The sequence below is a fragment of the Hordeum vulgare genome, chromosome 6H (genome assembly GCF_904849725.1).
Source record: "Hordeum vulgare subsp. vulgare chromosome 6H, MorexV3_pseudomolecules_assembly, whole genome shotgun sequence".
NCBI classification, from domain to species: domain Eukaryota; kingdom Viridiplantae; phylum Streptophyta; class Magnoliopsida; order Poales; family Poaceae; genus Hordeum; species Hordeum vulgare.
Genome location: NC_058523.1, coordinates 24950654 through 25021751, shown reverse-complemented (window position 1 = coordinate 25021751; position 71098 = coordinate 24950654). Strand labels below are relative to the sequence as shown.

At 46.0% G+C, this 71098-nt stretch overlaps 5 protein-coding genes across 5 annotated transcripts; 3 read left to right on the top strand and 2 right to left on the bottom strand.

The window, feature by feature from the left end:
- Positions 1–7036: 7036 nt before the first annotated feature.
- Positions 7037–12037, bottom strand: LOC123403784 (RNA N6-adenosine-methyltransferase mettl16). The gene is made up of 8 exons (XM_045097696.1): positions 11755–12037; positions 10577–10782; positions 10072–10462; positions 9779–9986; positions 9232–9339; positions 8998–9120; positions 8845–8908; positions 7037–7792 (listed from the first exon to the last, which is right to left on the bottom strand). The coding sequence occupies exons 1-8, from the start codon at positions 11991–11993 to the stop codon at positions 7722–7724; spliced, it is 1410 nt and encodes a 469-aa protein (XP_044953631.1). The 5' UTR covers positions 11994–12037; the 3' UTR covers positions 7037–7721.
- Positions 12038–37712: 25675 nt separating this feature from the next.
- LOC123402863 lies at positions 37713–40946 on the top strand. Its single transcript, XM_045096826.1, has 5 exons — positions 37713–37901; positions 38381–38791; positions 38872–39192; positions 39648–40070; positions 40143–40946. The coding sequence occupies exons 1-5, from the start codon at positions 37728–37730 to the stop codon at positions 40779–40781; spliced, it is 1968 nt and encodes a 655-aa protein (XP_044952761.1). The 5' UTR covers positions 37713–37727; the 3' UTR covers positions 40782–40946.
- A 2000-nt stretch (positions 40947–42946) lies between these two features.
- On the top strand, positions 42947–46490 carry LOC123402862 (receptor like protein 22-like). Its single transcript, XM_045096825.1, has 2 exons — positions 42947–44116; positions 44324–46490. Exons 1-2 carry the CDS (start codon positions 43327–43329, stop codon positions 46189–46191), a joined length of 2658 nt encoding a protein of 885 aa, XP_044952760.1. The 5' UTR covers positions 42947–43326; the 3' UTR covers positions 46192–46490.
- A 438-nt stretch (positions 46491–46928) lies between these two features.
- On the bottom strand, positions 46929–50423 carry LOC123402861 (beta-fructofuranosidase, insoluble isoenzyme 4-like). The gene is made up of 7 exons (XM_045096823.1): positions 49984–50423; positions 49550–49558; positions 48599–49455; positions 48326–48484; positions 47951–48192; positions 47702–47795; positions 46929–47610 (listed from the first exon to the last, which is right to left on the bottom strand). Exons 1-7 carry the CDS (start codon positions 50291–50293, stop codon positions 47377–47379), a joined length of 1905 nt encoding a protein of 634 aa, XP_044952758.1. The 5' UTR covers positions 50294–50423; the 3' UTR covers positions 46929–47376.
- Positions 50424–61505: 11082 nt separating this feature from the next.
- LOC123402860 (peptidyl-prolyl cis-trans isomerase) lies at positions 61506–62385 on the top strand. Its single transcript, XM_045096822.1, has one exon. The coding sequence runs from the start codon at positions 61618–61620 to the stop codon at positions 62131–62133; it is 516 nt and encodes a 171-aa protein (XP_044952757.1). The 5' UTR covers positions 61506–61617; the 3' UTR covers positions 62134–62385.
- The last annotated feature ends 8713 nt before the right edge of the window (positions 62386–71098 follow it).

Sequence of the window (71098 nt, the reverse complement as noted above, 5' to 3'; positions counted from 1 at the left end):
GTTTATCTTGCTTAGCATAAGTTGTTGGTGCACATAGGTGAGCCTAGTTGTTTGAGGTTTTGTGCTTGACATATTAAACGTTAGTTTTATTCCGCATTTGTTCAAGCCTAAACCTTAATTATTTTAAAGCGCCTATTCACCCCCCCCTCTAGGCGACATCCACGTCCTTTCAGCAGACCGATGTTGATTTGCTTGATCTCATAAATACAAGTCTGAATGATGTTATTCATGTGAGCTTCCTGTCTCTGAACATTACCTGAAGAAATATGCTAGCTTGTGGCTCTTTCCTTTCGTATATTTCAATCATGTGAGCTTCCTTTCTCTGAACATTACCTGAAGAAATCGACAACTTGTTTGAAGAATTAGACAACTTGTCTGAAGAATTAGACTTTAGTTAACTCTGTTTAACTTCAGTTAACAGTGGCAATGAAGCTTAACTGTTGTAAACTTGAGTTAACTCTGTTTCACTGTGTGTTATTCCGGTTTTGACGGAATTCACCATAATAGTGGTTTCTCTTTGTCAAATTTGAGAACCGGCCAAAATCTGGGTTCACTTTAGCTAACACAGTAAACCTGAACACTTTGCGTTTCAGAAAAAACCTGAACACTTCCATTTCGATTGGTCTTTCTGTCCTGACCCGACGGAGTGCATTGAGCAACCGGGTTTTGTCGAATCGTTTCACTAGCTGTTTGATCTGCTGCCTATGCCCCTGCTTTCAGTTTGATTTAGACACAATTTTGGTGTTGATGTTTTGTTTCTTCAAGCAGGGTGACTAGTAAACAAAAAACTGATTACTTTCAGTTAAAACCAAATGAGTGAGCTTCCTTGCTACTGATTATTTAGCTTAAGCTTACATTTGACAAGTGATCATTTTTACAAATTATTATACTACAGTAGTTCTCTGAACATACCTGAAGAAACCAACACCTTGTCTGAAGAATTCTACAGCTACAATCGCCATGAACCGTATCCAGTCACTTTAATCTGGTATCTGCAATACATCTTCCCTCGACATCTCCACGTCATTATTAGGAATTGATGTCTCCCATCGAACGTTGCGGTACGGCCTGGAGACTCGGATTGCGTCGAGTGTGCGACACGAGGGCACAGAAAAAGGGGTCATAACAACAGACCCTGTTTCTGTCTAAGTCTGAATATTGACCCCTGTTCTGACCCTGTTTCTTTCTAAATTACTGTGATTAGAAGTGCTCCATTTGCCTCTCAGTTTTGAACAGGGGAAATATATCACAGTAATTTATTCTTGGTTTAACTTACTTTGCTTCATGGAAATGGAATATTGCTTTTCATTTTTTCCTACATATGTGCTCTGTTTCCTATCTAAGTCTGAATATTGCTTTTCATTTTTTCCTACATATGTGCTTTGTTTCCTGTCTGAATATTGCTTTTCATTTTTTCAGTTACCTCAGGCGAAGAAAGTCTTTTGTTCTCAGTAGAGTTTGAGCATAATGGCATATTCATTGGTGAAGGAATGAATAGATCCTACCTTTACAGCACGATTGCAACCTTTGATTACTGTCATGCAGACACATGGTCACTCTCAATGGTGAAGTACTGTTTGGACATGTTGGATTACTCGCATGGTTTTCCTGATTTGCAAGTATACTAGTGCTTGCCAGACAAGGACATTGTTGATGGTCTTGTTTGTGTAAATAGTGAAGAGGTTATTGCTGCTATGGTCAATGCAAGTAAGGAAGCTAAGACTCTGCTGGTGATAGTTGATGAGGAGAACAAGATCAGAAGATTTTATGAAGATGTGAACAAAGATGGCCCCCCTCTGCCAGATGTAATTATTTCAAGAGGAGCTGAAGGGGGAGAGGAAGAGGGCAGAAGTGAAGAAGAGAATGGAGAGGGCAGAAGTGAAGAAGAGCATGGAGAGGGAAGAGCAGATGCAGATGTAGAGCAAGGAGAGGAGAGAGATGAAGATGAACATGTAGAGCAAGGAGAGGAGAGAGAGGAAGAGGAGCATGTAGAGGAAACTGATTCTGATTTTGATGAGAGTGACTATGATGTGGAAGACATGGATGATGATATATTCACTGAGAATATAGATGCAGCACTTGGTGATAACAATGAGCAGGAAGGATATATACCAGAGGATGACCTTTTGGATGATGATGATCTCAACCTTTCTAAAGCAGAACTTGAGAAGCTCAACTACAGATTTAGGGCCTACAATCCAGAAGTTGACATGAACAATCCAGTGTTCAGGGTAGGGCTTGTGTTTGGTGAGATGAAGGAGTTGAGGATGGCACTTGATGCCTACACTGTGAGGAACAGAGTTAAAATTTCCAAAGTAAGAAATGAGAGTGAGAGGCTTAATGCTATTTGTTCTCAGGGATGCCCTTGTGTACTTAAAGCTTCAAAAGACAATAGGACTGGAAGCATTGTAATAAAGCAGTACAATGGCAATCACACATGTCAGAAACACTTTGATTCTAAGTGTCTGACAGTTAAGATGCTTACACAGAAATTCATTGATGAGTTTAGAGACAACCAAAAAATGGATCTCACTACATTTGGGAATAAAGTGCAGAGAGAGTTCAAGTTGATGCCCAACAAAATGAAACTAGGAAGAGCTAGAAAGGCAGCACTTGATATCATCCATGGAGATGAATCAGAACAATATAAGCAGCTATGGGACTATGGACAAGAATTGAGAAGGTGCAACCCTGGGAGCAAATTTATTGTGAGAACTACCAAGGTCAAGGAGACAGATGATGTTGTGCCAAAAGACCATTTGTCATCACTGTACTGGTCCTATGATGCTTGCAAGAGAGGCTTTCTAAATGGATGTAGGCCTATAATATTTGTTGATGGTTGCCACTTGAAGAGTAGATACAAAGGCCAGCTACTAACAGCAGTGGGCATAGACCCAAATGATTGCATATTTCCTATTGCCATGGGATTAGTAGAAGTGGAATCTACTTATACATGGGAATGGTTCTTGACAACACTTAAGAATGATCTCAACATTATCAACACATGCCCATATACTATCATGAGTGACAAGCAGAAGGTAATGGTACCTCTTGTAATGTTGTGCTCTCTACAAATTTCATATGTCTTGTGTTTTTATGTGTGACTTTCTGCCAATTTTCAGGGTTTAATAAATGCAGTTGGGAAAGTTTTTCCAGATGCAGAGCATAGATTTTGTGTGAGGCACTTATACCAGAACTTTCACAAGCTTTTCAAAGGGGAAACACTAAAAAACCTGCTCTGGGCCATTGCAAGGTCAACAAACTTACCTTGAATGCACATGCTATAGCAGTTTGTAGGACTGAGAGGATTGACCCTAAAGAGCTGGTGCACAAATGTTACACCATTGACACCTATTTGAAAGCCTATGGTCACAAAATCATGCCTCTTAGAGATAGGGCCCACTGTGAGAAGCTCAATGGTATTGACATCCACCCCCTGTGTTTACTAAGGTCATGGGAAGACCAGCCACAAAAGGAGGAAAACTCCAGAAGAGAAGAAGAAGAAAGATGGCACAATTTATCTCAATAAGAATGGGGTGACTATGCACTGCTCAGTTTGTGGAAAAGGTGACCATAACAAAAGGGGTCATGGTAAATACATTGAAAGGCAAATGTAGGAGCCAGAAGTTGAAGTGGATGATGAATTTGCATGTCCAGAAATTCTTCAGGTTAATGCACTTAATGCACTTAAATCCTTTTTGAATGCACTTAATTCCTTTTTGAATGCACTTAATTCCTTTTTTGGACTGACCTAATTATCATGTGCAGGATATACTGACCCAGAACAACAACCATAGGCTGGACCCAGTCAATGATAGGAGCAGCATGGTGTACACAATGGGAGAAGAGGTATTAACACTGTATTTTACTTAGTTTACCTGTATTTCACACTGAATGTTATACTGAATGTTGGGTACATAATCTAGGAGAGGGCTCATGTGACAAGGATGGTACCACCTGGACCTCTACCAGAGGAATCAACTTTTGTAATTGATGCCAGGGATTTGATCCCCCAAAGAAGAACAAATACAACTGCAACTATTAGAGGAAGAACTACAATGGCAAGCAGAGGCAAAAGAAGAGCAGCACAGGAAGTGAAACCAAATGCAGGTGAGCCAGAAACAAGTGCAATGAAACTTCACTAAACTTTACAAAAATTAGAAACAATAGTTAGTCCATTTGCTGAATTTACTACACTTCGCAAATGAAGAGGAGGCAGGAACAAGTGCCAATGCAGGAAGAGCAAAGAAAAAAACAAGAGGAGGTGGAAGAGCAAGAGCAAGAGGAGCTGCAGGTGGAAGGACTGGAGAAAGAGCAAGACCAAGAGCTGGAGCAGAAGCTGAAACTGGAGTTGGAGCAACTGCTGGAACTGGAGCTGGAGCACAAGCAGCAGCTGGAGCTGGAGTAGCTGCTGGAACTGGAGCTGGAGCAGCTGCTGGAAGAGGAGCTGAAGGAGGGAGAAGAGTGGAAGATTATCCTCTGTGGCAGCTAATGTTTGGACCAATTCCAAACTTGAATGAAGAGATTCCACTGACCCAGAATGCCCCTAGGACTCCAGACAATTAGTTCATCACTGCTTTGTTCAATTAGTTCATCTCTGAACTGCAAAAATGTCCCAGTTCATACATGAACTAGAAGCTTGCAGGAGGAATTAGTATTTTGTACTGGTAATGGCACTTGTGGCTACAGACTGCAGTCTTTAACTGTCCAGATTGCTTTTGCCAAAAACTACTATTTGCAGGCTGGTTACGTATTGCAGTTCCTCTATATGGAAAGACTAACTTGCTGGCATTTGGTGTTGTGCATCAGTCTAGATGCTAATTAGGGGAGCTTACTACTACAGTTTTGTTCATGTTACAGACTGCTATCTATATCCTGCTGCTATCTATGTATTTGTGTTGCTGCTATCTATATCCTGCTGAGTTATGTATTTGTGTTGCTGCTTCTATATCCTCCTGTGTGGAGATTTCATTCACCTGTAGATGCCAACTTGCTTCAGTGAAAAGAACTTAGGTGCTGAAACTGCTTCAATCCCCAGATCAGTTGGGATAATTCAGAGATACTTCAGGGGTTATCAGCAAAAATGGCCTTCACACATCAGGACGATCCAGGTATGCGTGGCAGCCCATGTGGCAACTTTAAGTGCGTTTTTGCCCTTAATGAATCCGCATCATAGTTACTGTACCATTTTTCTGGGTTTTTTTTTGTTTTTGTATGAATCCGTTAACAAGCCGAAAGTTTATGTACTGCAGCTGTAATTATCTCTTGTTTTTCCATGGCCATTTTCAAAGGGGCGTGCTGCGTGTTGATTGGTCTTTTTCAAAGATTGGCCCAAAGCGATACTACCGCTTAGGGCAAAGTGGAGATAGAAAGTTGCACGCCAGGATTACTGTAAGCGGTACTGGCCACGACAGTAATAAGTGGAAGTACCGCCCGAGCCCTACTACCGTGCAAGTGTCACGAATTAAATCGAGGCAACACAAAGTTGCACAAACAAGAACCCCCAAGCAATGGTAACGCCCAGCGGTACTACCGTGGTCACGAGCGGTACTACCGCTTGTGTGACAACAAACTACCCACAGAAAACGCAGGACAAGCGCCATGATGCGGAAAGGGGAATATGGGTGCATATGAGGTTGTGTACGTGTTGATTTCACCCATATACCTTTTCAATGCGGACACCCTTTTGATAGTACGGTTGTCCTAAGACTCAAAACCACCGATAAAGAAATCGACACAGACAAAGACAACCATCTTCACTCTATATCACCGAGGGGTACAAAACGTCTCGTGCCAAGATATAGAACATAAAAGCTTAATACACACGATTAGTCTGTCATCAATCCTCAAAACCACTAAGGGAGAAATATGCCCTAAGAACGGCTAACATGGAAATTAGGGGCGACAACGGGTCACCCAGACGGACCCCTCGTTTGCTGTGGAACTTTTTTTATGTTCTTTTGTTTGCACGTGATTGTTTGCACTTTGATCTTTATGGATTTGCAATCAATTATATAGCAAACGTTCTAAACTTGCCATGCCACCGATTTTTCACTTTTGCCATCAATTATATAGCAAACATTCTAAATTTGTCATGCAATAATTTTTTTCACCGTTGCCATCAATTTTAGAGATCGTTTCTTTTCATATGGCCATGTAAATGTTATAGATCGTTTGCCATGAATTAGAGATTGTTTTGCCAGGTCAATGAACTGTGTTAGTTATACCACGGCAATTTAATTAATTGTGTTTGTATTATATACCATACTAGCTTCTCAAAACTACAAATAGGAGATACCTAAAGATGAATGTGCTACATATATTTCACATAGGTTCTGTGTGGTATTATACCATGCAGTTTTCGAATAGCTTGCAACAACAATTTGATTTTTTTTTCAATTGAATGAACCACGAGCAATGATTTAAACCTATATGGTTTTCCAACACAATAGTACAAAGCAGGTGCTCGCATACACGCAAATATGCATCTGTATTATTTTTTCTCTTTTAGAAAAAACTAAAGGGTTCTGGATGACAGAAATCTCCTCAGTTTCTTTGTGTTAGTGGGGCACTACTGAATTTTGCCATGTCAGTTTCTTTTCTTAACAGCGATGACTACTTGTAGTTGTAGATATCGGTTGAAGGGAATTGGTGGTGACAGCTTTGAAATCCTTTGTTTGCCAAAAAGGTAGCATGAGGCCATGGGAAAATACGACAGGCAGCCAGAAGAGTCATCATGGTGCAAGACGGCTTTGACTGGCAAAAGAATGGTCATGAAACATTCATTGCAGAGTTCAACTTGGCTACGTGCCCGTCGGCAGATCTTTTGTGTTGCGTTCGATAAACGAAACGAAAGAAAAAATACAGGTGTACTCTGCAGGAAAGCTTTCTCCATGTAGGCCTGCCTACCCGGCAGTTTCAGACGTGCTGCAATAAAGCTATTGCCGTCGATTTTGGTGTTATAGATATATATAGCAAATCAATTTACGGTTGGATGGTTGGTATCCCTAGCTCATCATGATACAAGTCCTGATGCTTGCATTAGGAATGAGTGTATATATGTATATATAAACGATTGCGTCTGTATTGTGTTGAAAAAAGATACGACTAGATACAGAGAAAACAAAGAGCGGCCGAAAGATATAATATAGCATCAGCCGATGACCAGAAAACGCCTGTCAAAATCGGCTGGCGGGCTGATAACACAAGCAGGCGTATCCGGAACACGTCGACCGCAAATGGCAGCTCCCTCCCTGCACGGTGCAGCTCAAAACCACCGGAGCCAGACGCGGCGCATCTCCAAAAGCATGACACACACACACACACACACGCCCACGCCAACAAAAGAAGAGGTTCGTTTTCTCGTGTGTGCAGAATCCGGAAAAGAGCAAAGGCAAAGGTTCTCGAACGGGCGCCCGTTCGCCGGAGTCGCTTTCGAGATTCGGACGACGAGCAACGGGGCGCGCCGTGACAGCAACGGAGCATGCTGGTAGGCAGGCATCGGCGCGAGAGACGGAATCGGAATCGGGGCGGTAGTGCAGGCCGCCTTCGGTCACCGCTTTGCCCGTTGCTACCACCGTTGCTGTCAGTCTCGTGATGCCCACGCTTCGCATATCTTGGCGTTGAAAAAGAGTTCAGGCGAGCAGAGCTTACAATAATAGCCTGATCCGCCTGTTCATGATCAAGGCCCCCCCTGATGGTGGATGGACTTGAGTCTTGAGCTACCGGTCCTTGCTGACCAACTCCGTCTTCAGCGTCTCCTCCAGCTGGGAGAACAGCGATGTGAAGGTGCCTGCAGAGAGAATACCTGCGGGTTCAGTGTCGTCGACGATTTTCGCCGCAATAAAATCAGTTGGGACCTTTGTTCATCGCCCGCGATCCAGAGGAGCCATCGGTGCGATATGCATGACAGTTTTATCATACGAAAGTTATGTCTGCTCGCGCTCGCAGCCTGGGCCACTGCTAGATTTGGATTCCGGAGATCATGGTTGGTGCATGAATGAGAAAAATGAAATGAAGATGCGGGACGAAGCAACATGCCGGCTTCGTGCAACCTGAGTATGAGAAGTGGCATTCTTATTCACCTCTGAGATCAGATCATCTACATGTTCTTGTAAGCCTGAACATTGTCACTTGTCAGTGGCAACGGCAACGGCGGTCAATAAAGAAAGAAGCGCCTTGGAAACCGCCACGCCATGCGTATGATCCGGGTCTACAGGCTCTGCCTCCTGCAGACCAGCCGCCCAACCTCTCACAATGGTCACTAGCACGTCCAATTGTCATCTATCATGTCTCCATCGCGCCTTTAGCCACTACCAGCTGTCCAGAGCCCGCTAGGCATCAGTACCACTGCTACTGGATAGACAACCACTGCCAGGACCGTGCTATCACTACAGGAACCAACATAACTTTGCAAAGTAGCACATGCTAATGCTACAGCATTTTCCATGTCAGACTCTCACTCTGGTAGTTTGTTTGTTTTTGGCTTCGTGGGGTGTTCCGTGTTTGCCCAGAAACTCCACACTAGACGGTAAATATCTTGGATTTTGTGGTTAACTCGTATCCGGAATTCTCTCTCCGTTGTACTCCCTCTATACCACAATACTTGTTGTTGGAGAGAACTAGTCTACTTCTTTCCAACAACAAGTTCGGAACAGAGGAAGTAATAAATAAAATAGAATCTAGGCTCGCACTTATGGGCAAAGTGGTCAAAACTGAAACGTAAAAACTAGGAGTACAAGGGTAAAGAAAATATAAGCATGCCATGTATTGAAGCAAACCAAAAAGGTGTCTGCAAGTTTGTGCGGGAAAAGTGATATCTTTCACATAAAGAACAAAGGGTACCTGACAATGACTTGTTCAATAATGAACCTTTGATTAACAGTGTGCCAGGCATCTGTTCAAACACCTATGCACAAGTAAATTTATAAAAGAATTGTCAGGCAAAGTAGATATAGGTAGCACATGAGTAGCATATGATATATGCTATCAACATACCGAAATACGGAAGGATGCTCCTGTAACTGTGCTATGCAGCTTTGTAGGGTCGTCTTCAACAGAACCAGGAAGGTTATCACCATCCAGTCTTGCAGCCTGAGTCTGCTCATCTGACAATGTAACCTAAACACATATTTCATACAACGATTAGCAAGAGATTGACATACTAAGACTTCACTTAAGTAAGAAATCGACATATCAGTGTGGGTCTCTGTCGATTAATAGGATTCTTACATCGATAGAAAATGACACAGAATCGGTTTTACATGATAGATTAGATGCACAGAAAAAGGCCTCAGCAGACTTCAACACCTGAAACGCACCATTTCCACGTCGGAGACCCTGAAATTCATTATGCAGAGAGCATACGTTAAAGCACACAAGCTAAAGAGAAACATAGTACTAGCAGACTACGGATAACAAGAACTAAAACATACTGTAGGTTACTCTGTAAAGAATAGGAAAGGAGACGGATAGATTTCTATGCCAGGCTAGCCAGGATTTTTAATTCAACCTTACTGCAAGGTCAACAAGGATGAATAAATGATACAAATAATGATGAGTTATAACATTTAAGGCACGCTAATAAAATGCTATCTATGATGCAGGGATCATACTAATAAGGAGAACTAGAGAAGATAGTTGTCTCAAAGATGAAGTATCTCATTAAAGAGCAGTAACCTTTATGACAGAGACTAGTAAAACCAATGTTATAGCAAACTGCAATTAGGAGCTATAAGTGACAAAAGTGCATGATCAAGGAAGGTGACATGATGCCGACCTGAAGCATGAAAGAATGGTGGACTTTTCCTGGTGTACTGGATCTTATAGCATTTTTTCTTGGAGCAATGAACGACCATGCAAGGCCCCATCTAGCTGTTTGTCCTTGCACGAACTCAGTAGTTTTCACAACTGAGGCCCCAGCTTCACGAACTTTGGACACTAATAGTTTGAGATTTGCTTTTCTGCCAACCATCGACGTAAACCACCTATAAAATTTCAGATAAATCATGAACAACAGAAGAAAAAAAATGACACAATACTATGACCGCTGTAACATCAGATATGAATCACCTGAAAGAGTTCTTAAAGGAAACACTGCCTTCAATTATATGTGTTATGAAGGCTTGCTCGCCACCAGGGCAAGCCATCTCTTCAGCAGTTCCAGCACAAGAAGTTTTTGGGTTAAGGCCAGCTTCCTCCATACTCTCAAAGAAAGGTGGATTGCACATACAGAAGTCAAAACTCTCACTATCCTTCACAACACCCACAAAAATAGGTGCTATTGATCTCACCACACCGTCCACTGGCTCTGAAATGTTCTCCATGACAGCTTCCTCAGCAACTGTTTCAGGCTTTGAAGAACAGGGTGCTTCATTTGCGTTTCTGATTTCAATTAGGCCAGCTAAATGCGGGTTGCTCTCCACATTCCTCTTAGCCCATTCAAGAGCAACATCAGTCACATCTACAAACAAAAATAAACTGAGCATGGATCCATCTAATTTAGCTAAGTAGGTCACCAAGAGATTCCTAGTTTATGCTTCACGAAACTTCTAGTGCACAGAATAAAAAAGCATACCAGATCCAACAAAGCTCCAGCCCAGTAACGATGCTCCAAGGAGAGGGTAGATGCAATTGGCACCCGTGCCTATGTCAAAACCCCTCACTGTCTCACTTGAGTTGGATATTCGTGGTATGAGATCGGAAGAGAGAAGATCCTCAATCCAATGGATGTAGTTGGATCTGTTAGGAACAGTAGGGCAAAGCTGTCCATCCGGAATCCACCTGACAGTGGTAACAATATATATCATGCTCACATTAAAATGTGATATTGACTACTAACCTTAGTGTGTGATAATTAGAGAATAACACATGAGTTCCTTCAAAAATAAAACATACGAGGACATAGTGTTCACGGAATATAAGCTCCAATATTTTTTGAAAATCAAGTGACTCTTATTGTTAGCACAAGTGGGAGCTGCCAGTTTTGCTAAACAGTGATTCCATTTGAACTTTGGTTATAAAAATTGCATACAGGAAACAATTTAAACATGAAAACAGCATTTTTTTTATATTGAAATGTCTTAACAGAAATGGTAAGTGGATCGATTTGGCACAGCACCACGAAAATACAACCTGTTGTATAGCGAGACCAAAGTGGGAATAAAGACATCTAGTTATGGCATATAATGTGCACACTGAGCGCCATTCTTTAGATGGACTACTCTCTGCAGAAATTCCCAGTGGAAGTGCTCAGTAAAAGCTGAACAATAATACAATGAGCAGCATATACTTCCTTTCAAGATCTTTTTCTGCGGATTTTTGTTCTAACAAAAGGGCTTCGTTACTTATTCACTACTACTACTGTGCAAGTAGCGTAGCAAGATAAATCAAATCCTTTATCTCTTGTAGACTGAGAAATGTTGTCTTAACATACAGCGCTAGCATGTATACAAAATTCTGAAGCCTCCCCGGCTCTGAAGTCATTTCAGAACTTCCATTCCAAGAGTGGCATGAGCAACTCATAAAAGGACAAGTGTGTCAGATTACAGGCGAGTTTGATGCCACAGTTAGCTGAATTCAGGGGCGGCCTTGCAATTCTCCACCAGCACGACAGCAAAGAGATAAGCAGCTCAGCCGAACAGGGACAGTCGGGAACGGAGCAGCGCAGAATGCATCTTAGGGTTGAGGGGAAGGGGGAGCGGGAGGAAGAGGAGGAGGAGGTGAGCAGGGCAGGGCAGAGCGGGTCGCACGCACCAGTTGACGCCGTGGTCGTGGAGGAGGAGGACGCGCGTGAGCTCCCGCGTGGCGGCGAAGTCGGTGAAGTCGACGGACGCGCGGCCCCCGCCGGACACGGCGACGAAGGGGGCGAAGGACGGGTAGAGCGCCGCCAGAGCCGCGAAGTCCGGCGCCGAGGCGGCGTACCGGTTGCGCGGGTGCATCACCGGCGGCGCGTCCGAGCCGTCCCGCCGGCGCCGCTTCCTCCCGCCTCCCATCTTGCGGTGCTCCGTAGGCGGGTGCAGCGGGGGAGCTAGGGGCCGGGCGGATGGAGCGCGGGGAAGCGAGGGGCGGCGGGCGGCCGGCGGCGAGAGGCGAGGCACGACTCCGGATTTACGCCGTCAGCTCGCCGCGTGGGCCTGTCTTGGGCCTTCGGGTGTCTCTTTCCTCCCGAGGGGAGCCTCGCTCGCTCCGTATAGAAAATATAAAACTTTTCTCAAAAGAAAAACTACTGGAAAAACGACTGCAGGACAACGACCGAAAAAAAATACAGTAGGTCTTTTAAAAATCCGAATATTTAGAATTGTGTAAAAATAATTTCAATTTCATTAAATGTTAAAGCTTTTAGAAAAGTTTGTACTTAATTTATTCAAACATCTAAGAACGTCCAATAATTCTAGAAAATGTTTATGGAACTAGAAATTTGTTAATGAATTAAAAAAATATTATGAAATTTTCATGCGTTAGGGGAAAATTGAAATATAAAATGTGGAAGCGGAACAAAAAAGAAGAAAAGGGGAGAGAATCAATGGAAAAGAACGAAAGCAAAGGTATAAAAAAATTGGCGGCAACTCTAAAATGACCTGCCCACCACCATGCCCAATGTGTGATCGGATCTGGCCAAACGGGCCATGTAACCGGCCCGGCCCGACAGACCGCTTGCCTAGTACGACACGGGCCCGGCCCGGCACGGGCTAATCGTGCTCGGGTCCGGCACGAAGCACGTCTCGAGCCGTGTCTGGACCTAGAGGCTGGGTACGCGGGCCGGCACGGCATGGCTCGTTTACCGCTTTTTTTATTTTATATATATAAGATTAAAAAAAGCCTAATAGGTCAAAATCAACCTAAAAAAACAGCCCAACATGTTAAAATCAGCCCAAATAATAGCCGAACAGGCCAAAATCGGCCCAAATAACAGCCTAGAATACTAAAATCCTAACACGGCAGCGGGCATGACGTGCCGATGGGCCGATGATCTTTTATCTCATGGTAGCCTGCTCCGGTCCCCTTACGAAACTTTCGTTATTGGGTTAGCCATACACTTCACATGTTTCTAGCGATTCACGTGGCATCATCAAATGATACAAGTCTTGGATAAGAATCTACAACGCACTAGAACGCCCTTGTTGACGATTCTTTACTGCGACAACATCTAGGATTCCTCTAATAATGCGATATCTCACACCGGGTAAATCCTTAACCCTTCCTCCTCTTACTAATACTACAGAATGTTCTTGTAAATTATGGCCAATACCAGGTATATAAGCAGTGATTTCAAATCCAGAGGTTAATCGTACTCTGGCAACTTTACGTAAGGCACGTCCCGTATAGCCCATCTGCCGTGCTTGGGTCTGGACCCCGGGCACGTGGGCCGGCACGGCACGACCCATTTAATAAACATGCCAGGCACGATTTTGGCAGGCCGTGTCAATACTGGATTATAAAAAACTCATGGGGAACGGAATGGGGAGAAGGCGACTATGGGAGACTAGTGCGAGGAACAGCTAATCCGTTGGGAACCTGCGGCATTCACAGAATACCAGGTATATATCCAATTGGGCATTTGTATCCTGCTCTTAGTAGGTTTGAAAGCTATTTGATGAAGCTAGTCGATATATGCCCCCCCTTACGTGCTCTGATCGTGTGGAACACAGCCAATGATCTTCACGGTATGTAAACCAGACTTTTCTATAGCTTAGGCCCTGTTTGGAACCACCCAGATTATATAATCTGGATTTTATAATCTATTATGTTTCCAAACAGTTTATATTGTAGATTTTAAAAACTAGATTACCAGATTATTAAAAACTCATAATCTACTCTACCTCGGCTAAAATCAGATTATGGATTACTAATGACCTATACCCTTGTAAATTTGGAGATAATTACCTACTGTCACCACCATCGTCCTATTTTTATAAACAGGGCAGACATGTCATTGTACAATGTAAAACTTGAATTACAGTTTATATAATCTGGCCTTCAAACATGTCCACCTGAATTATTTTTATAAACCAGATTATATAATCTATCTTCATAATACAGATTATTATAATCTATTGTGGTTCCAAACAGGGCCTTAATCAGATAACCTTTTATATGTTTTCTTCATGGTTGTTGGGGCATAGTTTATGCCTAAGTAATTTTGGTGATTGATGACAGTACCGTACAGGACTAACCGTGTGTGTTAAGGTTTCAGATAACACACGTCAACGGCACAAGACGACACGTCTCCTCTCTCATGGAACGGAAGCACGGCGCTCTCTACGATTCTCTTCATTTGAGTCATAGGAAAGCCGTACTATTAAGAGGGGATCCGTAGTGGAAAGGTTTGGGTGGAATCTATCTTTGCACACGCACACTTCACATTCTGCCTTTCCTTTATCTTTGGAGCGGCCCTCGCCACTTTGTTTCTCGCATATTTGCAAAATGGTCCCCAGCGGTAGTACCGTTGGTTCTAGCGGTAGTACCGCTAGACTGCTAGCGGTAGTACCGCTGCAGCTAGCGGTAGTACCGCCCGTGGCCAGCGGTAGTAACGCTCCAGGTGCTTTGTTCCACCTGCCTAGCGGTAGTTCGTGGACGGACCTTTTTGCGAAGACTTTCTTGGCGGTAGTAGTGCTTTTGCACTACCAAGGGGCCAGCGGTAGTACCGCTGGAGTCCCAGCGGTAGTACCGCTGCATCCAGCAGTAGTACCGCCAGGCGGCGGTAGTACCGCCCCTGTTCAGTGATAGTACCGCTGGAGTGCCAGCGGTAGTACCGCTGCAGGCAGCGGTAGTACCGCTGGAGCTCGGGCAGAGAGTGGGAAAACGGTCTGTTTCCCCCCCCCCCCACTATATAAAGGGTTCTTCTAGCTGAGGAACCCTATCTTTTACCTCTCTAAGCTCCATTGTTGCTCCCCAAGCTCAAAAGTGCCCGATCTCTCTCCCTAGCCAATCAAACTTGTTGATTCTTTAGTGATTGGTTGAGAAGGCCTAGATCCACACTTCCACCAAGAGAAAAGTTGATTCCCCCACCAATCCCTTGCGGATCTTGTTACTCTTGGGTGTTTGAGCATCCTAGACGGTTGAGGTCACCTCGAAGCCATATTCCATTGTGGTGAAGCTTCGTGGTTTAGTTGGGAGCCTCCAAGCTTTGTGTGGAGTTGCCCCAACCTTGTTTGTAAAGGTTCGGTCGCCGCCTTCAAGGGCACCTATAGTGGAATCACGGTACCTTGCATCGTGCGAGGGCGTGAGGAGAATACGGTGGCCTTAGTGGCTTTTTGGGGAGCATTGTGCCTCCACACCGCTCCAACGGAGACGTACTTCCTGTCAAAGGGAAGGAACTTCGGTAACACATCCTCGTCTACATCGGTTCCACTTGTGGTTATCTCTATCCTTTACTTTGTATTTGCTTATGCTTGTGACTATATCTTACTTGTCTTAATAGCTCTCATTGTTAGCTTTTATAGGGTTCACCTTATTGTCATATTATTTGTGAACCCGTATAGTGTTTACCTTAACTTGCTAAGATTAATTAAAAAGTGGTCGTTGTCTATTCACCCCCCCCCCCTCTAGCCAACCATATCGATCCTTTCAATTGGTATCAGAGCAACGTCTCTTTATTAAGGGTTTAACCACCCGAAGAGTATGGAAGGCGGAGAGGAAGTTAACCATGGGCAACCCGAGGACATGGACTTGACTTCGGTCACAAGGGACGACTTGAATACGGCTATGGCAGCCCTCAAGACGTCCTTGACGAGCGAAGTCAAGACCATGCTTAAAGAGTTAATTGAGGGCCTTAAAGGTTCATCCGAACCGGCTTTAGTGGTTAAACCCACCATCCCCGAATCGGAGGCCAACTCCTCTAAGGAAGCGGCTAAAGATATGCGACCTGCTTTATCTCACGAAAAGGATGGGACTGGAACATATGCCTCAGTTCCACCCCCATGGTCTATGGAGGATCCGTTCCCGCACCTCGTCTTAATCATGTTGGTCCTCCTCCTAAGCTTGTGAAAGGTGACTTTGCTAACTGGGTATTTTCTATTAAGTCTCATTTGAATCACAGCTCAACAAACTTGTGGAGAATTATCGAGCAAGGATATTATCCTCATGACCCAAGCAACCTCACTCCAAGAGAAGATGCAGACAACCAATATAATCACTCTGCATTGTTTATTCTTCAGTTTGCTGTGCCACCTGAAGATCTTCCCCACTTACGTCCCTTCACATTGGCCAAGGACTGTCGGGAGCATATTATGGTGTTGTACAAGGGAAGCTCAAGCATTCAACGATCCAACTATGAAGTGATACTTGATAAGGCCGATGAGTTTGTGATGAAGGAAGACGAGGACCCTCCTGATCTTTATCGAAGGGTGACTGCTATTGCTGTGGCACTAAAAGATCATGGGAGTAAGGATGTGGATGATACATGGGTCAAGCGCAAGTTCCTCAAAGCCATCATGCCTTTCAACAAAGCCATGTCATCTGTCATTCGTCAGCGGCCAGACTTCCACTCCTTGTCTTCCAGTGAGGTGTTGGATGAGTTCATTGCAATGTCAATCATGAACGAAACAGCCGACAATGCGCTTGCTCGTGTTCGATCAAAGACAACTTCACCCAACCTTGCATTGAAAGAAAGAGCAATGTTTGAAGAAGAAGAAGAAGAAGAAGAAGAAGAAGAAGAAGAAGATGAGGAAGAGGAGAGCTGCCCTGAAGACACAAAGTATGCCTATCATGAGCACATGGCTCTTGCATCAAGGCAATTATGGGGCAATAAAAAGAACTCAAGACCCACCTTCACCAAGAACAACTCGAGTGGATTCAAACCCAAACAACGAGTAAGGACATGTTATAACTGTGGCAACGTGAGTCACTTCGTGGCAGAATGTCCCTATGAGAAAAGGGAAGACAACGGAGGCAAGCTCATTCGCAAAGACAAAACCAAATCATTTCCAATCAAGAACAACTTTGTGAAGAAACCTCACCCAAAAGGGATGGTGCCCCTGGAAGAGTATCCTTCTGATGATGATGGTGATGATGATGATACAGTGGCAACGGCAACTGTTGCTATTGCCACTACCTCTCCCCAGAAGGTGTCTCTCTTCAACGCCCCCAACGAGAACCACATCACCAAGTGCCTCATGGCAAAAGGTATCAATCAGGTAACTCCCATCATTAAGACCAACATTGCTTCTGCTCCTTCATTGTTAAATTGTGTTGAAGATAGTGATGTTGGGGAACTTAATGAGCATGATCTTGATAAGTTTCTGTGCACTATTAAGGGAGAACCCAAGAAGCATTTTGTTGCTCTCTTGGAACAACTGGGTGAGGCCACTGACCTCATTGAGTCTCATGAGGAGACCATCTCCGAGCTCCAAGGACATAGTCATGACTATGCCGATGAAATTGCCGAATTATCTAGTGCTCTAGAGGAAGAGCACACTCTTCGGTTGGCTCTTGAGGAGTCATATAACGATGACTGCGCTAAAATGCAAAAGAAACTAGATCATGATGTTGTTCTTACTCGCATGCTTAAATCTGAAAAGTATTCTCTTGAGGTTGGCCGTGACAGACTCAAAGAGGAGTTTGGTATACTTGACAAGGCTTACAAAGCCTTGAAAGGTGCTCATTTCTCTCTAAAAGAGTCTCATGATCAACTCCAAGCAAAGCTTACCAAGGAGATCTCTACTTGTCCTCCCTTTGTGTTAATTGATAATACTTGTGCAACTAACCCCTGTTGTGAGCATGTTCATCTTGTGGAGGAAAATGCCAAGTTAAAGGAGAAACTTGAGAAGGGCCTTGTGGCATGCAGACAAGGCGAGAAGAGTCTGAACGATCTCTTGAGCACTCAAAAGGGTGTTGTAGGAAAGGAAGGACTTGGACTTACCTCCAAGTCAAAAGGTAAAAGGAAGAACAAGAACAAACGATCTCTCACCCTCATGGACATCTTTGTCAAAGAGGGTGAGGGGACTCAGAAGGTGAACAGGAACAAGGTGGACTATGGGAACCCCAAGAAGGGCAAAACCGTTCCTACTAACACAGCCGGCAAACTCAATTCTTCTTATGTTTTATGTTGTGCTAGTGATGGGCATGTTTATGCCAGATTTGTTGGTTCCTACGATGAAGATATTGAATGGGCTATCTGGTTTCCTAAGACCCTTGTCTCTAACATGAAAGAACCCATTAAAAAATGGGTACCTAAAACCAAGCCTTGATCTATTGCAGGAGTTTGCTTCCGGTGGGGTGTCATGGTTGCTCGATAGTGGAGCAACAAATCATATGACCGGAAGCAAGGACTTAGTGGTGGATGTGCATCCTTCTCCATCTATGCCCACCCATGTCCAATTCGCCGATGCATCCTCGTCAAAGGTATTGGGATTTGGTAAGGTGGTCGTCTCTCAAGATTTATCTATTGAGAAGGTCATGCTTGTTGAGTCACTTGCCTACAATTTACTTTCGGTTCGTCAACTTGCAATTATGGGTTTTTCCACATTCTTTAATATTGACACTGTGGTCCTCCTAAGGAGCAAGACTCTTAAAGTAGCCTATGTTGGACATGTCGAAAATGGTCTTTATGCGGTGAACTTCTCAAAGCGACCCACTAAGACTGCGACATGTTTAATGGCTAAAGTTGACGTGGGATGGCTTTGGCATCGCCGTTTAGCTCATGTCAATATGAGATCTTTGCAAAGTCTTCTGACAGGGGACCATGTTCGTGGACTAACAAATGTGAGCTTTGCTAAAGATCGTGTTTGCATTGAAGGAAAGATTCATGAAACTGCTCATCGTCCAACGACTCTTATCTACACTAAGAGGCCATTGGAACTTCTCCATATGGATCTGTTTGGTCCTCCAACATTTGATAGTCTTGAAGGCAGAAAATATTGCTTAGTGATTGTTGACGACTGCTCAAGATATACCTGGGTATATTTCTTTAAAAGGAAGAGTGAAACTCAACAAACGGTCATCAACTTTGCTAATGAAGCGCAACGTCAACATGAAGCAAAGATCTTGATGATTAGGAGTGACAACGGCACCGAGTTCAAGAACTACACCCTAGATGAGTTTCTAGATGATGAGGGAATAAAGCACCAATATTCTGCACCATATACCCCTCAGCAAAACGGCGTGGCAGAAAGGAAGAACCGGACCTTGATAGACGCTGCAAGGACAATGATGGCAGAATTCAAATCTCCATATAACTTCTGGGCAGAGGCCATCAACACAGCATGTCATGCATCCAATCGGCTCTACATCCGCAAAGGCTTGAACAAGACTCCGTATGAGATTCTAACTGGAAACAAGCCCAATCTCAAGTACTTTCGGGTATTCGGTTATAAGTGTTTCATTCTCAAAAAAGGAGCACGGTTAGCTAAATTTGATTCTAGAGCACATGAGGGTATCTTTGTTGGTTATGCTACAAACTCTCATGCTTACCGTGTCCTCAACAAGTCCACCGGACTAATTGAGGAGACGTGTAACGTAGAGTTTGATGAAAATAATGGCTCCCAAGTGGAGCAAAGTGGTCTTTGTGATATAGGTGATGAAATTCCTACCGAAGCTATAAGAAGAATGGGGATTGGTCAAATACTCCCCATTGAGGAACCCCTTGTGGCCGAAGGAGAAGGACAATGCTCTACTCAAGTGGAGCCATCACCCCCACAAGCCCCACACGCTTCCGATGAACAAAGAGAAGACTCTCAACAAGTTGATCAAGCTCACGGTCAAGATCATTTGCCTAACAATGGTGATGTGCCCCATGATGTTCAAGCACTACCCCAAGACTCCGAACCTACTCATGATCAAGATCAAGTGCAACCCCGAGATCCAAACCAAGTAGAAGCACAAGATCAAGATCAAGAGCAACCACTAATACAAGATCAAACTAGTGAACCTGCTCAAGTCGAAGGACAAGATGATCAGGAGACTGTCTCACAATTCCCGTCTGGAGCTCCAACAACCGGCTCAAGACGCAATGGCAAGCAAAAGAAACAAGTCGATGCTCCCCCGTTATCTAATGAAGGACTCTTGGAGCGTCGAGCAGCCAAGAATGCGAACAAGCTAAGAGTCAAGTCACATCTTATGAAGAATGTACTTGGCAGTTTAAAAAGGGGAGTATCCACCCGTCAACAGCTTTTGAATTATTGTGAGCATCACGCGTTTGTCTCGTATTGTGAACCTCAACAGGTACAGAAAGCGCTCGATGATGAGGATTGGCTTATGGCCATGCACGAAGAACTTAACAACTTCGAGCGCAACCAAGTCTGGGATTTACTGCCTCGGCCAATGGAGGAACATAATGTCATCGGGACCAAATGGATATTCAAGAACAAGCAAGATGCCAATGAAATTGTGATTCGAAACAAGGCAAGATTGGTGGCTCAAGGCTACTCCCAAGTCGAGGGTATCGACTACGGTGAAACCTTTGCCCCTGTTGCTCGTCTAGAATCTATTCGCATGTTACTTGCATTTGTTTCTCATCATAACTTCAAATTACAACAAATGGATGTGAAAAGTGCATTTCTTAATGGTCCTTTGAATGAGTTGGTCTATGTCAAACAACCCCCGGGATTCGAACATCCCAAGCTCCCCAATCATGTGTACAAACTTAATAAGGCACTCTATGGCCTTAAACAAGCCCCACGCGTGTGGTATGAGTATCTTACTGAGTTGTTACAAGATCGTGGGTTTGAAATTGGGAAGATTGATCCCACTCTTTTTACTAAGAGGGTTAAAGGGGATTTGTTCATATGCCAACTATATGTTGATGATATTATCTTTGGCTCTCCTAACATTTCATTCAATGAATAATTTGCTGCACTAATGACTGAGAAGTTTGAGATGTCCATGATGGGAGAGTTGAAATTCTTCCTCGGGTTCGAGATTAGACAAGGTCTAGAAGGGACATTCATCAAACAAGCCAAGTACACTCAAGACATGCTCAAACGGTTTGAGCTCGAAGATGTCAAACCGGTCAAGTTCCCCATGCCAACCAGATGCAAGCTTGACAGTGATCCCAATGGTAAAGCAGTGGATCAAAAGGTATATCGCTCCATGATTGGATCCCTTCTTTACCTATGTGCATCTAGACCGGATATTATGTTGAGTGTAGGGACTGTTGGGGAATGTCGCATGTGAAACAAAAAATTTCCTACGCGCACAAAGACCTATCATGGTGATGTCCATCTACGAGAGGGGATGAGTGATCTACGTACCCTTGTAGATCGTACAGCAGAAGCGATTAGAGATCGCGGTTGATGTAGTGGAACGTCCTCACGTCCCTCGATCCGCCCCGCGAACAATCCCGCGATCAGTCCCACGATCTAGTACCGAACGGACGGCACCTCCGCGTTCAGCACACGTACAGCTCGACGATGATCTCGGCCTTCTTGATCCAGCAAGAGAGACGGAGAGGTAGAAGAGTTCTCCGGCAGCGTGACGGCGCTCCGGAGGTTGGTGATGATCTTGTCTCAGCAGGGCTCCGCCCGAGCTCCGCAGAAACACGATCTAGAGGAAAAACTATGGAGGTATGTGGTCGGGCAGCCGTGAGAAAGTCGTCTCAAATCTGCCCTAAAAGCCCCATATATATAGGAGGAGGGAGGGGGACCTTGCCTTGGGGTCCAAGGGAACCCCAAGGGGTCGGCCGAGCCAGGGGGGAGGACTCTCCCCCCCCAAACCGAGTCCTACTTGGTTTGGTGGGAGGGAGTCCTTCCCCCTTCCCACTTCTTCCTCCTTTTTTTTTCTTCCTTTGATTTTTCTTCCTTGGCGCATAGGATTTGGTGGGCTGTCCCACCAGCCCACTAAGGGCTGGTGTGACCCCCACAAATACCTATGGGCTTCCCCGGAGTGGGTTGCCCCCCTCCGGTGAACTCCCGGAACCCATTCGTCATTCCCGGTACATTCCCGGCAACTCCGAAAACCTTCCGGTAATCAAATGAGGTCATCCTATATATCAATCTTCGTTTCCGGACCATTCCGGAAACCCTCGTGACGTCGGTGATCTCATCCGGGACTCCGAACAACATTCGGTAACCAACCATATAACTCAAATACGCATAAAACAACGTCGAACCTTAAGTGTGCAGACCCTGCGGGTTCGAGAACTATGTAGACATGACCCGAGAGACTCCTCGGTCAATATCCAACAGCGGGACCTGGATGCCCATATTGGATCCTACATATTCTACGAAGATCTTTATCGTTTGAACCTCAGTGCCAAGGATTCGTATAATCCCGTATGTCATTCCCTTTGTCCTTCGGTATGTTACTTGCCCGAGATTCGATCGTCAGTATCCGCATACCTATTTCAATCTCGTTTACCGGCAAGTCTCTTTACTCGTTCCGTAATACAAGATCCCGTAACTTACACTAAGTTACATTGCTTGCAAGGCTTGTGTGTGATGTTGTATTACCGAGTGGGCCCCGAGATACCTCTCCGTCACACGGAGTGACAAATCCCAGTCTTGATCCATACTAACTCAACTAACACCTTCGGAGATACCTGTAGAGCATCTTTATAGTCACCCAGTTACGTTGCGACGTTTGATACACACAAAGCATTCCTCCGGTGTCAGTGAGTTATATGATCTCATGGTCATAGGAATAAATACTTGTCACGCAGAAAACAGTAGCAACAAAATGACACGATCAACATGCTACGTCTATTTAGTTTGGGTCTAGTCCATCACGTGATTCTCCCAATGACGTGATCCAGTTATCAAGCAACAACACCTTGTTCATAATCAGAAGACACTGACTATCATCGATCAACTGGCTAGCCAACTAGAGGCATGCTAGGGACGGTGTTTTGTCTATGTATCCACACATGTAAATGAGTCTTCATTCAATACAATTATAGCATGGATAATAAACTATTATCTTGATACAGGAATTATAATAATAACTATACATTTATTATTGCCTCTAGGGCATAATTCCAACAGTCTCCCACTTGCACTAGAGTCAATAATCTAGCCCTCACATCACTATGTGAATTACATTGTAATAAATCTAACACCCATACAGTTCTGGTGTCGATCATGTTTTGGCCGTGGAAGAGGCTTAGTCAGCGGGTCTGCTACATTCAGATCCGTGTGCACTTTGCATATATTTACGTCCTCCTCCTCGACGTAGTCGCGGATGAGGTTGAAGCGTCGTTTGATGTGTCTGGTCTTCTTGTGAAACCTTGGTTCCTTTGCTAAGGCAATGGCACCAGTGTTGTCACAGAACAAGGTTATTGGATTCAGTGCACTTGGCACCACTCCAAGATCCGTCATGAACTGCTTCATCCAGACACCCTCCTTAGCCGCCTCCGAGGCAGCCATGTATTCCGCTTCACATGTAGAATCTGCTACGACGCTTTGCTTGGAACTGCACCAGCTTACTGCACCCCCATTAAGAATAAATACGTATCCGGTTTGCGACTTAGAGTCGTCCGGATCTGTGTCAAAGCTTGCATCGACGTAACCTTTTACGGCGAGCTCTTCGTCACCTCCATACACGAGAAACATCTCCTTAGTCCTTTTCAGGTACTTTAGGATATTCTTGACCGCTGTCCAGTGATCCACTCCTGGATTACTCTGGAACCTGCCTGCCATACTGATGGCCAGGCTAACATCCGGTCTAGTGCACAACATCGCATACATGATAGAGCCTATGGCTGAAGCATAGGGGACGGAGCGCATATGCTCTCTATCTTCATCAGTTGCTGGGCACTGAGTCTTACTCAATCTCGTACCTTATAAAACTGGCAAGAACCCTTTCTTGGACTGTTCCATTTTGAACCTCTTCAAAACTTTATCAAGGTATGTGCTTTGTGAAAGTCCTATCAGGCGTTTTGATCTATCCCTATAGATCTTAATGCCTAGAATGTAAGCAGCTTCTCCTAGGTCCTTCATAGAGAAACTTTTATTCAAGTAATCCTTTATGCTCTCCAAAAACCCTTTGCCACAAGTCGAGCTTTATAAACGGTCACATTGTCGTCAGCGTCCGTCTTCCTCTTAAAGATCCATTTGTTCTGAATAGCCTTGCGACCCTCAGGTAGTACCTCCAAAGTCCACACTTTGTTCTCATACATGGATCCTATCTCGGATTTCATGGCTTCTAGCCATTTGTTGGAATCTGGGCCCACCATTGCTTCTTCATAATTTGCAGGTTCGTTGTTGTCTAACAACATGATTGATAAGACGGGATTACCGTACCACTCTGGAGCAGCACGTGATCTCGTCGACCTGCGTGGTTCGACAGAAACTTGAACTGGAGTTTCATGATCATCATCATTAACTTCCTCCTCAACCGGCGTCGCAATCACAGGGGTTTCCCCTTGCCCTGCGCCACCATCCAGAGGGATGAGAGGTTCGACAACCTCGTCAAGTTCTATCTTCCTCCCACTCAATTCTCTCGAGAGAAACTCCTTCTCGAGAAAAGTTCCGTTCTTAGCAACAAACACTTTGCCCTCGGATTTGAGATCGAAGGTGTACCCAACTGTCTCTTTTGGGTAGCCTATGAAGACGCACTTTTCCGCTTTGGGTTCCAGCTTTTCAGGCTGAAGCTTTTTGACATAAGCATCACATCCCCAAACTTTAAGAAACGACAACTTTGGCCTTTTGCCATACCACAGTTCGTATGGTGTCGTCTGAACGGATTTCGATGGTGCCCTATTTAAAGTGAATGCAGCTGTTTCTAATGCATAACCCCAAAACGATAACGGCAAATCAGTAAGAGACATCATAGATCGCACCATTTCTAATAAAGTACGATTACGACGTTCGGACACACCATTACGCTGTGGTGTTCCAGGCGGTGTTAACTGCGAAACAATTCCACATTGTCTTAAGTGAGTACCAAACTCGAAACTCAGATATTCACCCCCACGATCAGACCGTAGGAACTTGATCTTCTTGTTACGATGATTTTCTACTTCATTCTGAAATTGCTTGAACTTTTCAAATGTTTCAGACTTGTGCTTCATTAAGTAGACATAACCATATCTACTCAAATCGTCAGTGAAGGTGAGAAAATAACGATATCCGCCGCATGCCTCCACGCTCATCGGACCACACACATCGGTATGTATGATTTCCAATAAGTCACTTGCACGCTCCATTGTTCCGGAGAACGGAGTTTTAGTCATCTTGCCCATGAGGCATGGTTCGCAAGTGTCAAGTGAATCAAAGTCAAGTGACTCCAAAAGTCCATTAGCATGGAGTTTCTTCATGCGCTTTACACCAATATGACCCAAGCGGCAGTGCCACAAAAATATGGCGCTATCATTGTTTACTCTAACTCTTTTGGTATCAATGTTATGTATATGCGTATCGCTATCGAGATTCAATATGAACAATCCTCTCACATTCGGTGCATGACCATAAAAGATGTTACTCATAGAAATAGAACAACCATTATTCTCAGACTTAAAAGAGTATCCGTCTCGCAATAAACAAGATCCAGATATAATGTTCATGCTCAACGCAGGCACTAAATAACAATGATTTAAGTTCATCACTAATCCCGATGGTAGTTGAAGTGACATGGTGCCGACGGCGATTGCATCAACCTTGGAACCGTTTCCTACGCGCATCGTCACTTCGTCTTTCGCCAGCCTCCGTCTATTCCGCAGTTCCTGCTTCGAGTTGCAAATGTGAGCAACAGAACCGGTATCGAATACCCAGGCACTACTACGAGAGCTGGTTAAGTACACATCAATAACATGTATATCAAATATACCTGATTTTTCTTTGCCCGCCTTCTTATCTGCCAGATACTTGGGGCAATTGCGCTTCCAGTGACCCATACCCTTGCAATAGAAGCACTCTGTTTCAGGCTTAGGTCCAGCCTTGGGTTTCTTCGGCGGATTGGCAACAGGCTTGCCGCTCTTCTTCGAATTGCCCTTCTTGCCTTTGCCGTTTCTCTTGAAACTAGTGGTCTTGCTCACCATCAACACTTGATGTTCTTTACGGAGTTCAGACTCTGCGACTTTCAGCATCGCAAACAACTCGCCGGGAGACTTGTTCATCCCTTGCATGTTGTAGTTCAACACGAAGCTTTTATAGCTTGGCGGCAGTGATTGGAGGATTCTGTCAGTGATAGCTTCTTGCGGGAGTTCAATCCCCAGTTCAGCTAGACGGTTTGAGTACCCAGACATTTTGAGCACATGTTCACTGACAGACGAGTTTTCCTCCATCTTGCAAGCATAGAATTTATCGGAGGTCTCATACCTCTCGATCCGGGCGTTCTTCTGAAAGATGAACTTCAACTCCTGGAACATCTCAAATGCTCCATGACGCTCAAAGCGACGTTGAAGTCCCGATTCTAAGCCATACAAGACTGCACATTGAACTATTGAGTAGTCCTCCTTACGCGCTAACCAAGCGTTCTTAACATCCTGATCAGCCGTAGCGGGTGGTTCATCTCCTAGCGCAGCATTAAGGACATAATCCTTCTTTCCAGCTTGTAAGATTAGCTTAAGATTACGAGCCCAGTCTACAAAGTTGCTTCCATCATCTTTCAACTTAGCTTTCTCTAGGAACGTATTAAAATTGAGGATGACACTTGCGTGAGCCATGATCTACAACACAAATATATTCAAAGTGGACTTAGACTATGTTCAAGATAATTAGAGTTCAACTTAATCAAATTACATGCTAAACTCCCACTCAAAAAGTACATCTCTCTAGTCATTTGAGTGGTTCATGATCCACCTACACTATCCCAAGTCCGATCATCACGTGAGTCGGGAGTAGTTTTAGTGGTAAGCATCCCTATGCTAATCATATCATCTATATGATTCATGATCGACCTTTCGGTCTCATGTGTTCCGAGGCCATGTCTGCACATGCTAGGCTCGTCAAGCTTAACCCGAGTGTTCCGCGTGCGCAACTGTTTTGCACCCGTTGTATGTGAACGTTGAGTCTATCACACCCGATCATCACGTGGTGTCTCAAAACGACGAACTGTAGCAACGGTGCACAGTCGGGGAGAACACAATTTCGTCTTGAAATTTTAGTGAGAGATCACCTCATAATGCTACCGTCGTTCTAAGCAAAATAAGGTGCATAAAAGGATTAACATCACATGCAATTCATAAGTGACATGATATGGCCATCGTCACGTGCTTCTTGATCTCCATCACCAAAGCACCGGCACGATCTTCTTGTCACCGGCGCCACACCATGATCATCCATCAACGTGTTGCCATCGGGGTTGTCGTGCTACTTATGCTATTACTACTAAAGCTACATCCTAGCAAAATAGTAAACGCATCTGCAAGCACATATGTTAGTATAAAGACAACCCTATGGCTCCTGCCGGTTGCCGTACCATCGACGTGCAAGTCGATATTTCTATTACAACATGATCATCTCATACATCCAATATATCACATCACATCATTGGCCATATCACATCACAATCATACCCTGCAAAAACAAGTTAGACGTCCTCTAATTTTGTTCTTGCATGTTTTACGTGGTGACCAAGGGTATCTAGTAGGATCGCATCTTACTTACGCAAACACCACAACGGAGATATATGAGTTGCTATTTAACCTCATCCAAGGACCTCCTCGGTCAAATCCGATTCAACTAAAGTTGGAGAAACCGTCACTTGCCAGTCATCTTTGAGCAAAGGGGGTTACTCGTAACGATGAAACCAGTCTCTCGTAAGCGTACGAGTAATGTCGGTCCAAGCCGCTTCAATCCAACAATACCGCGGAATCAAGAAAAGACTAAGGAGGGCAGAAAAACGCACATCACCGCCCACAAAACCTTTTGTGTTCTACTCGAGAAGACATCTACGCATGAACCTAGCTCTGATACCACTGTTGGGGAACGTCGCATGGGAAACAAAAAATTTCCTACGCGCACGAAGACCTATCATGGTGATGTCCATCTACGAGAGGGGATGAGTGATCTACGTACCCTTGTAGATCGTACAGCAGAAGCGATTAGAGATCGCGGTTGATGTAGTGGAACGTCCTCACGTCCCTCGATCCGCCCCGCGAACAATCCCGCGATCAGTCCCACGATCTAGTACCGAACGGACGGCACCTCCGCGTTCAGCACACGTACAGCTCGACGATGATCTCGGCCTTCTTGATCCAGCAAGAGAGACGGAGAGGTAGAAGAGTTCTCCGGCAGCGTGACGGTGCTCCGGAGGTTGGTGATGATCTTGTCTCAGCAGGGCTCCGCCCGAGCTCCGCAGAAACACGATCTAGAGGAAAAACTATGGAGGTATGTGGTCGGGCAGCCGTGAGAAAGTCGTCTCAAATCTGCCCTAAAAGCCCCATATATATAGGAGGAGGGAGGGGGACCTTGCCTTGGGGTCCAAGGGAACCCCAAGGGGTCGGCCGAGCCAGGGGGGAGGACTCTCCCCCCCCAAACCGAGTCCTACTTGGTTTGGTGGGAGGGAGTCCTTCCCCCTTCCCACTTCTTCCTCCTTTTTTTTTCTTCCTTTGATTTTTCTTCCTTGGCGCATAGGATTTGGTGGGCTGTCCCACCAGCCCACTAAGGGCTGGTGTGACCCCCACAAATACCTATGGGCTTCCCCGGAGTGGGTTGCCCCCCTCCGGTGAACTCCCGGAACCCATTCGTCATTCCCGGTACATTCCCGGCAACTCCGAAAACCTTCCGGTAATCAAATGAGGTCATCCTATATATCAATCTTCGTTTCCGGACCATTCCGGAAACCCTCGTGACGTCGGTGATCTCATCCGGGACTCCGAACAACATTCGGTAACCAACCATATAACTCAAATACGCATAAAACAACGTCGAACCTTAAGTGTGCAGACCCTGCGGGTTCGAGAACTATGTAGACATGACCCGAGAGACTCCTCGGTCAATATCCAACAGCGGGACCTGGATGCCCATATTGGATCCTACATATTCTACGAAGATCTTTATCGTTTGAACCTCAGTGCCAAGGATTCGTATAATCCCGTATGTCATTCCCTTTGTCCTTCGGTATGTTACTTGCCCGAGATTCGATCGTCAGTATCCGCATACCTATTTCAATCTCGTTTACCGGCAAGTCTCTTTACTCGTTCCGTAATACAAGATCCCGTAACTTACACTAAGTTACATTGCTTGCAAGGCTTGTGTGTGATGTTGTATTACCGAGTGGGCCCCGAGATACCTCTCCGTCACACGGAGTGACAAATCCCAGTCTTGATCCATACTAACTCAACTAACACCTTCGGAGATACCTGTAGAGCATCTTTATAGTCACCTAGTTACGTTGCGACGTTTGATACACACAAAGCATTCCTCCGGTGTCAGTGAGTTATATGATCTCATGGTCATAGGAATAAATACTTGTCACGCAGAAAACAGTAGCAACAAAATGACACGATCAACATGCTACGTCTATTTAGTTTGGGTCTAGTCCATCACGTGATTCTCCCAATGACGTGATCCAGTTATCAAGCAACAACACCTTGTTCATAATCAGAAGACACTGACTATCATCGATCAACTGGCTAGCCAACTAGAGGCATGCTAGGGACGGTGTTTTGTCTATGTATCCACACATGTAAATGAGTCTTCATTCAATACAATTATAGCATGGATAATAAACTATTATCTTGATACAGGAATTATAATAATAACTATACATTTATTATTGCCTCTAGGGCATAATTCCAACAGGGACATGTGCACGGTTTCAATCCACACCAAAAGAAAGTCATTACATGGCTGTTAAGCGAATCTTTCGATATTTGGCTCATACCCCAAACTTTGGCCTCTGGTATCCCAAAGGAGCAAACTTCAATCTAGTTGGCTATTCTGACTCAGATTGCGTTGGAGATTGTGTGGAGAGGAAGTCAACGTCTGGAGGATGCCAATTCCTTGGTCGCTCTTTGGTAAGTTGGTCTTCAAAGAAGCAGAACTGCGTCTCCTTATCATCCACCGAAGCTGAATATGTGGCAGCTGCAAGTTGTTGTGCACAATTGTTATGGATGAGGCAGACTTTAAAGGATTATGATGTCACTTGTGACAAAGTGCCTCTTCTATGTGACAATCAAAGCGCTATCAAGATTTCCCTCAACCCAGTGCAACATAGCAAAACCAAACATATTGATATTCGTCATCACTTCATTCGTGAACATATCAAGCTAGGTGATATTGAGGTTCACTTCATCCACACTGAAGAGCAACTTGCAGATATTTTCACTAAGCCTCTAGATGAAGCAAGGTTCCGGGAGTTAAGGCATGAGCTAAATATCATTGATTCAAGTAATGTGGATTGAAACTAGGCATATTGCACCTCACTTTGCATTCCATCTTGGTCTAGATGTAGGCATGGACATAGGGGGAGTGTTGTTCTCTCAATGAACTTTCCCTCCCCCATTATGTATAAATCAATATAGTCTTTCACTTTAGCCATTGTCAAATGGCACTTGTGCTTCAAAGACGAGCATTGATCATGAACCCAAGGATAATTCTTTGCGGTGTCATATCATTGTCTCAAACATAGGTGGCCTCGACCACCGCCCCTCCATCCTTTCTTGCGTATAGAAGAAAGGATATACAATGACAAGTCAGTACATTTTTTCTGTATGCTATCTGTTTTTACTCACTTGTCATGTGCCCAAGTTCATCTCTTTTCCTTAGCCGCGTTGCGACATTTTCAGCGGTACTACCGCCAGGGTAGCGGTACTACCGCCAGGACCCCAGGGGTACTACCGCCAGGGTAGCGGTACTACCGCCAGGACCCTAGGGGTACTACCGCCAGGGGTAGCGGTACTACCGCCAGGACCCCAGGGGTACTACCGCCTGGTATGGCGGTACTACCGCCATGATTCACATCTGACACGGCCGGCTAGGAAATTTTTAGGGTTTCAAGGGGGAGCGGTACTACCGCCAGGTGGAGCGGTACTACCGCCAGGACCCCAGCGGTACTACCGCTGCATCTGGCGGTACTACCGCCAGCTAGCGGTAGCGGTACTACCGCTAGATCCACAGCGGTACTACCGCTGGACCATACCCCTTGGGCTATATAAAGGAGGAGGAGCCCGTTTTTCTCAGCCTGTTTCTTCTTCCTCGCGGCTCCTCCCTCCCCTAGCCCGAAAACTCCCTGGTTGGATCTCGCTTCGTGGAGCTCCTTCTCCCCGTTGGTTTGGAAGAGTTGCTCCACCTCTTCTTCCTCCTCCAAGAGCCATGAATCCCGGTATAGCTCCTCCCTTCTTCTATTTTGGTTGATGTCCGTGTTCTAGGGTTAGGAGCATTGGGGATTGGATCCATATCTTTGATCTTATGGCTAGTTCTTGGATGACATGAAGGAGATATTTGAGGGGAGTATAGGTCCTATGGTTTGTTGTTGATTTTGTTGCCTTGCCCTAGGATTTACTCGTTTTAGATCTAGCTCTTGAACTATGTTTGGATTAGATCTTGCTCTCTCTTGCCTAGGCATGTACTTATTTCGGTGTTACTAGTGTTCCTCATGTAAGTAGGGCTGGGGTGTAGGTCTTAGTGTTCATATACATCACATGCCCTCGTAACGATTTTTTATATGTCAGATCTGAAAGTCAAACCCCCAGCGGTACTACCGCCAGGGGTAGCGGTACTACCGCTAGGACCCCAGCAGTACTACCGCCAGGGGTCGCGGTACTACCGCTATGACCCCCAGCGGTACTACCGCCAGGTGTATTCACTGTGTATTTTTGTGTGTATTTTGTGCTTAGTAATGAGTGTTTACTTGTTCTGCGTTTTCAAGATTCATTGCCTTGACTCTTCTTGTCGCCACTTTTTTGCTGTGTGTTCTGTGTCACAGGTGGCTCTTCTCGCCGTTCGAACCCCCCACGGGACATGCAGTCCAAACAATATCGCAACCAAGAGGCGCCCGAGGGGTCTGCCACCTCAGGCCTGCAACCCAAGAAGCAGTCCTTCAAGAAGGTCGCACACAAGGATAAGAGGGTCAATGTCCGAACTATGTCCCCCAAGGATTTTCTGCAGTTTCGCACTTAGAACCACTATCTCAACGAGAGGGCTGTGATCAAGGATGTTGACCATGTCTGGGCAAGGGACCAGTGCCGGATCTACCGTGATGTTGTCGCACATTTCAAGAAAAACTATGTCTCTGTTCAGTGGATTGACCTGGCACATCTTCAGAGGAACATGGACTATTTTGGTGATGCCCTCTCTCTGATTGACAAACTGGGGATCAAGGACATCATCACTTACAAGACAGATTTTGATCCCACTGTTGTTGCTCAGTTCTATGTCACGGTCCACTTCTCTCCTGATGCTGAGCGCTCCATGGTGTGGATGACTGGGTCAAAGAAGATGACCGGTACCTGGCATGAGTTCATGCAATTCCTTCACATTGACTTCCAGGGTGCTGACACTCCTCTTGGGCTGCGTCCTCATGCTGCAGCCCCCGCCGATAGGCCCCCCGCAAAGGATAGACTGCAGAAACTTTATCTGAGGAAGGGGGTGCTTCCCAAGCACCTGGACATCATGCATCGGATCTTTCGCAACACCCTCTTCCCTCGCAGTGGTAACTTCGACGAGGTCCATGGCTCCTTGGCTGAGATGCTGCTGCTTTGTGAGGAGGCTATGTCTCAGGAGTCTGCTCAGCTGGATATTTCTGATGTGATGTTCACGGAGCTCTGGAACTGCATCATCATGCGTAAGGTTCCCATCTACGGGCCTTATCTGTTCGCATACATTCGCCATAAGTGGCAAGAGGCTTTTCCGGAGGAGCTGCTCTACGCTCAGTCTGACTACATTGTGCACGACCCAATTAGGCTTCGCGTCAAGGACAAATGGGCCAACCCATCTACTTCCTCTCAGCACATGGATACTGATACAGAGACTGCTGCTGACAGAGGAACCGCCTCTCAGTCCCGCTCGTCTGCCATGCCATCTTGGGCTATCAAACTGCAGGACAAGATGAATACTCTTTTCTGTATGCAGGTCAAGGGTCAGTACCAGACGCACGTGGCTCAGAAGGAGAGCCGCCAGAGGCATAAGCGTGTTCTCAGGACCCTTGATGTGGACATCTCCAGCGGCTCAGAGGACGACATCACTCCTGAGGCTACTTGGATGCAGGCTCAAGGATACCAGTGGTCTGGCTATGAGGCGGAAGAGGAGGAGCAGACCGATCAGGAGGGGACAGATGAGTCTGGTGATGCTGAAGATGAGGAGTAGCTACCTGTGGCATTAGGTGTGCCCCTTTTTGGTGTCTTGTGCCAAAGGGGGAGAGAGTCTAGGATTTGCTTTCATATTCAAACTTTGTGTTGCTTTGCTTTATTTCGTGTGGTTTGCTTCGAACTTGGTTTGCTTCTAGTTTGCTATCTTTTGTGAGACATGAACTTATGTGAGATTTATTTCCATCATATGCTGTGAGTCATATGCCCCGTATTGTCATATATCTCTATCTTTTTGTTCTCATATTATTCTCTGTGCAAATCCGGTATTGTCATCAATCCACCAAAAAGGGGGAGATTGTTGGGGCATAGTTTATGCCTAAGTAATTTTGGTGATTGATGACAGTACTGTACAGGACTAACCGTGTGTGTTAAGGTTTCAGATAACACACCTCAACGACACAAGACGACACGTCTCCTCTCTCATGGAACGGAAGCACGACGCTCTCTACGATTCTCTTCATTTGAGTCATAGGAAAGCCATACTATTAAGAGGGGATCCGTAGTGGAAAGGTTTGGGTGGAATCTATCTTTGCACACGCACACTTCACATTCTGCCTTTCCTTTATCTTTGGTGCGGCCCTCGCCACTTTGTTTCTCGCATATTTGCAAAATGGTCCCCAGCGGTAGTACCGTTGGTTCTAGCGGTAGTACCGCTAGACTGCTAGCGGTAGTACCGCTGCAGCCAGCGGTAGTACCGCCCGTGGCCAGCGGTAGTAACGCTCCAGGTGCTTTGTTCCACCTGCCTAGCGGTAGTTCGTGGACGGACCTTTTTGCGAAGACTTTCTTGGCGGTAGTAGTGCTTTTGCACTACCAAGGGGCCAGCGGTAGTACCGCTGGAGTCCCAGCGGTAGTACCGCTGCATCCAGCGGTAGTACCGCCAGGCGGCGGTAGTACCGCCCCTGTTCAGCGGTAGTACCGCCCCTGTTTAGCGGTAGTACCGCTGGAGTGCCAGCGGTAGTACTGCTACAGGCAGCGGTAGTACCGCTGGAGCTCGGGCAGAGAGTGGGAAAACGGTCTGTTCCCCCCCCCCCCACTATATAAAGGGTTCTTCTAGCTGAGGAACCCTATCTTTTACCTCTCTAAGCTCCATTGTTGCTCCCCAAGCTCAAAAGTGCCCGATCTCTCTCCCTAGCCAATCAAACTTGTTGATTCTTTAGGGATTGGTTGAGAAGGCCTAGATCCACACTTCCACCAAGAGAAAAGTTGATTCCCCCACCAATCCCTTGCGGATCTTGTTACTCTTGGGTGTTTGAGCATCCTAGACGGTTGAGGTCACCTCGAAGCCATATTCCATTGTGGTGAAGCTTCGTGGTTTAGTTGGGAGCCTCCAAGCTTTGTGTGGAGTTGCCCCAACCTTGTTTGTAAAGGTTCGGTCGCCGCCTTCAAGGGCACCTATAGTGGAATCATGGTACCTTGCATCGTGCGAGGGCGTGAGGAGAATACGGTGGCCTTAGTGGCTTTTTGGGGAGCATTGTGCCTCCACACCGCTCCAATGGAGACGTACTTCCTGTCAAAGGGAAGGAACTTCGGTAACACATCCTCGTCTACATCGGTTCCACTTGTGGTTATCTCTATCCTTTACTTTGTATTTGCTTATGCTTGTGAGTATATCTTACTTGTCTTAATAGCTCTCGTTGTTAGCTTTTATAGGGTTCACCTCATTGTCATATTATTTGTGAACCCGTATAGTGTTTACCTTAACTTGCTAAGATTAATTAAAAAGTGGTCGTTGTCTATTCACCCCCTCTAGCCAACCATATCGATCCTTTCAATGGTATTTATTGTTACAGTATATGTGGATTGCACTAGCCATTTCCATCAATTTAGACTTTTGGTTGCGTTGACTAGTGGATGAAGCTTAACATGGTATCGAAGCTAAGGTCTTGAGTTCAAGTCCTGGTTTACGCAATTTATTAAAAAAATGCCCTCCTTTGTGTCCACATAGAGGCTTCTTGAGTCACACGTGAAAGGGGGTGTTACAATTTATGTGGATTGCACTAGCCCTTTTCATCAGTTCGGACTTTTGGTTGCGTTGGCTAGTGCATGAAGCTTAACATTTATTTCATGAATCAGACTAGTATGTTTCATGGAGTATTTTGTTTTCTGATCGTGTCATCTACAGTTCTCGACCTTTTGGTACTTTCTTGCTTGATCTCCTTAGAGGCAAGAATTGCTCACATGCACTACTTGGGATTTTTTACTGTTCTGACCCATAGGCTATAAAAAATTCACAGAACGAATTCAATCTGAAAGTATTTCCGGATCTAATCTTTTTAAAAACGCCAGAGCCCGTGGCGTTTCTGCTCCATGTAAAAACGCCAGTCTACCGTAACGTTTTTGGTCCACTGTCAAATGTCAGTCTACGGACGCGTTGCAGTCCATGTAGGAACACCACAGCTTCTGGCATTTCTTCCCAGGCTAGAAACGCCATTGTAGCTGGCGTTTGTTTGCGTTTTCTGTGTTTTAAAAAAATCGTTGCCGTGCCGCCCTTTCTCCCTCTCGTCTCCGGATAACCACTCTACACGGCCGTAACTGTTTCCTCGTTCGGAATTATCTGAATCCGACCGCGCGGTTGAAACCGGGGCAGAATTCCGGTTAACCTAGCCCCCCCATTTGTCTATATATAGTCTCTGTGCATATTTTAGACAGCCACCGCCCTCTACCTCGGGATCCGCGCCCAAAACCCTAGCCCCCACTCTCTCTCTCTCTCCTTCCACCACCCACCAGCCGCCGCGGGCCCGCCGAGCCCAGATCGGGCCCGGGCAGGCCCATCCGACCGCCGCCCGTTCTGCCTCCCTGCCCGAGCTCGTGCCGAAGCTTCTTCCGCTTGCGCCGCCAGCCGCCAGCCCTGCTGGTGCTCTCGCCGCCCGCCGCCGGCTGTGGCCGCCCAGTGCTCGCCGAAGCCCGTCGGCCGACCTCCTCGACCCAGCCGCCGCCAGAACCTCAGGCCCCTCGCCGGCAGCACCTCGCCGTCCTCCGCCGCTGCGCGCAGCACACAGCTCCTGGCGCAGCCCGCCATGGCGAGCTCCCGCGCAGGTTCCCTGGCGCCAAGTCCCGCCTCCACCTCGGGAACGAGCGGATCCCGTCGTCCTGCGCCAGATCTGGTAAGTCCCGCCTCGCCGCCTCGTGGAGGTTCCGTGCTCGCCGTCGGCCGCCGCCAGGCCGTGCCCCTCCCCCTCCCACCCCACTCTTCATTTCTCCTTTTTTTGACTTTTTTCTCCCATCTCTAATTTTTCTTCCATCGATTTTCCTTAAAATGAAAGCAACTGTCCCAATTTTTTAAGCTTATAACAAAATGAATAAATATTTTTTTGGTAAGTCAAAAAATTATTACCAAACAAGTGCTTAACATTAAGAAATCATGGTGATTGCATATATTTTTTTCAAAGATTTTTCGCACATCAATGGGGGCTGCTACGAATCAGCCGGATGATTTCTCTAAGAAATCATCCGCTTATTCAGCCATTGGATCAATACACTGGTAACCATTGGATTACAACAACACCAGGACAGCAACGAGTCAACGCAGTGCCATTCCACCCATGGCGAATCTCCAAAGCAACATTGATGGCATCCGACGAGCTCCATTACAGCCCCAACGGAGCTCCAACGCAGCACCGAGCCACCGACGCTCCAGCGGAACTCCATTGCAACTCCGACCAAGCTCCATTGCAGTCCGGTGGAGCTCCAACGTAGCGTCGACAACTCCAGCGAAGCTCCATTGCAACTCGTGTGGAGCTCCATGACATCCTTAACGAAGCTCCATAACAACTTTGACGAAGCTCCATTGCATCTCCGGCGATGCTTCCAACGACCCGGGGTTGTTCCATTCCAGCTCCGACAATGCTCCCAACACCTTGAAGGTAACATCGTGAGAGTTGAGTTGCAGCACCCCCTATCGGCTCCTCGTAGCGGTCACCGATGTAGCACCGGTGACGCGCCATTGCAACCCCGGTAGGCCGCTGCATCGGCGCTCTTAAGCAACATCGAGCGCTCCGTGACCGGCGACGTATCACCACATCACTTTGCAACACCGACAACAACAAGGCGGCGCGCGGGAAGTTGCAGGTCGACGTCGGCGCTGCTAGTCGTTGAATGCTAGAGTGTGGAATATTAGATCGCCGACGGGTGCTGCAGAGGCCACCCTGCGGGCTGCTTCGACGAGAATCATGACGATGAAGACGGCCAAAGCCTTGTGGAGAAGGTAAAAGAAGAAGTAGAGTTGGATCTGACTTATGATGCGAAAGAGATAAGACAGGGAGCATGCTCAAAAAATAAGAAAGAAAGAGACAAGGTTGGCACCGTGGATGCATGGACCCACGACGCGTCGTGTGCGGGAGACGCGGGTGATTTCTTCAGAAATCAGCTGGTTGATTTAAAACGTTTTCTGTGTAATCCTGTTGCAACTTGGAACGCACGGCCAATTATCTAGCAAGAAAAATAAAATATGCTGTCATAGAAACAAAGCCATGGGCCGAATCTGAATTTCGATGCTGCTGCGGTGCTTCCCAGGAAAAGTGCACAGAAGCGGGGGAACGGTAAAAGAAGAAGGAAAAAGAGAAGGTCAGGTCGTTCTTGTGACTGACGCACGGATACGCCGCCCATGGAGGGGGGCCTGCCGGAGGCGGCGGCGGCGGCGGGCGTCGCCGGAGGAGGCGCCTACGAGGGGGAGAATCTCACCTCCGGGAGGCCGCCCCCGGGCTTCGACGGGGTCCGCGTCAAGGCCATGCGGGGCGCCATCCAGGGACACCCTCTCGCCCACGAGTCCCACGTGCAGGTATCCTGCTGCGCTCTCTCTCGCCCGCCGCACGCCCCTCGTCTCTCTCTCTCGCGCGCGCCGCCGTGCTCCTCGCCTCGCCGCTGACCGGCCAGGGCTTTGATCGGGCTGATGCGTGTTTCCCGGCGGCGCCTGCCTGCCTGCACAACTGGTTCTCCATTTAGGGCGTGATCCTACGCGTTACTACGCTAATTCCGCAATTAGGGTGATGAATTGTGAGAATGTGCTACTGGAAAGAACAAACATTTCTTTCCAAGGAAAAAAAGGACAATTTTTTTTTGGTTCCCCTGGTTAATTTGGATATGAACTGATGCTATCACATAGAAAATGACATGTATATCTCTCTGTCTCTCACTGGATGCAGAAAAACAGAGATCAGATCACACTTGAACTGTTCCGGCATATATCCATGGTGCCCTCTGTGTTATGCAGCCGCAGTTAATTGGGAGAGACGACTAATTTGTTGTCTCGCAATGCAGGGTGCCCCGATGGATGGTTACAGGAGCTCACCGAATCAGCGCAACAACGGCGCATTTTGGGACGAGCGTCAAGTTTGTACCCCAGCTGAGGAGCAGCAGTCGCCAGCTGAGCGATCTGCTGGCTCGGTGAGATCAAGGGGAAGGAGAACAAAAAATTTCAGCGATAAGGAGGACAATATGTTGGTGCTGGCATGGCTGAATATCAGCATGGAAGTAGCACCAGGGAACGAACAAGTTCGTTCTTATTGGCAGAGGATATACTGTTACTTCCACCGGAACAGGAACTTCGAGTCGGATCGCAATCAAAATTCCCTCACGCACCGTTGGTCCACCATTCAAGAACACGTTCAGAAATTCTGCTGGTGTTATGACCGGATTGGGTGTAAAAACGGGATCACGGAGGAAGAAAGGGTATGCACATGTCGCTTTAATCTGCTTGCAACTTCACATGTTCCGTGCAATTTTGTTAAGGCATATACATACTTGCGCAGATAGTCCAGGCATTGGGAGTGTACAAATCAGAAGAGAAGAAAGCGTTCGGTTTCTTGCATTGTTGGAATACCTTACACGCTCATCAGAAGTGGACTGATAGGTTGTCTCAGAAAAAGCAGAAGACAACCTCCAATTCAAGTCCGGGTACATTTGCTCTTGGAACCAACTCGATTCGGCTTGATGATGAAGCGGAGGCTCGTAGTCCAAAAAATGATGACTCGGGCTCGGATGACGGAGGGGACTGTGGCCACGAGCTCCGCGTTCAGGCTCTGGAGTGCGCCCTCCAGGAGCAGCCTCTCGACCACAAGCCCCACCTTCAGGTATGCCATATCCCGTCTCACCCTCTATTGGGCACACTGCCATGCCCTCATCTCACTGAATAGCTAGGCCTTTGACCAGGTTTTCTGATGCACAAGTTGATGCAAGCTTAATGGCGGTTCCTACCTGCACACTGCATTTTTTTACTAGGACACGCTCTTATGCATTTGGACCTTTTTTAACGTTAGTTTTGCCATTAGGCTGACGAATTTCTCTTACTGGTTCACATGGCATCCTGGAAGGTGTGGAGTAGAGTTCACGGAGAAATAGGAGAATGCAAAATTTACTTGGTTTTAATTAGATTGGATAAGAGTTGATGCTATCACACCAAAACCACGTGTCTCTCTCCCTAACTGGACACAAATAGAGATTATTACTGAACTATTCCAGCAACTATTCATGGTGCCTTCTGTTACGCGGCAGCAAGAGAAGACTAATTTATTATTTTGCAATGCAGGTTGCCGCAATGGATGGTTATACTTATAGGAGCTTGCTGAATCAGGGAAACAAGGAACCATTTTGGGATGACCGTCAACTTGGTAGTAGCTCAGCTGAGGAGCAACAATCGCCAGTTGAACAAGCTATTCCGTCCATGCCAACAAACATCAAGAGAACAGAAACTTTTAGCGATAAGGAAGACTATATGTTGGTGTTGGCATGGTTAAATATCAGTATGGATGCAACACAAGGGAATGAGCAGACTTGTTCTACTTATTGGCAGAGAATGCATTGTTACTTCCACGAGAACAGGAACTTTGAGTCAGATCGTAATCAAAATTCTCTCTTGCATCGTTGGTCGACCATTCAAGAACACGTGCAGAAGTTCTGTAGATGTTATGACCATGTTGGGTGTAGAAGCGTGATGACAGAGAAAGATAAGGTATACACCTCTCTCTTTAATCTGTAGTTACATTTGTTTTATGTAATTTTAACAAGATATATACTTGCACAGATTGTTCAGGCATTGGAAGTGTACAAGGCAGAAGAAAAGAAAGCGTTCGGTTTCTTGCATTGTTGGAATACCTTACAACTCCATAAAAAATGGACCGATATGTTATCTCAGAAAAAACAGAAGACGACACCCAATTCAAGTCCAGACACGTCCAATTCAAGTTGGCCTGATGGTGAAGCGGAGGCTCCCACTCCTGAAAATGAGCCTTTGGAAAGACCAGTAGGTAGTATGGCGGAGAAAGAACAACTACAACTTCGCAAAAGTTCTGTCTCTCCAAATAATAATATTTACATGGAAGCGGCAGATCATCTGTGGTCAAATAAGAGAGTGGCGAATAGCGTCAAAGAGCTCAAGGAAGATGAACACTTTGAACAAGCATGTGCACTAGAAGAAGAGAGGATTGCAAATGAAAAAGACATGATAGCACACAAGAGAAAAAAGCTTGAAGTAAAAGAAAGAGAGTTAGAATTCAAGAGAAAGAAGCTTGAAGTAAGGGAAAGAGAGTTAGAACTTCAGAGAAGGTTGGAAGATGGGAGAATAATGGATATGGACATTAGTGCTATGGCTGGGCCACAGCAACAATTCTACATGAGCTTGCAGAATGAGATCATCGCTCGACGATGCAATAGCTCGAAATGAGCTGCTTCATTGTCTTGACTTCAATGTTGTTTCGTTGTACGTAGCATTATCTTGTATGAACTTTTAGGTGGGTAGATGCTTTTGGTTGATAAACTCATAAAACTATTGCCTGGCTAGCTTAATGTTGATTGGTCTGATTGATCGATAAAACTCTTTGGTTTACTGCTGTCCTGTTTTGTGACATACTGATTGGTCTGGGCTTTGTAGTGTTATCTACGCACTAGTGGTTTCCTTTTCAGTTGGTACAATGTTAAAAAAAAAAAAACTGGGGATATCAATAAGGTTCGTGCCTCTCGCACCAAATATGTGTCGGGATTGGCCGAAGGAGGAGATCTCACTGAGCTTTGGGTTTGTGATTCTTTTCTCTTGAAGCGGTTTCCTGAGATATTTCTGTTATCTGCACTAGAACCTTTCTCCTGTCTCTGCTGTTAAAGTCATGAAAAGCTCTATGATCGTGGAGTGCAAGAATATCTGGTATGCCGTTTTTGTGGAGTTGAGTTTAGATTGTTGATCATCTGGAGTGATAACTTATCTTGTTGATCGCAGCATTGTGGAGCATTAATCTATTTTGCGGGACTTCCTTTGTTCTGCTGAGGAGCATGATCAGTCAGTGTCATGATGGTCATAATCTGGTCTTTCAAAAATGAGGGATTTGTAAGAGCCTGCACTCACTGCAGGGGGTCTACATGTGACTGAAAGGCAGCTAACTCTGGGAAGCCTACAGCGAGTCTGAGATGGCTATTCTGACCATCAGTGATGATGATGATGAGGAGGAGGAGGGGAAGGCAGTACAAATGATCCAGATTCCCAAATTCATTCTGTTCCCCCAATTGTTGTCTACAATGCATGGAAGCGGTACGACTGTACGAGGATCAACTGAGCGACATGGCTGCATCCGATGCTAACAAACTGCAAGGGTTTCTGGTATGTCGAAGTTACTTTATTATCTGCATAAGCTTAACTTTGGCCTGTTGCATAGTTTCTTTGCCATCTATCAGAGCCCAACGTAATTACTCTCTGAAGCCAGCAGGGTAAAAGCCTAATATCGGTGCGCAGTCCTGAGGGGAAATGACAGTGGGGCTACATTTAATATAATCACCATAGTCAACAAAACCAAAGTCCTTCCATGCCCCCCTTTGAGCTTTCAAAGTCCAACAAGGTCAAACAGTCATGGTATCAAGCGAATGGAGGGAATGTGAGTCTGATTTTTAGGTTTTCTGGTGATCATTAGAGGAGCGAGGGATTTGAATTCCGAAGTTAATCAATGGATAGCAGGACCAACTCAATGCCCGGTCTATTAAATTCAATTAATCTTGTTTAATTCCAACATGGGTGACATGGTGGAGCAGAGGTAGCCAAGACTGAAGAACCAGCTCATGCTTTTTGTACCAGTAAAAAGATCGTAGGTCCTCCTAGAATGCGTGTAATCAACCACCCCTAGCTTTGACCGCCCGTATGTCGCTGACGAAGATAGCACTAACAAGTACTCCTTCCGTCCCAAAATAACTGTCTCAAGCTTAGCACAATTTTGTACTAGAACTAGTACAAAGTTGAGACACTTATTTTGGGACGGAGGGAGTACTGAATAAATTGTTTCTTGGTAACCTGTCCCCTTCGTTGGACCGAGAATTTTCTGCATTATATGACAGTTTGGAGTGACGCACGCAGGCAAATGATGACAAACTGCTACCAACAGCAAGAAAAGAAGAGTCATGCGGGAGCTACTACGTTTGAAGAGCATGAAATTCAGTGGCAGGTATGCGTCGAATCTTGCCGGTTCAAGCATACCTTATGGGTTGGGTTGCGTGACTTGACTCCGGAAAGCAGTCCAGAGAACAGCTCAACCTTTGAAAAGTTCTCCTCTGTCCATTCCAGATGTCTTGCTTGAGGCTCTCCTTAGACCAACACCCAAGGGGCAAAACATGGTGTTAGGGACGGAGCTGCCTTGTTAGCAGTGGGGTCAATTGACCCCAATGAAATTAGTAAAACCTTCACTAACTAAGTACTAATAACTGTACATCTATAGAACATGACCCCACTGTCATAGAGATGACCCCATTACACATTTATTCTAGCTTCGTGTGTTCCTGTTCCAGCTACCTGCAAATAAACCACTATGCTCTGCTTTGGAAACCAACTATGCTCTGCTTTCAAGTTCACGAAAATGGGTCGAAAAACAAAACACAATGATGGGGGCATTTCTGCCCGCCCGCCTGCTCTGCTAGTCTAGCAAGTGTTTCTACCGTTGGGCTTTAAGTTTGCCATGCCTGAGGAAAAGCAACTGAAGAATATGCCTACAGAAATTCAAGCATGAGCCAAAGGACTTGAGGAACCATGCATCTTGATTGCCTGCTGAGTCCATTCACCACAACCACCACGCTTTCCTCACCAAATAGCCTTTCAACCACGGCATGCATGCACGCACGCACGCATGACCCAAAGTCCAAACTCCAAGCCATGCAAAATGGTTCCCATTATTTGCACTCTATAAAGGGTACATACTCCTACTGTCCTACACCATTGGAAGCCGCAAGCCAGCAGCAAAATGGGGGCTACTCACACCCTGCAGCACCTCCACGTCCTCATGCTCCTCCTCCTATGCTCCTGTTCCATGCACGCTAGTTCAGCCAACACCACCGCCGCCGTCCCTTGCCTCGCAGACCAAGCCTCTGCCCTCCTCCACCTCAAACGTTCCTTCACCCATGCAAACCTACCGTCATGGCGAGACGGAGAGGACTGCTGCCATTGGGAGGGCGTCGCCTGCGACACCGCCTCCGGAAGGGTCATCTCCCTGAACCTCAGTGCCGTCGATGCGACGATCCGCCGCGTCGGCCCCGCACTCCTTAACCTCACCTCCCTGAAGAGCTTGAGCCTCAGCACCGCGTGCATTTCCAAGGGGCTCTCTTCACTGAGCAAGCTCCCATCACTGAACAATCTGGAGCTTCACGGGCCAAGCTCCCGGGATCCGGTAGGTCCGGAGCTATCTTCGGTTGGCGATATCAGGCAGCTGACGTCTTTGCGCCTCGAGGGCTATGATTTCTCTCGGTCACGGCCCTCTTGGATCGGCAATCTGACGGGCTTGGCGCATCTGCGCATGCACGGTTGCGATTTCACCGGCCCGGTGCCTGATCAGATCGGCACTCTTGCGAAGCTGACGCTGCTTGATTTCGAAAATTGCAACTACGCCGGGCAACCGGTGCCTTCATGGATCGGAAACCTTACCAGGTTGACAAAGTTGGGCGTCCAAGGTTGCCGGCATTCTGGGTCAATTCCCTCGACAATCGCAAACCTGACCCGGCTTGAAGTTATTCGGCTCGGGAACAACAACCTTGTCGGTGAGATCCTAATCAGGCATTACTAGTGTTCTTTCAGTGTGTTAGAAATATAGGCCAAATCAACTATAAAAGTATATGAACACAGTATCACACCTAAAAGTCATGATTTTCAGAAATTGACGGATAAGTTACTTCTTTCTACAAAAAATTGACTGCTATTTTGTCATTGGAACATATTTTGACTAGTACTCGCCCTTTTTCTTGCAGGGAAAATTCCACAATCTTTGTTCGCTCTTCCAGCATTGCGAGCGCTTTCCCTAAAGAACAATCAACTTTCTGGTCATCTTGAAGACATTCCTTCCCCTATATATTCATCCTTGTCTAAGGTTGAGATAAACGACAACCAGTTAACTGGCCATATACCCAAATCAATCCTTCAGCTTAAACATATTAAATACCTCAACCTTGAATCAAATAGATTGTCAGGCACAATCAAACTAAGCTCTTTCTGGAGGTTGGAGAGACTGTATTTTCTGAGTCTATCCAATAACAAGCTATCAATCATTGTCGAGGAAGAAGAAGTGGACGTTTTAAATTCCCTTCCTAACATCTGCTACTTATACCTTGCATCCTGCAACCTCACAAAATTTCCTAGTTCACTGAGATATCTAGATAAAGTTTCCGTTCTTGACCTTTCAAGTAATCAAATAAACGATGTTATACCAAGTTGGGTATGGGGGAATTGGAAGGACCAGCTTGAGTGTTTGAACCTCTCGCGCAACATGTTCACTGCTTTGGAGAAGTTTCCTTCTCTTGTTCATATGTCACGCCTAACTGTTCTTGATCTCAGTTTTAATAGGCTTCAAGGCAGCATACCAATACCGGTAACTGCAATGTCTGGGAATGTATTGGATTATTCAAACAATAACTTCTCTTCCATTCTTCATGACTTTGGAAGATATATTAGAAGCTTCTACCTCGATTTGTCCAAGAATAAATTAAACGGTCATGTACCATCTTCCATCTGCAGAGCAAGCCATCTCAATATCTTGGACCTGTCTTACAACAATTTTAGTGGATCACTCCCATCATGTCTTATAGGAAATGGGAAACTAGCTGTGTTGAAGTTGAGAGAAAATCAATTCAGTGGGACGCTGCCTGAAAATATTACAGAGGAATGCAAGTTTCGAACAATAGATTTGAACAGAAATCAAATTGAAGGCGAACTACCAAGATCATTGTCAAATTGTCAAGAGTTAGAGCTTCTTGATCTTGGTAACAATCAGGTCCGCGGTTCCTTTCCGTCTTGGTTGGGTATTCTTCCAAAGCTCCGGGTCCTTGTCTTACGGTCCAACCAGCTCAATGGAACAATAAAGGATCTTGATGGTGACCATGGAACCATCAACCAGTTCCCTAGTTTGCAAATACTCTGTTTGGGTTCCAACAGATTCCATGGACACCTGCCAAAAGGATGGTTTAATAAATTCAAAGCAATGATGGAGAATGTCAACGAGGAGGGACGAGTTTTAGGATATTACACAAACACAACACATGGATTTTATAAAGACACTGTTACCATCACACTTAAGGGATCCGACCTTATTTTCACCAAGATTCTAACTACTTTCAAAGCAATCGATTTCTCAGACAACTCATTTGATGGTCATTTTCCAGAGTCAATTGGGAATCTTGTTTCGCTTCACGGGGTTAATATGTCATCCAACAACTTCACAGGACAAATGCCATCTAGCTTCAGTAACTTGTCTCAGCTGGAATCGTTGGACCTCTCTTGGAACCAGATTTCAGGAGAAATCCCGCAATTGCTGACCTCTCTAACCTCTCTTGCTTGGTTGAATCTTTCATACAACAATTTGGTCGGAAGAATACCTCAGGGCAACCAGTTCTTGTCATTTCCCAATAGTTCATTTGAAGGCAACATGGGCCTATGTGGAAGTCCGCTCTCTAAACAATGTGAGACTGCTTCAAGTGCATTGACCCCTCCTGAACCACAGGATAGACTTGATGCCATCCTTCACTTCACATTTATCGGCCTGGGGTTTGGAGTGGGTTTTGCATCGGCAATTACGTTCCGAATGTTTTTCCACATTGAAGGATTGGACTGCAATCATTGGTAAATCCATGTGCTATGCCGCTTAGCAGAAATATGTATTTTATAATTACATTTCTTGAAAAGGAATATATTGTGTGTTCATAATTTGTACTCCCTCTGTAAACTTTTATAAGACCGTTAGTAGTGATCTAAATGATCGTATAGAAGTTTATAGAGGGGGTACTTGTTAGATGAGAAAACTTATTTAATTCTCTTTGCTTGGTAGAAAGTATTTTTTAGATAAACAGTACATAGTATTTGATGCTTCATTTCACTGTATGGATTGCAAAGATTGATGAATCAAATATGTGACATTATTGTGAATAATATGTATTGCATTTTATTTCATATGGCGACATAAAACACTTCATTTCATATATCATTCTGGGAGGTTCAACTTGCAGAAAAATATCCCTTTGGCAGGTGCCAATAGAATCAGTTGGAGGAAATGATCGGATTACAAATCGTTAATTTAATATTTTCTTCATCGGCATCAGGTTAATTTCTTGCACGTTTGCCTCCATCTCCAATGTATAGCAACAAGTATGAATAAAAGGACGTGCAAGATCAGAAACTATTTAGAGAACGGTATATGAAAAGTACAACTGGAGTTTATCATCCCCTGATCATCCTACAAGCGGAGTGATGCGGAGTAAAAATAAAAAGCGAGTATTTTCCTCCTTTTCTCCAAACAAAATTTTCCAAGATATATGTACTTGGAGTGGATCAACCATGTAGGTTGTATATAAGATGAACAATAGGTCAACTCAAACAGCATATAAATGTGAAGCACCAGTGCTAAGAATGCCTTTGCACTTTTGACATAAACAAGTACAGTGTTTGTAAAATATCATCCTCCTGGCCTCAGCTTCATGCAATGCACACAACCATAATTTTGCACCATAACGATATGACTAGTAACTAGTCCCTCCGTTCCTAAATATAAGTCTTTTAAAGAGATTCAACTAAAGACTACATACATATGTATATAGACATACTTCAGAGTGTAGATTCATCATTTTGCTTTTGCTTCGTATGTAGCCTATAGTGGAATCCTCTTAAAGACTTATATTTGGGAACGGAGGGAGTAGTAAGTAGTCCACATTCGTGACATTTCACAATAGTATGGACTAGAGGCCAATCAAGTACTCCCTCTGTAAGTGATCTAAAGGGTATTATATTTCTTTACAGAGGGAGTAACATCTTTGCACTACTGTCTGTTAGCCTTTTGCTCTGCTGGGTAAGTACTTGATCCCTTCTTCACATTCACATGTGCCCTCTTCATGCTCCATGCCTTGAGCTGTGACACCATGACCATGGCCGTGCCATTGTTAAAAGCATACATACGAGCGCCTCTGTCGTCGACCAGCGTGGCCGGGTAGACCCTAGCCATGATGCAGACCCTGCCGCCACCACCAAAGCTCTCCACCGCCGAACGATCAATCTGCAGGGGAGATCCATGGCTGTTAGAGCATCTCTGTCTAATTATCACACATGAGTGATATGATGGGGAGAAAGGAGACACAAGGCCTAACCAATGTTCTTAAAGATATCTTCCTTTCCTTTTCAAGGTCAAATTCGAAGAAGCCTCCATAGGCTGGTGTGTACAGCCCTGGCCTCAGGGACGATCTGTACAAGGAAAAAGAAATACTCTCTTGCTTATGTTGAATATTGATGCTATGTAGAACAGAGTGAGAAATTCTGATATAGTATCAATTTCAGTGAATATTGTAGAGAATATACAAAAAAGAAAAAGAAAGCAAATCCATAAGCATTAGTTTAACCTTCTTAGATCAGAGCACATAAGAATCATGTGCTTGTGCTGTGATTTGTAGACTCTAAAGTGCACATCAGTGTGCTCCTCCAGGTTATCAGAGGCTACAACCACAAGCCCAAATGGCCCCAGGCCACCAGGAGCTGAAGCATCTGCTTCCCTGCAATGCTTCTCCGTGTCCAAGAGCCAGGAAGGATCAAAAGTTTCAGCCCCATCCATGGTTCCTGGCTCAAACTCTATCTCCACATCTGCCTATTCCAAGAAAATTACGTCTGGTTAATCATCGTAAGACCCAACTGATTTTTAACTGACACATGGCACTTTGTTGTTAAATTAAAACAAGATCAAGTAGTAAGAATTTGTGTAAAGAAAGCAAGGAACTAGCCTGCAAAGTATCTGTCCCCTTGATCTCAAACATGTCACCCTTTTTCAGCTCTATTCCTTGATGACTGATTTCATTTCTTCGAAGGGACTCGACCTCTTCAACGGGCCATTGCAGCAACTGATTGCCATCGCTGTCCAACCATATAGTCCTGGGGATCGCCTGCCAAACGAGGATACACATGTCACAGTGGTATATGTATGCTAAACCACTCAAAATCGTTAGTTCCTGAAACTTAACAGTGGCGGCAAACAAGGGGCAGATCTTCTTACTTACCATGATCCCAGCCCAACCTTTTGAGGCATCATCCGACGAACTATCCGACTCATTTGCCCAGCCCCATATGATCCTCCTCCCCTTCTTTGCATCGAAGAATGACTTCGATGCATAGTAATTGCCATAGTCGATCCTCAGCCACAGACGCCTATCGTCCACGACATTATCTGGCACAAACTTATCGGCTTCCAGGTCATATACCCCAACCATGTACTTGTCACAGGAATCTAGGCTCATCTTGAGAACATGCTTGGCGCCATTCGGGATCGCCGCGGAGAGGTCCAGTCCGCTGGTGTTGCCGGGCAGCGCCGCGAAGAAATCGGGGCACTCCCACATGGTGGATGAGTTGGAGGAGTAGAGTGGGTGATCAACCCTGCTCCAACTCACAAAGTCCTCACTCTTGTACAGGAGTGCTGCACTGTAGCCGTCCAGCTCGGCCCCAACTGCTATCCTCCACCGCCCGTCCGGCCCGGTCCACCCGGTCGTCGGGTCCCTGAACTGCTTTGGGTTCAGGCCCGGCCCATCCGGCCGGATCACAGGGTTGCTGCTGGGCTTGGTCCATTCCCTGAGGTATGGGTCGGAGCTGTTACTCGGGAAGGCGATGCATTGGGCCTGGTTCTTCACGTCATCCGCGCCGGTGTAGAGGATGGCCGGCCGGTCATCGGTGAGGACGGTGACCGAGCCAGACCAGCAGCCCTTGGTGTCGTAGGGCTCGGTCCGGTCCAATGCCGGCTCGAGCCGGAGCCAGTTGATGAGGTCGATGGAGACCGAGTGGGCCCAGGTCTTGTTGCCCGGGACAACACTGCCGGGGTTGTACTGGTAGAAGAGATGGTACAAGCCCTTGTAATACAGAGGTCCTGATGAATGCAGCCATCCATTATATTTATCCACTTTTAGCTATGATTGATTTTATCTTTAATAAGTACCCCAAATGCATACATGGTTACGTACCATTTGGATCTGTATGATTGTCGTGGCGAGGATTTCCATGTCGTGTGATACAATGATGAAGAAGTGTTAGATATAGAATTCAGAACCCAAATGCTTAAAATACATCACTACATATATGTTTCTAACATTGCAGACGCCAAGGGGGAAAATTGAAGGCAGGTGATCATGATGAAGGTAAACAATCAGACAAGTAAGCTTCTCCAGACCATACAGACAAGCGACGCATCATTAGGTACCGCTATCGTATCACGGTGACATTAATTTACAATGCAATCAAGTGAAGGTTCAGACTAACAGTCAAAATGTCGAGCGACACATTTCAGGCAGCAAACCAAAGGAAAACCGCCTCAGAAACGTGGAGGATAGGACCTGGCGCTTAGAGATGGGAGAAACAGAAGAAAAGAAGGTGTGGAGATGAGCGCATATGTATGTACCGTTGATCCAGTTCTTGGGGGGCTGGAAATGGTAGGCGGTCCTGTACTTGCTGCTCACGATGGAAGAGACCGTCGCGGACTCCGGGTACAGGACGACCCTGTGGCTGTCGGCAACCGCCGCTTCTCCACGCAAGAGAGAAGATTCATCAAAGGGGAAAAGCAGAAGCAGGAGGGGGATGAGAAAGGGCCAGGCACAGCCATGGCGATGGTGGAACATTGGGGAAAGGGAGACATGGAAGTGCTGATTGCTGATTGCAAATCGGGCGGCGACAACGAAGAAGGGCTGGTCAATGCTAAACCTCAGAGACATAGTTTATGCCCACTTGATGCTCGTTTCCCGTTCAGCACCCTGCGCTACAGGAGTATGTTTGTGACAAGATAGCTAGACAAGCGGTACCATGGCAACGGATCCTATCGAAAAAAGAGAAAATTGCAAAAAACCATCACAATTGGGGACACGAAGAAAGAAAACTGTCATCATTCATTTTATTTTTTAAAAACCACCATCATTGTACTGACAGTTTTCACAAAACACCAATACGTTGATTTGCCGCGTTTGAGTGGATTGTTGACCGATGGGCCCTCCTGTAAGGTGCCACGTGTCCTAGGATAGACGGCGCCCGTGACGGGCCATTAGCCGGCGTCTGTCAAGGCCCAACCAAGCGGTCGAACCCTAGCCGAGGCGGCAGAGGCACGGCAGGCTGTGCCGGCGGTGGCGCAACGCGATGGTTCAAGCACGACCGCACGCATGTCCAGACTCCCCGTCGAAGGAATCGACACGAGAAGACCCAGACAACGCACGTGTCATGTTCTTCCTTAGCTCATGGTGATGCGGCGGGGCGGCGAGGGTGCGGCTGGCCGAGCGGGTGGTGGCGCGGCGCGGCGGCTCAAACACGGCCGCACGCATGCCCAGACTCCCCGCGGAAGGAATCGACACGGATGCCCCAGATGGGACGCATGTGTGCCGTTCTTCCTTGGCTCCGACCGACGGCTTCGTCGTTGATGCGCTCCACTCCGACTAGCTCATTGCCTATTCTTACCACGATAAGCTCTGCCTTGAATTCGCGCAGCTTCTAGACATGTCTCCCGACCCATTTGGCCCTGAGCCTCCTTGCCCTAATTGCGCACTTCGGCTGCCGCCTCCGTCGACCATGGTGTTGCCCCCGCCAATAGCCGACGCAGATTTGAAGGTGCAGGAGTTCTGCACGTCGACGTTCTGCATCAACCCCTTGTCTAGTTTCCTCCCGGCAGGCCTGCTTCCTGATCTTGACGCTGCCAGCAACGAGCTCTCCTGCGAGCTCACAAAGTGCTCGGCGGAATGCCAGGGAAAGGGATGAAGAGAGATGATACTATGACAGGTGGGCCCACATCAAATTAACGGTCCATACGGATGACATCAGTTTTTCTTGCCACATTATCACTTGGAGGTGGGACCCAGCCGTCAGCTTTCCACTCAAACGGTCGAAATCAGCGTATCATTGTTTTTTAAAAACTGTCAGTACAATAGTGGTGTTTTGTTGAAAATAAAACGAATGGCGACGTTTTTCTGTTTTCGCGTCCCCAATTATAATGTTTTTTTGCAATTTACTCATCGAGAAAGGTTTTCGTTCCGCTTTATAGATAAAACAACAGGCAACCGATCCTTCATCTACACGGTGCATGGTGCATGGTGCATGGTTTTTTTGGTTGCCTCGGCAAAGCAAAGCGTAGGTTTCTTCCTCCTTTGGTTCCTCTTTTCACTGTTCCGCCTTGCCAAGTTGTGTGTCTTCTCCAACCTCAAGACTTCATGCTTCATGAAGTCGCATTGCGCCTCGCCTTATGGGTATATAAAAGGAAAAATATGTGAATGATGGTTCCCTTTGATTCCTTGGTCATGAATGCATATTTGCATCTCCCAATAGTAACCTGCACCCGCATAGAAGTTGCAGTGCTCATTTTCTTTCTTGTGCCGTTTTGTTTTTCAAAGACTTGGTTCCATTATCGGTGGCATGTGTATCTTACAATGTTTGAGCCGCTACCCGTTAGTAAACATTTTCTGTGCCGCGTCAAATGTTGTGTGCTAAGAATGCATCCTAAGATAACCTGTCTGACAGCATAATTTGGTTTTTACGTGGGAGAAGTTTTAAGCCTTCACATGCGGCATTTTTTCCAGTCTTAATATCATTAGAAGACTCATAATTTCTCATCTCCTTTCTAAAGGCTACTATTTCTATTATTATTTATTGCGGGGAAAAAGGCTACTATTTTCTAGGTTGTGCGATGAAGATATGCATTGCATTCCTAAGCTGAGTTCTTTTTTTCATTTGTTGTGTAATGCCTAATTAGACATTGATTATGTTTTTTCTCTTGGTTTTATTTGGTTACGAGCTTCTTGGTGTTGGTAATGGCTAATGACAAGCATCTTTTGCGAACATTGAAGCGGTAATGAGCCCATGGACCTCAATGGCCGGTAGCACACGTGCTAGCATCCTCGTGCAATTCTTCCTGTCATGGTGGTCTTTTTCGGGTGCAAAACTACAATTTGATGAAGACGCCAATTGGAACCACAGGTTTGCACATCCACGGCTTGCATGGCGGACCACAAAACAAGAAAGATGAAAACGATGTACCACATGTGCCACACCGGCATTCTCTCTCAACAGTGAACGCCTGTTTTTGTGAATGCGTGTGGACAACATCAGCACCGAAAGAACGAATTCCATAGCATCCCTGAGATTCCAAAAGCAACCATGAGGAATAAAGGAGACATGAAAGATAGTCGAATGTGATGCCTTTCAAATCGAGTTGCGTTGCAGTGTCCAACGTCGAGATCATGTTGCTTGGGCAGAATAAAGACGTCGAGACGAGCACGGCCGCTAATGGCATTGCCATTTCGGACGAAGCCATGTGTGTGGGAAATGATCTGTGATGCGATGCACGATTGAACTTATCACAATTTCTTTCTTCAATTATAAGAACTCCGCATAAATGCTGCAACAGAATGGATGCATCGATCTTTTCATGCCAGGGGCTCATTTCTCCTCTCTCGTTTCTCTCTTATCTACTCACACACCATTGAGAGTCGCGTTGGTTCCCTCGGCTCCCCTTTCCTCCTTCTTCAACGGCCTCGTCGGCCAGAGTGGCGGAGGGAGATGAGTCTAGGTTGCTATTGTGTATACACCCTCCGTTTCTTTTTAGTCCGCATATAAGATTTGGTCAAAGTCAAACTTCATAAACTTTGACTAAATTTATAGAACAAAATATCAACATTTATAATATGAAATCAATATTAATAGATGCATAATGATACTAATTTTCATAGCATATAGGTTTGGTATTATAGATGTTGATATCTTTTGATATATATTTGGTCAAACTTTGTATCACTTGACTTTGACCAAATCTTATATGCAGACTAAAAAGAAACGGAGGAAGTAGTAACTTAGGTAGGAGGCTTTTGCCTGTATCTGCCCGCAAGGCGACTCGCGCTATGTGTAACGACCAAGATGCGGTCCTTTCCGATCTGGGGATCGAGGCTCCGAATTGGAAAGAAGCGCATCTAAGCGTCTCGCAAACAGGTAACACAGCACATACATAATAATAAAGATAGACAATCAGGGGTTCAATTGCCTTCTCATAAATATATCAGAGTACATCACCTATACAACCAAAGTAGTGCCACTACGGACTACAAAACAAGAGAAAAGACTATGCTACCCTGCCTGCTGGCCCACGATCACGACCACGCCTCAATCTTCTGGATAGTTCACGTACAGACGGTCTGTCTCCTCATCGTACTGCCACGCCAGCTGCGTGTCGTCGGGATCATCTGTCTCTGGGGTACCTGAACTTGTTGGTGTTGTGGAGGAATCCGTGAGCCACGGGGACTCAGCAATCTAAGACCTTGGTGCCAGAACTAGTCAAGTTATTAGGCAGGATAAGGTGAAGTGTTTAAGGTTGCAGCATCCTAAGCTTGATTTGGTGGCTAACTTACGTAGAGGATTTATGAAGGTGGACTATACTAGCGGTCGTGAATACTTGATCACTAAGTGATCCTGAACACCTACCTACGTCATACATAACCCCATCGTGCTCCCGATCGAAGAGAGATCTTCGAGGGGACAGTCATGGTTACGCACACGGTTGGCAATTTTATTAGATTATGTTTAAGTTGTCTAGTACCGGATGTTAACAAAATATTCCAAGTTGCCACATAACCGCGGGCACGGCTTTCCGAAAGATTAAACCCTGCAGGGGTGCTCCAACTAGTCCATCACAAACGTACACAGGCCACAAAGTAATCCTCTATCACGAATCTCGTGATCTCGTCGGATTCCTTAGAGGAAAACCTCAACTCTGGGAGAACCAAAGCTTCACTGGGATTCCTATACGCAAGATATATCGCTAAGGTAAGGCAAGACTAGCAGGACCTCCCCTCGTGTCGACGACCCTGATAAGAGCCGCGTATCTCAGTCTCAGGACACAACGGATGGAAAAGCCTACAGGAGCCAAACCTCAAGTTTCCCTGTGGTGGCCCCCACAGTCTGTCCATTTTGGACCAACACTCATGAGGAGCACTGGCCCGGGTTGTTGATTAAATTCCTCGGGGTAGCTATTCCCTATGCAGTTTATTATTAAGTAATTAGCAAATTAACACCAATGTTGAGTCCTGTCGGACAAGTCTTAGCACTACGCGATTTATCAAGGGGGTCCCCATAACAACCTCGAACGTGTTAGGAGCGATCAATATGGAATCAAACACCGGTAGCCGGTAACTACGGCGGCAATAACGGAACAAAGCACCCGGCAAAAGGCTAGGCCTTCCGTCATTTACCAAGTATATAGGTGCATTAATTAAATAACAGAATTTAAGATAATGATATCAAGCTCATGTTATCACATGAGACAAAGCACCTGCATCTAGCAACGCTAACATTAGTAGCTGAGCAAAGCCTACTTAGCCATTCAAGTTTGCTAGGAAGGGATCAGTGTTTGGGTTCATGGCATATCAAGAGGCAAATATTTCAGTGGTAGGCAGCGAGCATATGACAAGGAAACGTAATCTAGCATAACAAGTCTAGAGGTGGAATCAAGGTCATATCATCTTGCCTGTGATATCCTCATCTTGGAATGGTTCTTGATCGTCCTGCACGTACTCTCCTGACTCCACGTATTCGTTCTCCGATACCGGTGCTACCCAACATAAGAATAACATCCAGTGAGCAACAACACCTCAAGATGCAACAAGCACATGATGCATGAGATGAAAATGAGCATGCATCACTAGTTCTATCACTAACACAAGCTTAAGGAGCTAGAACAAGTTCCTGGACAGAACTGCATGCTAACCTATTTTGACATGCATGAGAATGACATGATCAGATGCGTCTCGTGAAAACGATGCAAAACCATATAAAGAACATTACAATCGGAGCTACGGATCAACGGGAATCAACGAAACAAGATATGAAGCCCTACGTGTCAAAATATTCACCACACACTCAAATGGCACAAATCTAGTATTCCCAGGTTGCCAAGACATAAAACAATCCATCATGGATGGGGTGTAGCAAAGAAGAACACCACAACATCAACTAAGCACTCACAATCATCAAAATGACAAAACTACACATTCTGCCATAAACTGCATCATAGCACTTTGTGAGCTACATGCAAAGCACCTACAGCCACCCAACTATGACAAATAATATATGTGGTTGTAGCTAGCCAAGAATACTACCAGCACAAGCAAGAAGCAAACACAAGAGCACATCACAACTCATGGAACCAAACTCTAAACATAGAAGAAAAATGTAAACATGACATCTCCAGAAAATGTTCCAATGGCAAAAATGATTTCACCATTGGATTACTGGGATCTTTCTACCACAAAACATATATAAAACATATGCACTTGCTTGGAACAAGTAGGCACAAACTAGGAAAGAAAATCCACATAGAATCCTACATAGTGAATAGTGCATCATCATATGTGCAAAATCACTAGAACAACTCCTACACAAGCATATACACAAGGCCACAATATCAATGGTGCACATGAGGGGTAGACCTCATGTCCATGTGCCTTGGCACACCACCACATCATCATATGAGACAAGCACAACATAGATAAAATACCTACACATGAAATAGAGGAATCCACCTAGTTGACACCAAAGATGCTACCCCTACTACATAGGCAAGAACATAGGCAGGTGTATGGAACCACACACACAAGGTATGTGGGGAGGCGTAACCCATCCACACACACACACACCACACTCATGAGATCACAAGCACAATCCACACACTACACTAAATCTCACAAGTTGCACCTACACATGAAATTCTAATGCATCACACACACAACAAATACTATGCTTGCAATCCTACAAGTATACAAATAACCTACATATCCTCCTACCAAGTATATCTACACACACACAAGTGCATCACCAAGGGTTCACAAGCTAGCAAAAACTACAACACTTCCTCTTGCCTGAGAAGGGGAAAGATACATGCTCTCATGTGCAAGCACATCACAATTACTACAATGAATAGGGCTGCAAGAAATTAAAACAGCAAAGGAAAACAAAATAAAAGAAACAGGAAAAAGAAAATGGGGTCTCTCTAGGTTTCGAACCACAGAGCCCGTGGTGCAACACACCACAGCACAACCACTGCGGTACTGCTACTGCCTTTGACAGAGAGATGGGATTGAACAGGTTAAGGCTTCCCTGTAGATTACTGTGCCGAAAACAATCAAACCAAAAAAAGGTGCCGAGGGGGGATTCGAACCCACGCCCTACTCATCAGGCACACAACACCACTACCACTGGGCTACGATACGTCATCTGAACTTATACGTGCAACGAAACAAAAGAAGAACCCTCTCTGCTTATCTGCTACCGACGGCTCGCCGGAACAGGGGAGGTGCTCGCCGGCGGTATAGGCTAAATCCTACTACGGCTCGTGGATGGGAGGAAGCCCACACACACACGAGCTCATTCCAACACCTAGCTATGCCCGAGGGGCTCTGCAGCGACGTGACCACGATGATCGACGGCTCCGGCGAGAGAGGCGACGCGCGCATCGATTCTACTGCTACGATGCTCGATCTGGGACAGGGAGGAAGAAGGAGGAGTGCTACCTCACGCACGGGGCGAGGAGGAAGCGCCCCGTAGAGGAAGTAGAGGAAGAAGGACACCGGCGAAGCCGCTCGTCGGAGAAGGTGCACTGTCGGGAAGAAGAGGAAGCAGGGGCGATGAGGGTGATCCAGCGACGGGAATGAGCCCCTCGAGAGGCCGCCGAGCTCCTGGACCCTTCGACGAGGAGGAAAGGGCACCACAACGACGTCGACGACCTCCTTCACCCGTCAGCTATGGCGGATCCGCCGCTCTTACCTTGCTGCGACGTTGCAGAGAGGAGGGGGAAGAGATCTGGGTGGAGCGGCGGTGGAAGAGGGAACCCTAGCCAGGGCACGAATGCCAAGGGGGCTATATAGCGCGAGGGGGAGCGTGGGGGCGTGCCGTCGACCATGTGCGCGCGCTCTCCCTCGGTGGAGCAGAGGGGAACGGGAGAGAGGGGATGACGGGTGGGGTCCTCTGCCTCGCTAGAAAGGGGGGAGGAAGAAGGTGTCGCGCGCGTGAGTGAGGGAGACTGGGCCGGGCCGTGAGGGAGAAGTAGCCACTGGCGCCAAATAAGAGGGAAAGAACTCTATGGCTTTTCTATTTAAAGAAATATGCCAGAAGGAAAAGAATTAAGCAAGGCAAACTAGTGGGGATAAAATCAAAAGAAAATACCCCCTGGTCATAGAAAAAATATGGCATATTTAAATAAAACAAGAACAAGATTTTTAGGAGCAAGCAATATTTCACAAAACAGAATTAATGCCTCTGTTTTGTACTTATTGCACCTGCTTAAAAACACTTTTAAAATCACCAAACTTGCACAACTTAACACCCACAATATCCCCTAAATAAAAGACATTTTTTAAACAGCTTAGGAGCAAGTTAATATTGAACTAGGGAATTAAAAGAGAGAGAGGGGTTTTGTAATCAAAGGGTTTTGCAAACCAACTATCACCACAACACTACTACTGCTCACCACAACACATATGCACCAACATCACATGAATTCACAAGACACCACATCATCACCACCACACTTGCAATCACAAAGTCTCAATGAAACATGGAAGATATGATATGACATGCATGCATGCAAGGAAGAAAATACAAGGGACATCACATGAAGTCATGGCACAAATGATATCATCATATCCCTGACAAGGTGGACCCACTTGCAATAGGTTCCAAATAGGGAAGGTTACACTTGGGGCACTACACTATGTTGTTGATGGGTTGTTTGATGCTGCTCACACGCAAGAAATGTTGGCCATTCGTGTGGTCTTCATACTACCATCCACTGTGGAGGCGATGTGAGGGCTACTGATCCGACATCTACTCCCTAAATAAGTGTGTAGCTTCTCCTTCACGAGCCTTTTCGATGATCCACGCCATCTCTGTTGGTCATGGTAGTGACGAACAGTGAGTTGGTGGAAGATCCCAGCTTGGCCCCAATTGTGTGGGTGGGATCTTGTCCGATCCAAGCTTTCGATGGGATATCTGTCCTGCCCTAAACCAACAAAGGGCTTCCAACTCATCCTCGGTTGTCACTTCATTGTGGGGATAAAGATGGAACGAATGAGATATGGAGTGTTAGATGGGGTTGATGGAGTTCAAGAGCCTATATGATGATGATGGTTCTAGAAGACCTACATCACCCAATGTGGTTGATAGTCGGACTCCTCGAGTGATCCATCATACTTTCTGGCCAAAAGGCGACCCAATGTATTTCCTCAGGGCCATGATGTCAGAGGAAGGCAACTTTGCTTCTGGAAGGAGTCCATTGTGTGGTGCCCAAGTGGCCACATCAATGTCGGCAACGAGATGGAACCCATTTGGGAGTAGCTTCAGACCTAAATATATTATCTTTTTTCTTTGTTTGTGCTATTCTTTGCATGTGTTAGGGACTAGCGTGTATTTTTTGTTTTCTTTGGATCCTGTTATAAAATGTGTATGCATGCTTATCCAATGGATGTCTGGTTCTTAGAGGCCCTTCCGATGTTAAACAAATGTATCCATGTCAAAATCGAGTGGCTAGGGGGCGGGATAGAAATCAAAAGCCGACGTTGGGTTAATTGGATTTTCACATGTCAAATTTGGAGGAAGTCCCTTTAAGCGGTCTTTTGGGGCCAGTTTGGAACAAAGGAGTCTGTATATAAAAATAAAATGAAGGATTGAATATCAATACCAAAACTGCAACTAGTGCTTGGAAGAGTGTGTAGGGTGGCATGGATATTGAAATTGGTTGACTTTAAGTGCTTTTGATGAAAAAGACCTCAAAATTATATTCAAACCGAGCGGTGATATAAAACACCCCAACATATACAATAAAATAGAAAACAAGTCCCTCTAAAACCATCCGACTCCTCCGTCCATCGCGGGTTGCCGATGCGCAGTTGCTATTATTGTTGTCTCTCTCATCTGGAGACGGTGTGAAATTGGAACCTGCAACTTGATAGAGCACAAACTAGAAGTGTTCAATGTCAGCCCAAGAGGACCACCATGATGGATGAAGACGAAGGAACCACGTCGATGTCATCACAACTCTGAAGACCATGTAAGGTGGTGAAAACCATCGGTAATAGCCGCCAACTCCTCACCGCAACACCACCAGCACTCAACAAGATAAGGAGTCAACTTGCCATGGAAAAAGACGGGATTGAGGGGCAAAATCTCTCCTCACGGACTGTCTCTCCGTTGCGAAGACTGCACATGGAGAACATGAGCCATCGAATCAACAAATCGAGGACCAAACAACGCAAGAAGCTCGTCGATGTCGCCACATGTGACCTTGTTGAGACGATGAACAAGCTCCATCACCATTATTCCACACCGCCGCCACCACCACCACCTTGCCTGCGCTGTCGGGGAGCCTGACCCAACTATCTACATGCCTTCAACACAAATCAGAGGTCCCTCCACTCCCCGCCTCCCCCGCCTTCGCAACTACGACCAAAGAGGGAGTTGCTGCTGATCCGTCCTTTGGCACAACAAGAGATCTAGGCACCTTCCCCTTCGCCTCCCGTGGTTACTGTTCACGAGAGAGGTGTACAAAAATCGGTCAACCTCTACAACACCAAATTGGCTTCATTACTATCATTTGATATTGTAGATACTACTTCCGCAAAAAAAAGATACTAGCATATTTTTTATTGGCCTTGTCAAAATAGAGAAGCTCAACTTTGAGTCAAATATACTACTATTTCAAGTATTTTGCAATGCAAGGGTAGGTAATATGATTTGGTGAGAAAGAGACTAAGGTGCCTTGGAAGTTTTTAATATTCTTCATTGCTACGACATAGTTTAAATTTTGTACTTCCCCGTAAACAAATATAACAAATTTTGTACTTCCCCGTAAACAAAAAGGATGGGGTATTTCTCCATGAATAAGTCCGTGATCTGAAGGATTCAAATAAAAAAATTCTTTACCTTTTTTTTGCGAATCAAGAACTTATATTACTCAAAAGGGGGGTTTACAGGAACTGAATATAATCAGCTAGAAAAGTAGGAATATATTATAATTAATCCACATACATCTTTTTCTCTCCTAAAAAAATTGCCTAAAAACTGCAACTCTACATTTCTGTCTAGGTAATATTTTTATACCTCCCAAAGAAAAAAGAGAAGGCGGCACGTATTTCAGTTCAAGCAGGCCCTAGGTGAGATGAGAAGGAAGCTTCTAGACCCTGCCGTTCCCTGTAGGCGCCCTGATCACGCGGATCCCGACCGTTCAAACCCACGCTGAACGGCCCCGATGAGCCGCCCGTTGGCGCTCCGCCGCGCGGACTGGGCCGGCAGGAATCGTCCCGGGCCAGTTGCACATGCAGTCCGCGTGCGATCCAAGCCACAACAGAATATCGCCCACTCGCACCGCGGCATATCCCCTCCGCCCGTCCCCACCACAGCCTCCCGTGCACCAGGTCCATAGACCCTCCCACCAGATCCCACGCGCGCCGCTCCACCCGGTCCTGGTGGACCGCGCGCAGTCCAAAATCAGGTATACCCCAACCCAACCCTAGTCCCGACCCAACCACCCCCGGGTAACCACGGTCGCAACCCCAGTTACCACCACAAAGATCCAATGAAACCTCGCACGGACGCCGCTTCCACCCACACCCAATGACGCCTCGGGCCCACGTATCAGGTCCCCACACCGACGGACCCCTGCAGGCCGCCCTCCAGTGCAGGCATCCTGTGGCCCCACATGTCATACAGTCTTGCGTTGGAATGGGTCACGTGCCGCTCGCGTCCACCGGGGAACCCAACCCTAGGCCTAACCACGGTTCCCGCAACCGCACCGCCCAACCTCCCCGGTTAGCCCCCGCTCTCCCCGATGCAGCCACGCGTCCAGATCGGACGGCCGGCGCCGCCCCCGCTTCGTCCCTCGCCGCCTATTTAACCCACGGCCCGGTCATCCCTTGCCAGATCACAGAGCCCGAAGCCAGAGGAAATCCCAATCCGCGCACCCGAATTCCCAATCTCCCCCAAAACCCTAGCCCCGATCCCGATCCCGATCCCGGCGAGCGAGATGGCCAACCCGAAGGTGTTCTTCGACATGACGGTGGGCGGCGCCCCGGCCGGCCGCATCGTGATGGAGCTGTACAAGGACGCGGTGCCGAGGACGGTGGAGAACTTCCGCGCGCTCTGCACCGGCGAGAAGGGCGTCGGCAAGAGCGGCAAGCCACTGCACTACAAGGGCAGCTCGTTCCACCGCGTCATCCCCGACTTCATGTGCCAGGGCGGCGACTTCACCAGGGGCAACGGCACCGGCGGCGAGTCCATCTACGGCGAGAAGTTCGCCGACGAGAAGTTCATCCACAAGCACACCAAGCCAGGGATCCTCTCCATGGCCAACGCCGGGCCCAACACCAACGGCTCCCAGTTCTTCATCTGCACCGTCCCCTGCAATTGGCTCGACGGCAAGCACGTGGTCTTCGGCGAGGTCGTCGAGGGCATGGACGTCGTCAAGAACATCGAGAAGGTGGGCTCCCGCAGCGGCACCTGCTCCAAGCAGGTCGTCATCGCCGACTGCGGCCAGCTCTAGGTCCGTCCGCCCGTCGCGCTCGCCCGTCGTCGTCGTCGTCGTGCCATGTGTCCCCTGTCGTGTCGTCGGTCTAAATAAGAAGTCGTGTCGTGTCTTGCCCCTGTCCGTCCGATGAGATCTCCGTGGTTGGTTTAGGAGGGTTTTAGGTGGACTCTTTAGGCTGCTGGATCTGCGTCCGGCCGCCATGGTTATCTTCCCTTGTCTGTTACCGTTTGAATGAATGAGATGAACTCCGCTATAAATTATCCGTAATCCGTGCTCCTTGGATTCTGCATCTGTTTGTCGCTTTCATGGTTTGTCTTCCAAATGTACGAGCCGCTTTTCGTAGTGTTATCCACTCGATTCCCGTGCCATTTTCCTTAAATTAAATTAGCCGCAGAACTTTCTGGACCCAAAATCTGAACTGGTGCCACCGCGAGTGAATTAGCTTTGGTACTACTGAGAAAAAGGCTCGGTACTTTGTTGATTGATCCACGTGATGGAACGTGGTTTGCTATCATGTTCCCCGACTTAATCCTGACCTGTTTTGGGTTTGTTTTGCACTGTAATTGTCTTTATGATTACGTTGTTAGTACTTACTAATTTTGCCATATCTACGGTATTGAGAGTGAGATCTCGCGTGGATCTGAGATGCTTTGCAAAATTAAGATATGCGATGTGATTGATTGATCCAGATATGTATTCCGTTGGCACTTGGATTATACTCCACTATATTCTCTTCTCTTGGGTGGCAAGGAAGTTTCCCCCTCTCTTTCCAGGCGGTGCCCAACAGCACGGAATTTATTCCATCCAATAGCATTTCATATATTCCATCCTCACTACTAGTAGGCCATACCAAAAACTCATTATAGGCAGATTTGTCAACAAGAATTAAAATGAGATGCACAGGATGCTACATGTCCTTTTTTTTTAGGTGAGAAATTCGTGACCCTTTTTGACCAAAGACGCTAGAAAAGAAGAGAGGTACTAGTATAGAACTTATCCCGTTCCATTGGCTGATCTATAATCGGCCTGTCATATATTCCTACCCAATTTAAACAGAATATTACCGAAAGAAAAACGCGTCAGAATTACGGAAACAGGCCTAACTAATTCGTCCAACCAAAGTTATTGCTGTGTCCCCACAAAAAAAAGTATAAACAATTTACCACCGAGGAAGTTACTCTCCGCGTTTGGCAACAGCGTCGGGATAGGCGTGGGGCCACAGCGCAGCCAAAGGTACGGGACGGGGGCGGGGCCCCACATGGCGGAAAGCCGCGGGGCCCGTGGGGCAGCGTGAGGCGAGTAAAGGGAGCGGTGGACGGCGCGCGCGGGCTTCGAGGCGCTCTCTTTCTTTCTTCCGGCTTTGGCGTTTGTGGCGCTTGAGTGGGCGCAGCGGGGCCCGCCGGCGCTCGTGTTGTTTGCGGCAGCAGGGGTCGCGTTGGTGGTACGCAGTTCCGAGTGGGTCCGGATCCACCTCCTCCGCGTCGCATCTTTTCCGCATCGGAGATCGCGTCGCGTTGCTTTTTTGGGCTGGGCCCGGCACATGATTGGCCTTCCATCACGGCTTATACTCACATAGTTTCTACCCGTCACAGTTAAATTTACGTGCATTTTCATAATAACCAAAGTTTTAAGACGTATGACATTTACTTTTAACAGCTAATTAGTACTCCATCCGTTCTTAAATATAAAACCTCTTAGAGATTTTACTTAGAGACTACATGAGTGAATCTATACTTTAAAATATGTCTAAATATATATCCGTATAAAGTTCATAGTGCAATCTCTATAAGGTTTTATATTTACGAACAAAGGGAGTACTTCGTTGTACTACTTATATATACATGTGTAGTACTACTTATATATGCATGTGTAGTATGATTGTTATTTTAACCCATTTCATAGCCATCAATAACCACCTGCGTTCCAGAGAATTTCTAAGTACACCTCCTAAACCGTGACGGAGGGAGTATTTTGTCTCGAAAAAAGAAAAGAAACTTATACTCCCCCGTCTCACTTTTCAGAGATGCATTATACTCCTTTTGTTCGAAAAAACTTGTCCCTTAAATTAATGTATCTAACAACAAATTAGTGCTAGATATCTCTATTTGAGAAACAATCTTAAGACAAGTTTTTTTTTGACAAATGGAGTATGTCAGAATAAATCTATAATTAAATTCTTAAGCGGCTGTATTTTTTGAACATATGATTCTTATCATATATGATGCATATTTAGCTACTTCAGTTATCAACCTAAAACTATCCGTATGTTCTAACACCCACAAAATTTTTATTTAGAATTTTGAAGTTTTATTTTTTTAAAGAGAGATATGGGAATTTTTATTAAAAACCTCTTTTGGAAACTTTATTCTTGAGAAAAAAATTCTTATGAGGTTCCTTGAAATAACTTTTGACAAGAGCTTCTACCTGGTTCTTACATGAGAGAAATCTTATTGTGAGAATTTCATCTTTTATTTTATTTGAAAATCACAAATTGGTTTATGCTCAAATCCCCCCCCCCCCCTAGAAATTCTCACTCATTTCTCTCCTCTCCCAAATTCTATGTTTTCATCCCAATGATCATCTTCTGTCCTAAGGACATCATCTAAAACAGTTTCACAAAGTTTTAGGTTTGTGTATTATTACTATCTATTTTTAAATGACTCTAGGAATTTCTTGTAATCATTTTAGAACACCAAAAAAATTGCAAAGAAACCTATAGTTATCCTTCGCTTCTGACCCCAAGTAAGTTATCCATGATAGCCCTAGGTACCTTCAACCTATTTCTTCAAAAACTTTTTGTTTTGCCGTTTAAACTTTTGAAAACCCGTTTGACTAAAATTTGGACCAAATTTGATCTTTTTGATGAAAACCCATCTTTTTCACCTCCAAAAATTCTGAATTAACTTAGACAGCCTCCAGAAGCAATGAGAAGCCCCCCTCCAAGTTTCAGCTCCACACTCATTTTCCTCATACCGTTTGCATTGCCGAGCACCTAGTGTGCACTGGATCAATGACTGGTCAAGATCGACCACAATCTCACGAGTGTCACGCATTGGTGCTTGCTCCCTGTTCCCGTGAGCTTATCCTTGCGCCGCACACTCGTATGGCCGCACCTGGGCGTCGGTGGTGAGCTGGTGATGACGAGATGATGTATATACTTCTGGTCCCTCGTTGGATACCCCAAGTGGAAGGTTGAGATGTAGTCAGCAGCAAATTTCCCTTACACGGAGACTGTAAGGTTTATCGAACCAGGAGGACTCCTAGGCTCGACAAGTAGGTGTCTTCCACCCTCGTGCTAGAAGAAGACGTAGACCTGCACACACAACAAGTAACTTTGCTTCCAACGAGTACAGAGAGGTTGTCTATCTCTCCGGCCTTGTAGTTTGCAAAGGATCAAAACACAAGCGGGGAGGTAATAGGGATTGCAACGGAAAAGTAAATGAAAGCGGTAAATGATGGAGGTGTAAACAATGATGGTGATATGGACCGGAGTCACATGATGTTCACTAATGATGCCTCTCTCCTAAAAGACGATAAACAACTATACTAGGGTAAACAAATCAAAGTTGGGCAATTGACAGAATTATGATCGCACCGTAATGCTAATTATGCTCCTTGATAGTTAGAGGTTCAATAGTAATGGGTAGTACGCCAAGACAAGTAGACCGTTTATTCATCATCATCTACTTACTAACCATCCACCTTGAGATATCTATCCAAAACATCTCTCCGGTATTAAGTTGCGAGCCCCATCCAAAGTGTAAACTCAAAGCAACGGACAAATGCATTAATGAACTATGCGTAAGGTAAACAATCCTTGCAACCGTGGTCACAAGCACCGTTGTTTTCTCCCTGGTGGCAACAAGCACATCCCCTAGTCTCATGTTTCTGTCACTCAAGCTAGACATCGAGGGGCATGAACCCACAATCAGGCATAACGCTTCCTCCTGGAGTTACAATCTACTACTCGGCCAAAGCAATAAAAAGCAACGGAGTACATGCAAGAATCACTAAGGAACATAATATAAAAGGATAATCAAATATATAACTCATAACAATCTGAACATAATCTCATAATCCATCGGATCCCAACAAACCGAGCATAGCGAAAGCAAGAGAACTACGTAGATGCCTTGATCATGTAGGGCAGCTCACAAGGACTAACTATTGAAGCACAAGATTGGAGAGAAGACATCACATAACTACTCGTCATGGACCCATGGTCCAAGGAGGACTACTCACGACAGGTCCGGGAAGCGTCCACGGCGGTGGAGAAGCTCCCGGAGGTCAATCCTCCCTCCGGCAGGGTGCCGGGAAGAGGTCTCCCGACGCTCCCGATCTTGGAAGTGTTGCGGCGGAACGATGGAGAAATTCGTGATTCCATAAAGTCTGCGAGGGTTTCCTCACGGATCTCTGAATATAGGCCAAAGGAGGGCACCGGAGGAGGTGAGACCCACCCAGGCGACCTCCTGGCGCGGCCTAGGGCCTGGCCGCGCCAGCAGACCACTTGGGAGGCCCGTGGCCCACCTCTGGCCCTCCTTAAGTGATCCCGAAGCTTCTGTTTCGCTGATTTTTTTATATATTTTTCTGGATTTTTTCGGGCTTCGGAAAATTGGGTAAAAGCCCCTGCAAAATAGACATCAGTAGACAGAAACTGGCAGTGGGTGCACTGAGTTAGTGGGTTAGTCCAAATATGTGTAAAATGATATAAAAGTGTAGCAGAACATATAAGAATGTCATCCAAAAGATCATGAAACAAGCAGAAATTATAGATACGTTTGGGACGTATCAGCTGGCTCATTGGTGCCAGCCTTCCCAGCGACACTGTGACGCCCACGTTCGATGACGGTGAGCAGGACTAGCTGACCAACGCCATCCATCGCTTCTGCTAGATCCGCGTGGCCCCTGTGCACCCTGCAGCCTGTTCCCCCGCTCTACGAGACCGTCACCTGGACGCGCCAGAGCTTGCCGATTGCAGCTGCCGCGCCACAGCGTGCCGATTGTAGGTGCCGCGCCCGTGAGCGATGTCCCGTTGAGCTGCATCATTAGCAGAGCATTGAGCTCCTTTAGGTGAAAAACGGGAACCTCAGAGCTTGTTGTAGGTCTTCGAGCCTTCGTAACTGCTACTTCTTGAGCTTGTGTAGGTTTTCCCTAAAAGAGGAAAGGGTGATGCAGCAAAGTAGATAAGTATTTCCGTCAGTTTGTTGAGAACCAAGGTATCAATCCTGTAGGAGGAACAAGCAAGGCCCCAATCTTCGCACCTACACAAATAATCAAACACTTGCACCCAACGCTAAAAAGGGGTTGTCAATCCATTCACGGTTGTTTGCAAGGATGAGATCTGATAGAGATAGGTATAAAAGATTGCTAGAACTAAAAGTAAAGCAAAAGTAAATAAATGGCAGCAATATATTTTGGTATTTTTGGTTTATAGATCTGAAAGTATAATATGGAAAAATAAACCCGGGGGCCATAGGTTTCACTAGAGGCTTCTCTCATGAAGGAAAATAATACGGTGGGTGAACAAATTACTGTCGAGCAATTGATAGAAAAGCGAATAATTATGAAGATATCTAAGGCAATGATTATGCATATAGGAATCACGTCCGTGTCAAATAGACCGAGAAAAAGATAGTAGCATTGTCCCTTCTCTCTTTCTCTCATTTTTTTATTTTTTTCTCTTTTTTTGGTGGGCATCTTTGGCCTCTTTTATTTTTTATATGGGCTTCTGAAAGTGCAGTCATGCCCTTAATCGAGTGTTGGTGTTAATGACAACACATACATAGGAAACCAATCCTATTTGTTGAGTGTATCTCAGGATGGCAAGTACTTTTAGTAGATTGAGAATTATGTGCCAAGGTGGTCTGAGAAGATCGGGACTTATATGTCAAGAAGTCTCGGGATTGAGAAAAGATGATGTAGACTATCCTTTAAATTTACTATTCTTGAGTATAGGGATCCCGCACTATTAAGAGGGGATCACAGGTTTTACGATGAATTTGCTCATACTACATCTCTACTTTTCTGCTCATACCACATCTTCACTACTCTGCTCTTATCTCAAAACAGAACCAATGCCTCAGACATCTGGCCTCCTCCGGACGTCCGAGGGCCGGACGTCCGACCTCCTTCGGAAATCCGGAACCTTGCACCAGAGAAACTTGAGCCATATAACTCGGATTTCCGGCTTCCTCCGGACGTCCGAGGGCCGGACGTCCGACCAACTTCGGAAATCCGGAACTCTGCACCAGAGAAATTTGAGCCATATAACTCGGACTTCCGGCTCCCTCCGGACGTCCGAGGGCCGGACGTCCGACCTCCTTCGGAAATCCGGAATCTCGCACCAGAGAAGTTTGAGTCGAATAACTCGGACTTCCGGCTTCCTCCGGACGTCCAGTCCCTGTTCAACTACACAGTGATTCTAGATATATATACATCTCTCGGACGACCGACCCCTATCGGACGTCCGACACCTTTGTGGGCGTCCGGACATCCGAGAAACTGCCGGATGTCCGATCGCTGCCAGACTTAAGTGCCCCCAACGGGTGTTTTACTCTCCCCACTATATATACCCCCTCCCACTTCGTGAGAGGGTGTCCAACACAGCTAGAACACTTACAAGAACACCTTTCTCCTCACTCACTCTTGTCTACACCCAATCTTAGATCCCAAGAGCATTTGTGAGTCCCTTTGAGTGTTGTTCCAATCAAAAGATAGATCGTCTCCTTCTCCTCCTCTCCACCAAAGTGATTTGTGATTTGAGCAAGTTTTGAGCAATCCCTGTGATCTTGTTACTCTTGGAGGTTGGAGACTCCTAGGCGGTAGGAGTCTTCGGACAGGAATCAAACCATTGTGATTACCCCCCGGAAAGTTTGTGAAGGTTTGGAAGCCACCTCAAGGCTTACCACTAGTGGTTGAGAAACACCTTCGTGGAGTTATCTCAAAGGGAGAATAGGGTGAGCCTTCGTGGCGTTGGTGTGCCTTCGTGGTAACATCCGCCCCTCTAACGATGACGTAGCTTCCCTCCAAGGAAGTGAACATGGGGATACATCCTCGCCTCTCTTGGAGTTTCAGTTATCCCTAACCCTAACTCTCTACTTGTGTTAACCCTTATTACGTACTTGCATTTGATTATTGTGTACCGGTTGCCTTACTTCACTCTAAATAGCTTACTCCTTGTCATTGCAATTATTAGGCTCATGCTCATATTCCGCACCTTTGCCTAAAATTGCTAAGTAATTATTAAAATTTGGAACTGTACCTATTCACCCCCCCTCTAGGTCCATCTCGATCCTTTTCAATTGGTATCAGAGCCTCGTTCTCTATTCTTGTGGCTTAACCGCCCTAGAGCGAGATGGACGGGATTCCCACTACTGTAGCTCCAGTGGAGAGGGACGGGACTTCCACGGAAGTCAAGTCCTTCACCTCTGAGGACCTGGAACGAGCCCTTGCCAAGCAAAAAGAGGAGCATGATGCTTCTCTTGAGGCCTTGGTCCAACTAAGACTGTCATCATTAACCACGGGGACAGCCACGTCCCCGAGGGCCTCAGGGCCAAATGTGCACGGTTCTTCATTTGGCCAACAACCTCCGGAGAGGAACCAAACCAGTGTTCCATGGCTTTATGCTAGATCTCAAGTTGAGAAACAATCCTGGAGGAAAACCTCCCTTGCTTGATGACAATTCCGATTTTGCTTTGTGGAGAGTTGGTATGCAGGATCATCTTAGGTACGCCAATGATGAGATGTTGGACATCCTCGAGCATGGGTACAATCCTGTAGATCCAAGGTGCCTCACTCCCAGAGAAACTTATGACAAGCATCTCAACGACACTGCGGTCAATGTGCATAAGAAAATGAATGAATGACAAGCAACGGAGACCTCACATTCACATCACAAGTGCCAAGGAACTATGGGATAGCATTATAATGACCAAGACCGGTACCTCCACTCTTCGGCTTGCTCAATATGAAATTGCCAAGGGGCAATTACAGAATTTATGGAAAAGGGTGAATCTGCCAAGCAACTGCTAGAACGGCTCATGACTCTCGTCGCGGACATTGAGTCCTGTGACTGTGACAAGACGCAAGATGGTTTCAATTTGACCAAGAGATTTCTCGTAGACAAGTTACTTCATGCTCTTGCTCCGTACCACCATCAAATGGTATGGGACATGAGGCAGCACCATGGGTTCAAAGAAATGACTCCAGATGACATCATATCCACTTTCCAATTATTTGAAGAGTCAAAGGCAAATGCAACAAAGCACCTTGCCATGCATGGCACTTCAACATCAAAGATCAATCTTGCTTTGAAAGCCAAGCATGAATGTGATGAAGAAGAAAGTGAAGAAGAAGAGGGTGATGATGACTGCGAAGATGGTGATGATGTTGTTGGAAATATGCCCTAGAGGCAATAATAAATTAGTTATTATTATATTTCTTAGTTCATGATAATCGTTTATTATCCATGCTATAATTGTATTGATTGGAAACACAATACTTGTGTGGATACATAGACAAAACACTGTCCCTAGTAAGCCTCTAGTTGACTAGCTCGTTAATCAAAGATGGTCAAGGTTTCCTGGCCATAGGCAAGTGTTGTCACTTGATAACGGGATCACATCATTAGGAGAATCATGTGATGGACTAGACCCAAACTAATAGACGTAGCATGTTGATCGTGTCATTTTGTTGCTACTGTTTTCTGCGTGTCAAGTATTTATTCCTATGACCATGAGATCATATAACTCACTGACACCGGAGGAATGCTTTGTGTGTATCAAACGTCGCAACGTAACTGGGTGACTATAAAGATGCTCTACAGGTATCTCCGAAGGTGTTAGTTGAGTTAGTATGGATCAAGACTGGGATTTGTCACTCCGTGTGAACGGAGAGGTATCTCGGGGCCCACTCGGTAATACAACATCACACACAAGCCTTGCAAGCAATGTAACTTAGTGTAAGTTGCGGGATCTTGTAT

Coding starts and splice junctions, on each gene's coding strand:
- LOC123403784 (XM_045097696.1), bottom strand. CDS start 11,993: ATGGGAGGCGGGAGGAAGCGGCGCCGGCGGGACGGCTCGGACGCGCCG. Junction 9,121..9,231: donor CTGTGTCATTTTCTATCGAT/GTAAGAATCCTA, acceptor ATATGTGTTTAG/GTTACATTGTCAGATGAGCA. Junction 8,909..8,997: donor GAGCATCCTTCCGTATTTCG/GTATGTTGATAG, acceptor ACTTGTGCATAG/GTGTTTGAACAGATGCCTGG.
- LOC123402863 (XM_045096826.1), top strand. CDS start 37,728: ATGGAGGGGGGCCTGCCGGAGGCGGCGGCGGCGGCGGGCGTCGCCGGA. Junction 38,792..38,871: donor GGATCACGGAGGAAGAAAGG/GTATGCACATGT, acceptor ATACTTGCGCAG/ATAGTCCAGGCATTGGGAGT. Junction 40,071..40,142: donor TGATGACAGAGAAAGATAAG/GTATACACCTCT, acceptor ATACTTGCACAG/ATTGTTCAGGCATTGGAAGT.
- LOC123402862 (XM_045096825.1), top strand. CDS start 43,327: ATGGGGGCTACTCACACCCTGCAGCACCTCCACGTCCTCATGCTCCTC. Junction 44,117..44,323: donor CGGGAACAACAACCTTGTCG/GTGAGATCCTAA, acceptor TTTTTCTTGCAG/GGAAAATTCCACAATCTTTG.
- LOC123402861 (XM_045096823.1), bottom strand. CDS start 50,293: ATGTCTCTGAGGTTTAGCATTGACCAGCCCTTCTTCGTTGTCGCCGCC. Junction 48,485..48,598: donor AAGGTTGGGCTGGGATCATG/GTAAGTAAGAAG, acceptor CTCGTTTGGCAG/GCGATCCCCAGGACTATATG. Junction 48,193..48,325: donor AGGGGACAGATACTTTGCAG/GCTAGTTCCTTG, acceptor TTCTTGGAATAG/GCAGATGTGGAGATAGAGTT.
- LOC123402860 (XM_045096822.1), top strand. CDS start 61,618: ATGGCCAACCCGAAGGTGTTCTTCGACATGACGGTGGGCGGCGCCCCG.